This window comes from Diplotaxodon limnothrissa, linkage group LG16 (genome assembly GCF_057381915.1).
Source record: "Diplotaxodon limnothrissa isolate DT_005_m linkage group LG16, D_limnothrissa_male_GT1.1, whole genome shotgun sequence".
Taxonomy (NCBI): domain Eukaryota; kingdom Metazoa; phylum Chordata; class Actinopteri; order Cichliformes; family Cichlidae; genus Diplotaxodon; species Diplotaxodon limnothrissa.
In genome coordinates this window covers 21,005,440-21,076,623 of record NC_140611.1, presented here as the reverse complement: position 1 = coordinate 21,076,623, position 71,184 = coordinate 21,005,440, and the positions used below count along the sequence as shown (strand labels likewise).

Below are 71,184 nucleotides of genomic sequence, written 5' to 3'. Positions count from 1 at the left end.
CAAGGAAGGCAGGGATGGAGAGAGGGAGGGAGGGAGACTGGGAGAGGAGGGAGGGATAGAGGGAGGGAGCGAAGGGAAAGGGAGGAGGGTTGATCTCTGGGGTTTGAAGCACATTAGTATTCATGGGGAAGAGGAGGCCACAGACAGCAGAGAAACAGAGGGACCAGACTGAGAGCAGCATACCACACACATATACACACACTCAACATAAACACACTCACACCACATTTAAGCAAGCACCCACACTTCTCTCTGTATACGTGCCTACACACAAACACCGTTTTATGTATTGCGTGTTCTTCATTGGTACAGAGGTCCTAGCCACTCCTTGTGCTGATATGCAAACAGTATGCTAAAAGGCAGCAGAGACAACTGCGCTCCATCTACCCTAATATCTGCAGGTTGCGCACATTAACGTGGATATGGGCCCCCGGAAATCCTCCCAGGAGAAGCTTTAGCGGTCGAGGCCTGTGAAACCGCATTCACCCCCGCTGGCCTCGGATCGAATCCCGCCTCAGAAGCATCTCTCCTGTGTTTTCACCACTTTCCCCCTCCCTCCTTCTCGGTCTATGAAAGCAGAAGATACTAGTGGGCCGTGCATGACGTCTGTCTGCCTGTTTTTTCTTATTCTATTAATTTTTTTAAAAAGGAGATCTTAACGGCTACCGTGTACCTACAGACAACGAGAGGAAGTGAAAGCAGTGGAAGTGATTCGTTTCACCGTGGGAGAGAAGGGCCGGTCTGAGCTCTGGGGAGAAGGTGTAAGACAGAAAAGATTCCTATCGTGTTGGAGGCCACTTGCAAAACACCTCTGATGGTGGCAGGAGGAGAGCAGAGAGAGAGAGGAGGGGAGGAAAAAGTGGCAACACTCTCTGGGTGTTCTATTCTTAGTCTCCTCAGACTTTGGATGTATATGTGTGTGTGTGCATGCGCGCATGTGTGGGTGGGCAGGTGGTGTACAGCTGACAGTTGATTTGCTGTGACACCAGACACACTGGCTGCCTTGGACTCCCATGGCCTAGATATCAGAGTCTCCTGGAAGCCCCCTCACACTCTGTTTCACACACACACACACACACACACACACACACACTTAATCACATCCACACACTCATCTATGTCACTCTCTTTTCTTTCTTTTTCTCTTTTCCCCCCTACTCTCACTCTCTCATAGACCCACATATCACTTTCTGATTGGCAAGCAGGTGGTCTCTACTGAATGTCCTTAAGTGTTTGGGGAGAGGAGTGGGTGGCGGGTGTATGTGTGTGTTGGGGGGGGGAGCAGAAACTGGTAAAGAGAACGGCAAGGCAGCAGGCAAGACAAGTGAGAGAAGAAGAGGGGAGCTGGAGATGCGAGGAAGGAGAAATGGTGAGGGGAGGCAAAACAAGAGAGAAACAAATAGAGTGGGAAGCAGGGGGGGAGAAAGAGAGGGAAAGGAGTGAAAAAGTGCAGGAGGCTGACAGATAGATAGAAAAGAAATAGAGAGATGGAGTGAGAGGAAAGAAAAGAGCGAGATCCCATCATGTAAACAGACCGAAGCACCGCATAGAGATGGAGGAGGCTGTTGCCATGGCGGCAGAGGCTGCATCCTTTTGTTAAAGATGTCACTCAGGGGGAATCAGGGCTAATGAGGAAGGACTTTGCGCCTGCGCGTGCACGTGTGCGCGCCCGAGTGTTTAGTCAATGTGTATCTGAGCAACATGGTCTGCTGGTATTCTCGGAGCTATAATGGTTTCACTTCAGGAAATAGAAAAAAATAGATAGTGGAAAATGCAGTTGAGAGCAGAGGGATGAGTGGAAAATTAAAAATAGAGGAGAAACGGAGTCAAGCAGGGGTTACACGGTCTGTGCAGAGAAATGTCAATGTCGTTGGTTAGAATGGCGCGAGGCGGTGAATTACAGATGAATGTAACTGTGCGCGTTTGTGTGTCAGACTGAACTCCATTGAGAATTAGGCGAGGGATGTGCGTTTGCGTGTGTGCGTGTCTGTGTGTGAGTTTTGGTGTGGCACTGTGCTGCGTAGGTGGTTTGTTCTCCGTGCTCTTCATCTCGCCGCAAATTAGTGAAGAATCAAAAGGAAACAGGTTTCATTTAATCCTACCCTCTCTGTCTCTCTCCATCTTCCTTTCTTTTTTCCTCTCTTTCACTCTCTTGTCTCTCTGTCCTCGGCAAACAGCCTTGAGCCTCCCACAGAGTGAATGCAGACATCTGCCTGCACTTTCTCTCTCTTTCTCTCTTTCTGTCTCTCCCTCTTTTCTTTTCTGTCTTAGAACCAATACACAAACACACACATACACAGAGCATTTGTTTCCCTGTCAGCTCCATCATCAAAGAGGGTGAGAGAGGTCTTTGCGCCATTCTTCCATTCTACTCCACTTCCCTCTCCTCACTTCTTTTTTCCCTTCTGTTCCTCTCTACCAGTTCCCCTCCTTTTTTTTTTACCCCCCCGATCTTTCTCCCCCCATTTCTTCCTCTGCCTTTATAGACAGGGATAAATAATTTGATCTGGAGGGTTTTGAAATTCCACCACTCTGAGAGGCGTGACGTTAATCTTTTATTATCTGCTCTCTCATTCTTCCTCTCCCTTTCTTTTCCATTCCCTTTTCTCCTTATCTCTCCACCAGACCCTCCCACCCTCCCCTTTTCCCTTACGGTATCCCCCCCCCGCCACCAAGCCTGTCCTTGCAGTATTCTAATGATTCATATTTCACATCCACTGCCTTTTCATTTAGCCTGTCTACACCGCTTCAGGGACAGCTACTCACGATCTTAATTGACTGAGGAGATAGAGAGGCTGGGTAGGTGGCAGAGGTAGACCTGCCATCCAACCCCCCACCGTATACAAACAAACACACACACACACACACACACACACACACACACACACACACACACACACACACACACACACACACACACATATGTATATATATATAAATGTGTGCATGTGTGAAAGTGAATCCAGAGAAAGATTTGTACACATACGCTCCCCAGCATCCTCGCATCAGAACAAAAACACATCAGTGCATGGGCACGCACGCAGATTTGCACACTGTGGTAATTAAGCTGTCGATTTTTCTTAGGGTCAGGGGAGTGACGCAGGAGAGCAGAGCAGAAATGATGATGTGAAGGAAAGGATGCTAAGATGAGGAGAAATGAGAGGACTCACTCCCTCCCTTTCTCACCTCTCTCTCGCTCTCTCTCTCTCTCTGCCCCTCTCCTCCTCTCTCTGAATCCCCCACCACCCACCTACCCCCAACCCATCTCTCTGTCTGTCTGTGCCTCTCTTTGATCTCAGCCTCTGTCCCACACTGCATATTAAGATGCCCGGGCCCCTGTTTGGTATTCTGAGGCGGGCACCAAGATGCCAGTCTCCATATCCTCTCCTCGCTTCTCTCTGAAAGAGAGCAAAAACCCCTCTGTCTGTCTCAAGATGCTTATCCCGCTAAATGGGTCTGAAATAGCTGGAGAACAGGGCGGGGGAGCGGTGGTGGTGGCAGGGTAGAGAGAGATGCACAGAAGGGGTGGGGGGTGGTAGTAGGGGGGGGGCGAGTATTAGACACACCACAGACGGGTGGTTGTGGTGAAGAAAGGGGGTGGAGGGGTGGGAAGGAAAGCGGGGGTAAGGAAAGAGAAGCAGAGTGATGGGGCTGATTTTAGCTGAGAGGATAATTAAACGCTATTATCACAATGGGCCAGTAATACAGGCAGCCTGTACATAGAGAAGCCAGCCCTCCCATGTTTGATTCGCTAAAGGGAGGGAGGAAGGAATGAGGGAGGGAGAGGAGAAGAGAGGAGAGGAGAGGGAAGCACAGATTAATAGGCAGAGGAAGAGCAAGAGAAACAGAGAGAGGAAGACAGAGAGGCACTGAGGGAGAGAGAGGGAGACAGACGGCAAAATAGGCAAACAGAATTAGAATGAGAGAATGAGTGGGAGAGTGTAGTGGTGGGGTGATTGCTCAGTGTTTGGGATTAGCATGACTCTCTCTGTCTCTCTCTCCCCCTCTCACCCCCTTGCTCTCTTTATATATATGTATCTCCCTCTTTCTTTCTCTCCCTCTCCTTTATAAGCCCTGGGGATGGCACAGCTTTAGTTAAACTGCTCTATTAAACGACGCCTGCTGAGAAAATCAAATTATAACTTCCTTTAATCAGCGAGTATCAGTGGCCCACACAGGAGCAGCCGGCTCTGACAGCACATGGAGAGAGAAAGAGAGAGAGAGAGAGAGAGAGAGAGAGAGAGAGAAGGAGACTGTGACTGGAGACCTGAGGGAGGCCGATATGAACCTGTCTCCCGTCTGCTTCGGTTCCCATGGCAACAAGATAGAGTGAGGGGGAATATGGGTTGTGGAATGTCTGCATCTATCGTTTCCTCTCGGTAAGCATTCATACACAAAGATAGGAGGGAGAAAGAGAATATGCTCAGTGAGTCAGGGCGTTTGTCTGTTTGGGTGGCGTTTGGAAGCTGGTGCACGCATTCACAACTAATGCCATCCATATCTGCCACCCCTCCATCCCCCCTTGTGACCTGAGCCGTGCTATTAAATAACTAAGTACATTTACGTAGCCAATTAAGAAAAAAAAAAAAACGGTGTTCATAATTGATTTGATTTTATGTCCCCTCTTTTTTTAAGATACAAAATAGATACAAACATATCAAAGTACATGCTTACATATAACATATGTAAAACCCAGAACTAAGTTTTATTCACAATAGGACTAAGAAAACGTATCAAATGTTTAGACTTAGAAACCATTTACCTTTTGAAGTAAGAAAAAAAGAAGAAGGCAAGTTTAATATTTGAACTTTGATGGCAGCATCATGTCACAGAGAAGTTGGGACACGGCCATGTTTACCAACGTGCAGCATCCAAAGTCTGTAAAACTGTGAGCACTGAGCTGAAATATGCAAGGCCTTCCTCCCATGTCACATGGATGGGAGCATGTGTTACTCTAAAACCTGTATGTATCTTTCAGGACTAATGGTGCCTTTCCAAATGTGCATAGGTACACATTGGATAGGTACCAATACCCCACCATACCATCAGGATATGCAGGCTTTTGAACTGAGCACTAAAAACAAGCTCAATTGTCCCTCTTCTGTTTAGTCTAGAGAATTCTGTGCCCATGTTTTCCAAAAGAGACTTTCAACTTTCACTTTGAAAATTAGATTTTGCCGAAAGAAGAACGTGGCGTTTCTGAATCTGAATTTATATACAGCTTCTTCTTTGTATGATGTTCACAGACAGGGGATTCCAGACATGATAATGAGCCTAAGCAGTGATTTCTATCACAGAATCATTACTGTTTTGAATGCAGTGCCACTCAAGGGCCTGAAAATCACCAGCACACAGTATAGATTATGCACCCTGGCGCTTGTGCACAGGGATTCCTCCAAATTCTTGTAATCTTGTGATGTATCGCATACCGTAGATGATGAAATATTCAAAGTCTTCACAGTTTTACTTACAGTAACAACATTCAGATATTGTTCCACAATATGCCTCTTTGTAGAGGCAGTACTTAACTGGTGTACCCCTGCCAGTCTTTACTTCTGAGAAACTGTCCTTTTTATACCTAAAAGGGTGTTACTGTTTAGTTTTCCGTTTGTCTTCCCCATCCCAACTTTTGTGAGATGCGTTGCTGTCATCAAATTCAAAATGAGCTAATATTTTTCATAAAAAAATAAACTGTCTTAGTTTTAACATCTGATATGTTGTGAGATTTTCAAATGACCCAATTCTGTTTTTTATTTACATTTTACCTACACTTGTGGTGTTCCAACCTTTTGAGGGTGTGGTATTTATCTAAGACTATTTATGAATTCAACCTGTAAGAGAGAATCTCAAGTTCAGATTAACACATGATTTGATTATGCAACGCACTGTTACGCAGTATTTGCGAACTTCTTGGCTTGTAACCTCTTTTCTTGTTGTCCCATGTCACAAAAACAAATTACTTTTCCAATTACACAATTACTTTGTCCTGACAAAGACAGTTCCTGCCTGGATTGTGTTCACAGGCGGCATTCCCTGAGTCAATGAAGCACTAAATTTTTTTTAATGTCACACCTGTGGTTAGCTTCAAGCATCAAAGGCACTCCCAGTTTCTTTTATATGTTAACAACAGTGTTTGTCTCAGGGTTCCAGTCACTTTGCTCTTTTGTGCTAAACCAAACCTGCCCTGCCTTCCTACACTTAATAATGCTTTAGTTACTACAAACAAGTGCAAGGAAAACAGATGAAATATGTTTCCACTGAACTTCTTACAAAATCAACATGGTTATAACGTTGGAACTTGATCAGCATCTTTAGTAACTTTTGGTACATTTAAGTCGTCATCTGAAATCTTTTACGTCTTGTTTGTGTATATTTGAGTGGAATTGCCTAGCATGTCTTAATCTTGCTTTCTTGATTAACTATACTGGGTTTAACCTTAGCTTAACTTTAACTGGTTTCCTTTGGATCACTACTTGTTTCTACCCTTTAGGACATTTTAAACTTCTAACCAACATCACTGTAAATGAGCTCCAGCCCTCAGTGATATTTTGAATTCCACCCAGCAGTGATTTATCCAGCCACCATTTGGATCCAGCCCCCAGCTTCTGAACCTAACTGTCAGCAAAGTATTTACAACAAGCACCTGAAAGATTTGAAATGTGGGATTTGAAATCGGCACTTTACATAAGTATAAGATCTGATCTTGCAGCACAGTCTGAGTTTGTTTCCTTGTCGTCACAGTAAAGGCCTCCGCCATGTAAGCATAATAGACTCGCGCAATCATAAATCTTTCTCGTTAGGAGGCGATGTAATCGCTCTCGCCTCTGATTAGTCATTAACAGTCCAGTTAGTGAAATGGTGAGACGCAGGTGGGTGGGCAACTGCTTACATCTCCGGGGTCTGCCTCGACTCGTTAATGATCAGTTAATTAACATTGTTTTGGTCCTCCAGCTTGTTTACACTAACCTGCCATGGGGAAGAGTTGGAAAACACTGCTGCAGGGGACAGTAAACACAGGGAGGAGGGGGACAGACAGCAGGGCAGAAGGGAGAAAACGAGCTGAAATATGGAAAGTTCGACTCGAAAAAAAAATTCTGTCCTCAAGTTCAAGCGGGAAAAGAGCAGAGAGAAATGCAAGAGTGTGTGGAGAGGAGATGGACAGGTGGCAGAAGTGAGGAAAAGAGAACAGACCAAGTGGTAGCATCTCAGCACATCAGCCATCATTAGGGATCCCTAAGGCAGTGCTTGTCTCTGTTACTCATAGCAACACTGCATACCACGATAATAGGCTGACTGATGATTGGTCAGGCTGCCACACTCTGGTAAGTGACCTCACTGCTGTGTGAGTGAGCTCACTGTCTCAGTATTTTGATAAGCCATCCAGTCCTTAGTTTCCTTGGCCTCACAGCCAAACCTGTTAATGAACCAACCCAAATGCAACCAGTTTCTCCTGCTGTCAGCCAACACAGGAGCCCCGCGGATAGGCAAAGCCATTCCCCAACCTCCCGTTCTTCCCACAACCACTGCTCTCTGTCGATCCATTTTACAGATTTGTTAATGTTCTTTGTGTTAATTTGTCACAGTTACTGTCTTCATCCATTAAGTGTAATGCACCTCTGACCGACTACTTCATCCTTTCTGTCTGTGTGTCTCCCCAGCATAAGAGCGTTTATCGAAGCTTTAAATAATGCAGATGGTAATATGATAAGTGAACAGTCAATGTTGGTGTCCTGCTTAAACACACACAGATGATGCATGCACGCCTGTGCATGCAGGCAGATAGCCGTGCACACACAGTGGAATAAATGCGATTCAGTTTTTCCCCTCTTCTATTAAGGTAGCACAGGACGAGATCTGGATTTTCTTCTCCCGCTTCCAAAGCAGTCTGGGTTAGTCATGCCAGAGAGTTGCAGTGTTGGAGGGCCAGAACATCGACCTGAAGAGCTTTGCTAGTGTGCATGTCTAATGCAACCCATTCTGGGAATACTGCCAGTCTACTGTTACTCCACCAGTGGGGTTTATCATACACACTTGCACACCCACATGCTTACACAGTCACACACAGAACCACAGAGAGAGGCAGTGTAGGTGTGTGTTTATGTGTGTGTGTGTGTGTGTGTGTGTCTGTGTGTGAGAGAGAGAGACAGAGAGACAGGAAGAGACACAGCTTTGTGGTGTGTCACTGATCTGTGCTAGCATGCATGAACATGTCCGACGTAGCCATGGCTTGCTTGTCAAAAGTCACAAATATGCAGCTCTCATCCCGTGATTTTTGTGTCCCTCTTACAGAATGTTTCTGCACAGTATTCAGAGCCGTAAAAGGCTTCCATCTAGCTGGCACTCCACATCCATGTTTGCTTAATGTGGAGAGGCATATGGTACCTACAGGGAAAGAAGTAAAGAAAGAGCCAACGTAGAAACCAAACAACTACTTCTTATACACACAAAGATATAGTCCATATGAACTGTTTTCAAAAATGGAAGGATTTGATGTTCTCTCCTCTTGTCTGCGATTGATTTTTGTTGGGTTTTGAGGCTTCAGCTTGAGCTTTCGGAAATTCTGATTTTCTACATTTTTAAAATGTAAACAACAGAAAAAATGGTTAGTTATGGTGCACAAAACATCTTTTTGAGCACTGTAAGTTCAGTGTTGGGAAGGTTACTTTTAAAAAGAATACATGCCCCAAAATGTAGTTTGTAACATATTCCGTTAAGTTACTCAATGTGAGCAACATATTCTGAATACTTTGGATTACTTAATGCATTGTCAAGCTTTTTACAACTGCATGAAGGTAGCAATCACATCCTGCAACTTCTTGTTTCTTTTTCTCTACCAATTGGCTGTTAAGCCCAAATCTCCCTGAATAGACAATATATTTACTGTACACCAACATTAACAGGATGCTTACATTTACAGCCTCTTATTGCATGTTTTGTTTGGGTTTCCGGCAATGCGTTTAATTATCAAAATTAGTACGGGGGATAGCCTAACATATGAAACAGGAAATGACTGCTGTGTAATCCATTTATTTCAACTAAGTAACTTTATTTAATTATGACCTATTTAAACAGTTGCTCTAATGAAATACAGTTACTCATATTTTGTATTTTAAATATGTAAGGCCAGTACATGTATTCCGTTACTCCCCAACACTGACAGCAAGTCTGCTGTTACAGTGAGCTGCTATCCCGGTATTTTGATATTTTGAGGCTTTTGAGCAAAGGAGTCCCTGGTGTCAACTCAAATTTAGTGACACGCCACTTATTTTTAAAAGCAGAGTACACGCCCACTTCTAACATGTACACGATACGCTTATACCGTCATGCACAAGAAACTGAGCCCTCACCCATAAAACATCTTTTGAAGAGGAAAGCTTCCACTTTGCAAGAACATCTTCACTTTGAGAATCTAAATCAGTTTGAGCAAAGAGAGAAAACCAAATGCACACGCATGTGGCTGCGCACACAACCACACACACCATAAGGCTAGCTAATAATGTGTGCACTTAAACACCAATTCATTCAATCCCCAGTTGTCTTGATTATACATCTGGGTTAGATTTGAAATGTATCTTGATTAAATATTGAGAAGGACCACTCTCACATCGCTTGTCCTTAATGTTTCACTCTTCCTCTGAGGCTTGTGATAGTCACTCTATGATGAATGTGTATGTGTGTGTGTGAGAGCTTTTATGTGTGTGTGTGTGTGTGTGTGTGTGTGTGTACGCTTTAGCTCAACATAATTTTATCTATCAAGTAGCATCTCTCTATTTTTAATGCCATTAGCTTATCATGAGAACTAGTGAACAACCCCAGGTTAAGAGATAAACGTAGTAATATGTTTGAGAAAAGAACAGTGATTAGATTAGTCTTTTTTTTAGTAAATACTAAATTTGCAGAAGTGCACCATCAGTGGTAAAAATCTTCAAATAATTTTAATGTAATGGGCAAAATATGACAAATATCTCTACATACAGCATTGCGCAAAAGTCTCGAGGTAGAAAAGCTTGTGGTACAGCAAATTACACGAGAATTGGAGTAAAACACTGTAGCAACAGGTCTTATAGAGTGATGAATCCAAATTTTTAACTTTTGGCTCAAGTCATCGTCATCATGTACAGAGGAGATAAGGAGAAAGTGTCTACAGTCATCTGTAAAACAAGGATCCCCAACACCACTGATATTTCAGCCAGTGGTGTTGGGGATTTGTCAGCATTAATGGAATTACCATCAAAAAGCACCATCAAATTTTGATCCACCGCCCAATATCATCTGGACAGACTAATTGGCCGGGGCTTCATTTTTCAGCATGACAATGATCCCAAGCATACTGTCAATGCAGTAAAATCATACCGGGAGAGAAAAACACTGACAATGATTATGTGTTGAAGATTAAATGCTGTCAAACTAAATAGTGACTTTAAATATTGACTACAAAGAAATTAAAGGTGTTTTAAGACTTACAAATCAACACCCCCACAAAGCCTTTTGGTAAATAGATATATGCACTATACACATATACAGTAACCAACTTCTTGTATCTCTTCTGGCCTCTTCTGTAAGGAAACCCAATTAGAAACACATTTTTCAGATTTGGAGTCATCACTCCATAGGACCTGATGCTACTGGTTTTCAGTCCAGTTCTTGTGTAATTTGGCATACTTGATCCTTTTCCTTAAGAATGGCTTCTCAACAGCCACCCTTCGGCTGGGACTGCATCTTTCAGGTCCTGAGACAGTACTGGATTTTTCCTGTTTCCTAAGGACATGACTTTCAGATACTGTTCATCTGCTGTAATTTTTCTTGGATATTATTTTCTATGTCTGCTGCTTCTTCTGTCGTCTTCCATTTTTCCAGTTTACTCAGATTTTTTAAGGACACACTGAATGCCATGCTGATATATGCCAAGTTTTCAACTAATAACTCTCTGGGAATCACCTTCTTGATGCCAAAAATAATATGCCTATTTTGTGCTAAAGAAATGGGAACAAATTATGTACAAATGTATGTACTTGTTTTATGCAACAGGCTTCTAGTAACAAAGTGCCTAAAGATACAATTTGGGTTCTAAAAATGGGTGCGGAAGGAAAGCCAATGTCCCAAAAAAAAAAAAAGACCTCTAGAAAGCCTGGAGAACTATTGCTCAAGACCACATTTGAAAATTACAAGAAAATCTGGCTCCTTGGTGGGTAAAAGCTCTATAAATGAGGGGCAATACAAAACTTTTGCACAGCGCTGTAAACCTGAAACTAATACTGCACAATTATACAGGTATATGTGTATGTATATGTGTATATCCACACATGAACCAGGATGTTCATGTGCGTGTGTTAATAGGGCAGGATGGGTGTATCTTTACATGAAACTGAAACCCTGCTAACTTTCACATTTTAGGAAACTTACAAAAATGATCAGACACTGCCCCCACCAAATGTTTCAGCGCTGGAAAGGTATAGATGGGGAAGGTCTGTGAAACTATCCAACCATGTGACAAGTGCCTCTAATGGAGTGCTGGACCATTAGTTTTCTAAAACCACCGAGTTTAACACTGTGGTATTAAAAGATATTATATGTCCTCTTCTATATGATGACATAAACCTAGATGTTTATCAACTTTAGCTTGGGTTTAGGGATTAAATGTTATGAAAGAAAGCTTCTGCTGCAAATTGTATGGATGTTCAAATACATTTCCCCAACAGGATGCAGTCAAAGAAAAGATGCATGCATAATTGGAAGTTTAAGATCCATGTTGTTGGTATTTGTGAACTAAAAGGCTTCACTATGTTGATTTTAAAAAAAAACCCTGAGTTTCTCCTTTTAATATAAATACAGCTGTTTAATATAAATGCACCCATTCATAAAACAAGATTTTTTATTTTTATTTTTTAACAAATGTAATACTAAACTTCATCAAGGTAAATAGATGATCTAGACTAGTGATGTCTGGGGAAATTGGCTCCACTTACAGTCCACTTTGATCTCTCAGATATTGTAATATAATTAGAAAAATGGTGAAATTTTAACAGTATGTCTCAGTTTTTCTTATATGATAAAGAAGTGCTGCTGTGGTAAACAAAAAGATCTGTTAGCACAACTCTTTGGGCTTAAATGATAAGAAATAAATATGTAAAATTGTAGAAATAGTCCTGGCAGCTCATTGCCCAGACGGTTCTGTAATTATAAAGTGAAAAGGTTTTGTTAATCATCAGACTTTCTCTCTCCCCCTTCTCTCTCGCTCTCTTTTTAACTATGGGCCCACTGTAAAAACCTCAAATTTACTTAGTAGCTAGTGAAAAAGCAAAACTGTTTCGGTCATTTATTTGCATAATAATTACTTTATTACTTTGGTGTAATATGAATGGTGATGGGGAAAGTCTTTATCATTACCAAAAGCTGTAAAACCTATTAAAATACAGTTAAGAGTCTAAAACGCATGCCCTCCCCCACAATTTCCAAAATCATCCACTGGACTAAATTGCAGTCTTTCCCGGCCGATTCTGGCCCCCGGGCCTTATGTTTGACAATCCTCCTCAAGCATATCAGAGACAGAAACACAAAGCTACGAAATTCCTAAAGCCTTAAGTTTTTCTGTTCACATAGGACAGAAGCAACAAGCTCTTGTTAACTTGCACTCCCCCCCCCAAAAGATGTCTAGACAAAATAGCTGCTGATTGATTTTATATAGATTCGATTAACCGTTTCAGCTGCTGACACCATGTGTCTTTTGTAGGAGGGGTGTATCAACTTTGAATAAAACGAAAACAGAAAGAATGTGCTGTGAAAAAGTTTCAAAAGTTTGATGCTTATCTACCGCGCATGGAAGAGAATTAGGGCCACTGGGGAAAAAGCGGGCACGTCTTTTTTTGTGTTTTCCAGAACTCCGACTTTTTTCCCCTCCGAATTCTGATTTTAATCTCAGAATCAGAATTCAGACTTTTTTTTTTCTCAGATTTGCGGGATTAAAGTCAGAATTCTGACTTTTTTCTCAGGATTGTGGAAAAGAAAAAAAAAGACGTGCCCGTTTATTTTTTTCCAGTGGCCCTAATCCTCTTCCGTAACTACGCCTACGCTCTTTCATATAGGGAAGTTCGAGGTAACTACTTTTATAGTTTACTCGGCAAAACAATCCCACGTAAACAGTTTAGTGTGTTTTTCCTTCTTCTCTATTTTCAGATGTCTTCTATAGTGTTTGCCATATCACATGGAGATGGACAGTGGTCTCTCTCGGCTGTCCGACAGTAACATTCTCACTGGCACACAGACCTGACCTAGAATTGCTACTTAGAATTCGACTAAACCATCTCGCAGTAACAGGGGGGTGGTGGGAAGCGACGACAGGAAATCTTGACTGGGATGTAATGGAGTAGGACCACTGGAAAGCTCCGGCGAATGGGGGGGAGACATATTCCTATTTTGTAATGTTACCGTGAAAATGTTGTGATTTGATAATTGTGCGGTGTAAATTCGTCGCTCAGGAAAAAGGGGAAATTAAGCTAGCATTCCAGGTGAGTGTTCCCCTTTTCACATCTAGCTGGAAAGTATCGCTACCACGGCTCGCCTCCTGGCAACGGGCACACGCGGGTCCTCCTCCCGGGGACATCTCACTTGGTATCCGTTCTTCTCTGCCTCTGTCCCCGAAGGCTGGCTAGCAAAACCCACGTAGCGTCTGGCCTGGCAGACAGTGAGCACCCTTTGAACCGTAAATGCCGATTTTTCCAGCGCAACAAAAGCGGATTATTCACGATGTTTTCGGCATGGTGTAAAACCCGCGGAGAAATATTGGTTTTTACCCCATTATACTGGAGGACCGCCCGTGCTTCGTGAAAATGAAAAAAGGATACAATGCAGCATGCATGTTTTGTATTCTTCGGGAGCTCCACACCGTTGGTATTGTATTTTCTTCATTTTAAACGTGTTTGGTATGATTTATAAATCCGAAACGAGATTATAGGCCTCGTCTGCTGATTGTGTCGGCCAGCCCTATCATCTGCCGAGCGATTTAATTGTTACATTGTTAACGGAGCGGGCAGAACTTGAAAATGAACGTTTGTCCAAGGCGGGCCTGAGTACTTTCATTAACAAACGAAGCCGTGGGATGAATATATGCGTGGGTTTTTGTGTGCTTGTGGGCGACGTCGTTGTTCTCGCTCTCAGCCGCCGTCCACTGCCTCCCTCTTCGGGGAAGACTTTGTTTGCGCTGGCCGAGGCTCCATGAATGCGAGTGCTGAAGTCCTCCCTTCCCCCCCAGTTCTCTGGCGAAACAGGAACAACTTCTTTTAGGAAAAAGAAAAAAAAGTTCCTGGAGTTTCAAGCGCCATGGAATTACTTTGTCCGCCAAGAGTTGTCCAGTGAGGCGCTGAGATTTCAGGGGGGAGTCTAATCCCTGTAGTTGCTGCGTGCTTTTACGTTTATTTAGCAGTTTTAGGTTTGTGTAGCTTTGTGTATATTTTAAGGACGACTTCCTCGAGTAGGCCTGTTCGTGGGTAACTTGTGGCATTGTGCTGTGCTACCTTTGGAAAAAGAAAACAAAGAGTTAGACATGGTAACGAATGTGATCACTCTTTTACATTTTACTAATCTTGTTTAACTTCAGGGAGGATAAAAAAAATCCACAGGTCCGACAGTGTGGAAATAAAAGCAGAGTAAAAACACAGTCACCACCTGGGAATTTACTGCTGATGAATAAAGTCTTATATTGTTCTCCCTTACCAAGTGATTTCTTTTGCCTCACTGAACATTTTGAAAGCATTCGTCAGGTTGCTAAATGCAATGTTTTTCCCTTGTTTTTTCTTTGTTTTGTTTTGTTTTTTTCCCTTTTTCCTCAAGAGAAGTCTGCAGCTTTTTCACTTTGTAGCAGTCCTTTCTCAGATCAGATGCTGTTAGTTCCTCTGAGTTAGCAGTGAGGAGGGGGAGGTTCAGAGTCTGAGGACAGTTTTGGAGCATACATACCAGTTGCTGAAACTGAACTGCAGACCTTGCTGGGTCTCTTCAATTGCTAGGCAACACTGCTGTCTGCCATTAATGTGCATCATTGCATAGTCTTGAAGCTGTTTCACATGCATCTTTTTGTTTTTTGTAGAATCACTGCTTCTTTTCATTGGGACTTTGTGTAGTTAAGGATTTACAAAAAAAAAATGCATTTTTGTCTTTCCACTGTGCATTTTTGGTGCACAGAAGTGAGGAAGCTCTTAAAAGAGTATCACAGACGCTCTCCTAATCCCTTATGTGCACACAGGTCGATAACTGAAGAATAAATACGTGTCTGGGTTAAAAAACGCGAGCCTACACTGTCACTGTAGCCCCTAATGACCTCAGCTTTGCACTGTTTATGTGTTTGCTACATGTTGGACTTGTGAACACCGGCTACTGAGTGCTTTTTCTTGCCGTTTGCTTGTTTGTGTTTTGCCCGTTGAGCAAAGTCCCTTCCCTCTGTTCCAGGTGTGAATGACTTGTGGCTGTAGGTTGTCGTGAGGTGGCCAGGTTCCTGCACAGCCTCTGTGGCTGACTGGGAGAAGTCGAGTGGAGAGCAGACATCAGTGCCCAGGGGACCTGAACGCCTGGTTCTCCATATGAGGCCCTGCTGAAAGGGCAGGGGGGCTTCTGAGGTAACCCAACTCAACTCTGGCTCTCTCTTCTTTTATTACACACTTTATCACACAGTTTCTTATACACACACACTCCCCTTGTCCTCTCTAGGGTGACAGAATGCTTGTAAATGGGCTTCCTCGTTGTTTTCATTGCTTAGGAGTAAGTAAAACAAGTAATGGCAGGATTATAAAGCCAGTGTCTGAAGTCACTCCCTGTTTACGATATGGCTAACTGTATTTACAGTGAACAGTTTGTTTTAAGTTTCTGAATTGTCCTTAAAAAAAAATCCTCATTGTGTTAAAATGTAGATAGTGGCCCGATGCTTGTCAGAAATAATGGAAAATCACACATGCTTGAAAGTGTCTGAAATCTACATTTTTCTGCTTACTGTCTGGTAGATGACATGGACTCTGTTATACAGGAGTTGCTGAAAAAGCTAAAACAAAGGGGTGATTTTGGACAATCTGTAGCCGTAAGGCCTTTGTGTTCATTATATGTTGGAATAAGAAGAGCTAGAAGCACGAGGCGCATGTTTTTCAGCTCTGCTTTTTCCACGCTATAATTGCTGTCAAAAACTCACTGGTGCCATAAACTGATAGCTTAACGCTGCTGTGATGTAACCATAACAAGTCAGGCGCGGGCACTTTGCAACGCCGGTCACTATCTCTTGACATTTATCTTTGGAGGTGCCTGCTTTCTGATGATGGAGCCTTGAATTGCGGAGCAGGCAGCCTGTTTGACTGCTGTTGACGCTCAGGGGGTAGCGGCTTGAGGAAAAGGACCTCACCGCCGCAGTGCATTGGACTATCAGCGCAGTGTTTGGTCTCGCTCTCTGATCTGCACATGTTGAGGACACAACACGGTCAGGGCGCTCTTCCTGAGAACGCTGTGCGCACTGTTTATTTATCTGCTATCTAATCTGAAGTGTGTTAACCAAAAACCACAGCGAGGTGAAGGACGCGGGGAAATGGATATTGATGTAAAGCGGCAAAGGATTTATTTTTGCCTCTGAGTATTGGACTCTCATGTTTCTGTGCATTTGTTTGCTTCGTGGGTTTTCTAATTAAAACTCGCAAGCCTTGTGTTGTGTATGACGTGGAGGGATGTGTTGGAGAGGCAGTTTGTCTCTGTGACTGTGTGGCGGGTAAAGGGGGAGGGGGGGGTCCCCTCCCTTGTCGTATAGTGGATTAGACTACCCGACTCAGTGTGTTTTTCTACTGCTTTAAAGGTTTATTTCATCTCTGTAGGACCTTTTTTTTATTTGCACTAATGAAAGATCAGTTCATTAAAGACATTCATTCACAGTTCATTAAGAAATTCAGTTAATTTCATGAATGGCTCTCATGGTTGTAGGATGTCCACAAGGAGAAGGGAAAATAAAGTTTGACGTTTAACTTGTATTACTAACATTATTCTGCCCTTAACTTAGCATTGTAAGATTTTGTGTATCTTTTTTTTTTTTTTTTTAAGTCTAGCAGTGTTAAATTATTACTACAATGCAAGAGACCTGTAATCTAAGTACTTGATATACTGCAGTGTGGCCCTTAAAGGGAATTGAAACACTTCAAAATCACCAAACTCCTATAAAACAGGATTGTCAAGTACTGTGGTGCGTAGTTATATTCATCGTTCCCACCAGAACTGTAGAAATATGATGGTATAATAGGCTAAAATTATGAACTCATAGAATATATTTTTATTTAGTTCAATGGATGTAGAAAGCAATTTTTAACTCCTCAGATTGTAGAGGATTGCTCAAAACCACTAAAATAAGCTTGCCGCTGCAGGATGTTTCTGAGAGTAGGTGTAAGCGGATGAAGGTTAAAAGAAACTTTTGACTTCTTTGGCTATTGATTTGTATTTTGCTGCTGATATTGCCCGTTCACTCCTCTGGCAATTATAATGGACAGTTGATATATTTTCTCTCTCTCTCTTTCAGTAGATATAAATATGGACTTAATGCATTTGATAGGTATCTATGCCTACAGCAACTTTTTTTTAATCTCTAGCAACAATGTTTCTCATCCTCGGCATGAAATTGTGAACACAGTTCTTCTACGAGAGTCAGTGTAATTAAAATCAACAATTAGTCGCAATCAGTGGGTTCAGAAGGTGCTATTTGGGGGGGAAAAAACGTTCGCTTGTATCGGATTGAGCCAGTTGATGAAATCGGTGATGAAGTTTAGGCAGCGAAATTGGCATTTAGAGAGAGAAAGTGGAAAATGATGATCTTCCTGCTGCAAATTGGGTTACACGGCAGAAGCTAGAACCAGTAACAATAGGAGGTGAAATGGGATAAAATGGAAGACAATAACAGAGTGAAGATACACAGATTGATGGATGGATAATAACGTGATGGTATTAAAACAATACAAAACTTTTATCCTGTTGTAGAAACATGGACATCAGTGCTTTCAGTGGATAAAATTACACACTTCAAATTTGCAAAATCTCTGAATTCTCAATCTGCTACAAACTGTTGTACAAAAGCGAGCGCATCGGTTGTGTGCGTCCTGTTGATCACAGTTGGTCCATCATAAGAAATATTAAGATTAATTACTATAATAATAAAATATAAGGGGTACGGTTAAGGCCTAAATATGTAAATTCACAACATGGAGCCCGTAGTAATAAGTCTTTTCCGCTTTCCTACCAGCTGCAGCTGAATGTATAAATGTGTTTCTCTAATAGCTGCAGTTTCACATCGTTTTAGTGTAGGAGGTCACGGACTCGTGTGGATGTGTGGTGGGATTGTTGCCCATACAAGATCCTCGGGGATGTGTCTGGCTGAGTCAGAACGTACCAATCAATCTGCTTTCATGTTTTTTTCGCTGTGATTGACAGTTATGGCACAGACAGGCTGCTTCTTCTACAACGAGGGAAAGGGCGCTCGCAAACAGAGCTGCTTTCAGGTGGAACCTGGGTGGTGGTGGTTGTGGGAGGGGGGTGGGGGGGAGCTCTGTGAACTGCATTTACCTCAACTGTGAGCCACCAAGCAGAGGGCCTTTCCTGCTACAAGGCTGACACTTTTTTTTGGGTTAGCCTAGCTTACCATATGACCAGGACTGATTTCACACACTTACTCACAGTGGGGCCGACATTACTTAGTCTGTAATCTGCCAGCTGGCCCAGTACAAAGTCAGAGTGATGTCTTGATTGTGAGATAACGGTGTGGTAAATTCACAGCTAGCAGGTGGTCATCCTGTATCCTGCTTTCTGCATGTTTCATTCAGGCAGCGTTCTCATCAAAAACACTTAAAGTATTTCAAGAAGTGAGAGACGTTTGACTCTGACTACAACCTGTTGTGTGCCACATCTGTGAAAGTGCAACTTTGGACAACATCCCCACTGTAAAAACGCTGGATAACGTCCAGCGTTTTCATGAGTGAAAAATGGCTTTAACGAATAACAAGGTGGCCACAAGAAGAAAGCATTGTATCGTGATGAAGTTGACTAACTGGGAGTTTTTTATTGTTTCATTTCTTTATCTTTGGTGATCCGATAAGATGCCCAACAGTGTTTGTTTAAACTTTAACACAATTCAGGGAGCTCAGTTTTAATTTGAAATCTCAATTTATTCATCTGCTGTGGTAACTCTTCATCGGTAAGTATTCTTTGACTAAGCGATCACTGTAAATATGAGGAAGATTCTGGTGCTCCAGCCCTTTATTCTCTTTAGTTGAGCTTCTGATAAGTGATAGTTTCAGCGCTTTGTAAAAAAAAATGCACTGTTTTAAATTAGTTTGTGAGAAATAAACAGAGCTTCATAGAGTTAAATGTTGTTTATATGGCTGAAGTGATTAATCTACATAATGCTTGCCAGGAAATTGTTTTGCAACTAAGTTGATATATTGATGTAAAGCAAACATTAATTTAAGTCCATTTTTAAGCAAAAATACCAACTCTACCAAAGTGTAAGCTTCTCAGTTGAAGAATGATGCTTTTTCATTAATGCTTAGTTTTGACTGTTTTCTAACAGTAACGTCAATAGATAATTTATAGTGAAAAATCACAGAGTTGTGCAGGGGTTAGAATAGAATAGAATAGAATAGCCTTTATTGTCATTGTACAGAGTACAACGAAATTGGAGTGCCACTCCCTTGGTGCAAGTTTCAATAATAAATATAAATGTAAAATATAAAAAGTACAAAAAAAACAATCGTAAGTACTCAAACAATAGTATGTACAATATATACAGGATAGCAGCATTAATATAATGACAGTAGCTGTGCTGCTTCATACCAGGAAGGTCCTGGGTTCAAACCCATCGGGCATCTGGGCGGTTTGGAGTTCGCATGTTCTCCCTGTGCTTGTGTAGGCTTTTCCTGGGCTCTCCAACTTCCTTCCAAAGTCCAAACACGCACATGTAAGGTTAACTGGTGACTCTAAATTGGCTGTTTGAGTGAAGATTAGTGAAAATGTTTGTCTGTTTCTCTCTCTTTGTTAGCCTTGTGATTAACTGGCGATTTGTCCAGGGTGTAACCTGCTTCTCGCCATATGACAGCTGGGAGAGGCTCCAGCCCCCCTACCAGCCTCATTTGGTTAAGAAGATGGAAAAATTGTAGTTTATACTGGACTTGAGTCTTATGGTCACTGCATTTGAAAAGCTTGCTCAGAATAAAGCCCCCTGCATTAGCGCAGGTATAAGAGGAGAAGAATCCAGAAGAATCAAGCAAATAAATCACAGTTTTCCCCTCCAGGAAGTCTTATCTTTTCAAGCTACTCGAGAATCTTCCTCTGTATAATCTGGGAATCTCTGAGCTCCTTTATTTATATAATTGAAATGTCAGTAAGGGCTGTCACGGCTGTACACTTGTGTATAACCTGGCTGTGTGTATATTAGGTTACAGAAATTAAGAGGTGCAAGAAATAGCCCTCTTCTGCTAGTACTTACACGGCTGCATTTGAATCGAATTGACTCGTTTTTTCGGGTTTTCTGTTAGTGATAGCACCTGGTACCATGTACTCTTTTAGTACTTGCTTGGCTGGGGTTCCAAGTGAGCTGAGTTGATCGGAAAATGTAATGTCAGCAGACTGTGTGCCACCGATTGGTCAGTCAGTGGTGTCATGAGAGTGACTCCTTCCCAAAAATTAAAACTGTCATTTTTGAAATCCAGCATCGAGGAAAGTAGCGGCACAAAAATCACGGCCCGAGTAAAAGCCCTAGACTGAGCGGGTATGCTATCGGCTCGACGTCGTTCATTGTTGTATTGTTTGTGCCACATACAAAGGACATCACAGGACATTTGGATGTGTTGCTAAAACAACCCCACGCACATTTAGGTGATACACAGTTGTAGTAGAAAATGAGTCGAGCTGAGTAGGTACCGCGTCCCACCACTTGGGGTGAGGGTAACAGTGATGCATATAAACAAGGGTTCAGACTAGGGCTGGGCCATATTATACCGTTCACGGTAATACCGGTATAATGTTAGGCAACGATAGGAAAATGAAATATCGCGATAGAATGGGAGTAAAACGCGCATGCGCAGTGCCTTTGTTTTCATACGCACATGGCCGATTGTTGAGTGAAACAGATGATCCAGAATTGGTTTGTAAAAATGGTGCAACTTCCGTGATGTGGAACTGGTTTGGTGTTTGTCCGTCAGATACACAACAAAACACATTTTTTTGCAGAACATGCAAGCGGCCGTTGTTATTGTCGTATTTGTCGGACTAAGATGCTCTTAAATCTGGGAGTAATCTGGGTCCTAAACTCCGTATGCTTCAGGTCAAACAACACTGCAGCATCACTTAGAGTTAAAAACTGTCTAAATTCTTTCATCTTTAATAAAACGATCAGCATTGCTGCTTTACGAGGTGTAACTATAAAGTTTAACTTCCAGGCATCCATGAAAACAAAAGTTATTACATTTAACGGAGTTAGAAGTTAGCAGGAAGCTAGCGGAAGTTAGCTCGCTAGTTTCGCTAGTTACCTAAGCATGATAATGCATGTTCTGACTGAGAGATTTCTGAAAAAAATCAAACGTACACCTCTGCTATCACTTGCAACATAAATGAAGACAGGAAACTAAACAGCAGTGACGTTTGTAGGGTTACTGAAGTTGGGCTAGCTGGTATATAATGATGTGCTACGTGATCGCTAGCGACACAGCTATGTTAGCATAACATAAACAGTGAAGCTGGAGGACGAACACTAACACTTTTCCACTTATAAAAGTTAACGTGAAGGTTCTTCATGGTTAGAGACAAATGCAATCGCATGGCAGGATGCTGTAAACGGACCAAACTTCAGTCAGGAGAACAACTGAGATAATCCATCCACAATACGAGGTTAGTCATTAATATACTGCAACAACATGGGAATAGAGCAGCTGCCAGAGAATTCAACATTAAGGAATCAATGGTACAGAAGTGGAGGAAGCAAGAAGAATGAGTTTAATAAAGTTTGATTTATCTGACTGCTTTGTTTCGCTTAATGTGCCTTATAATCCCGTGCACCTTATGGTCCGAAAAATACGTACTGCACACTGCAGTTTAATGTTGCAAAGCACCTCTTTTTAACTTCAGTGGATATTATACATGGTTATGCTCAGGACATGTCAGCCCATTTCTAGTGGAAATGCCTTTTGGTTAAACTTTCAGCAAGCAATTTGCATTTGTACTGTTACATTTTTATAAAGCTTTAACGTACATAAAAACCAGCTTCTTGTTTAAGTGAATATAAATGGAAGGTTGTCTTTTTGCGCTAGTAATGTTGTGGAGTTGTATTTTGTCTCGCATCAATTATATCGTCGGTTATATCGTTATCGCAAATTTTCAAATATATATCGTGATAAATATTTTTGGCCATATCGCCCTGCTCTAGTTCAGACCACACAATGGTCACTGTGTCAGTTTAGATGAATATAGAGTTATGATATCCTGCCTTTTCGTGACTGAGGAACATGGCAGACTACATGGTGCTACCCAGTCAATCATGCTTGCAGTCTTTCCTGATACTTTATGCTTTCTGTGAAAAGAATCCAAACACACTGTGGCAGTTGAAGCAGTATGATACTGGTTGACTAGTGGTCATTTCACAGTTCCACCTAAACTAAAGTGGTAAAATCATTCTTCATCTTCTTTGCCATGCCTGCAGTTGTTCACAGCTGAACTTTTGAGAAAACTCAACAGCTGGCACAGCGCTCTGTACTGATATTGATGAACCACACAGGAAAGACAGAAGTGCCACGAATCACCCAGAAAAATGTCAACATGCTAGTTTTTTTTTTTTTTTTTTTTTTTTTTTTTTTTAAATGTATGTATTATGTGAGAAAAATCAACTGCCTATTTTCATCCTGTGTCACCTAGATTGGGCCGTAATTGGGCACAAGAAGATGCATATCGTACCATCTTAACCCACTAAGAGTCAGACTTTGATTTTAACTAGAATGGACCAAGATCTTTAGATAGATGATTCATGGACTATTCACAATGGAGTAATTTCAATTTGGAGTCACCACTGTTTATATTGTAATCAGATCATTTATAACCAGTAGCAAAAATTAGCTTTTGTTTTGTTGCATATAAACAGTAGTTTCCAAGCAGACAAAATCAGATGTTAGCGCCTTAATTATCTAAATCAGCTAACTTAAAGGTAATCTTTTATTTTTATATTTAGACCGCAACTGTAAGCGCTTTGTTATAGGAGGCAGACAAAGGGGATTTTTCACACGTTGCTGCCTATAATTACAAATGTCATGTGTCTTGGATGTGGCACAAATTACACACACTGGTTTTATTGTATTATAAGCTCATCGCTTCAGATGGGAATCTCAAGAGACCTTCCAATACAGATGCTGATTTGACATGTATTAGGGCCCTTTACTGAAGATGCACTTCTTTTAGTGCATCTGTATTTTGATTTTTTTTTTTTTTAACCCGCTGTCGAGTAATTCGAGCCACCTGCTTGTGGTTGTGAGCAAAGGACTTGAATGTGTTGTTTCTTAATCAGTTTTAGATCATGAATGTGAGGAACAAAACAACTCTAAGCTTCATTCTGAAAATGTATTTTCTTGAGTTATGTTGGCAGTTAAAAAACATCGCCTTAAATGGTTATTGGTGAATAAATCGCATAAAAAGAAACCAGGCAGGATGCTCAGCATGCATCTGATATCAGGATTAAGAAGCATCACCATTAATGTGAAGATTTAATTTTAAGTTAGTTCACCAGGGGCGTGGCTTTTGCATGGCTTTACATATCACTTATTGCTGCGATTCCATGGTTATATGCAGGGACCTAAAGGAAGCTCAGACAGAAATGCACACGAGCATGCTCTGACTCATGGGAACAGCACATGCCATAAACTTGAAGCAGAGTTCTCAGTGGATCTCCGACATTATTAGGACAGCTAAGTACTGCCTCATGTTGGTATTTGTCTGTGCACCAGTATAGTTATGTGCGTGTATATTGCTCTGTGACTGTATATTTAATTAGGCAGGTCTTAGCCAGTGTGTTTAAAATTCCATGGGTATGACACACCAGTGTAAACTGGGGTAATTCAGGGACACAATCTGTCTCATATTCTCTCCAGAGTGCTAATTTTGTTGTACGATAAAAGAACGAAGATAGAACATCTATTATATACTCTTTGTGTGTGTGCGCGTGTGCTTGTGTGTAGTTTCTCTCTTTAGGAAATACCAGGTCAGTAAAGATGCCTGAGCTTTGTTACGTGGTTTGAAAGGTTGCAAAGCCTGTTTCTTGTGGGCGCTGTGGTTTGTAAAATACAGAAAAGAATGTATGGAAAATATTTTGCGTAAGCACGTCTTGAAGTTTTGCATAGTGTGTTGTCATCTTTCCTGCTTAATATTCTTTTAAAAATTTTGATGCAGTTTGATTAATGAAACGTTTTAACTAATAACAAGTTGCTTGCAAGAAAAGCTTGTTGACCGGTGAGGAACGCAAATTTCTTTTCCTCTTTACCTCAGTGGTCTACATGGCTGCTGAAAGGCCTGGCCGTTGGGATTTCCCACAATACTTGTAGTCACAGGGAGACGTCCTCCCAGCATGAGCAAGGTTGGAATGTGGCCCGAGTGTGGGAGCGACTGTGCGGATGAAGGAAGGGGAGTCACAGACCAGAGAGCAGGGGAAGGGAGGAAAGAAGGGGTCTGCACAGAGGGCAGCAGAGTTTGTCCTAACTGAGTGCTGTTCCTGTGTTAATTCATATCTGAGATAGAAATGAGAGAAATCATTATTTAGAGAGGAAAAATGCGTATGTGTCTTACTGTTTACTGCTCATATTTGCTGCAGTGACTGCTGATTCCAGGAGTGCTCTTGCATTAATTAGCAGTTCTACTGGAGGTCTTCATGGGTTTAAAATTTTGATCCTAAAGGGATCCAGAGGGGATCTGAAAAAATTCATACGCAGTCTTAAATGGACCTTAAGATAATTGGACTAGATCTGAAATGCAGTTGACCTGAACAGACCCAAAGAGAGACCACCAGCAGTTAATTGGCAGGATGATGCACCATCAGCTAACAAGCAGACTTAAAGAGAGGCAGTTAAATTTTTTTTCTTCCCTCTTTTCTTTGCTGGAGTTTTCTTTTGCCTCAATCACTTTGTACTCTGCAGTGTAACACAATGTATTTTGATGTCACAGCTGAAAGCAAATCTACTGGGATACATGTACATTTTAATTGTGGAGTTTGCATGTCGTCCTTGTGACTGCATGGGTTGACTGCAAGGCTACGACCTTCTTAAAAAATGGACAGATTGGTGAACGTAATCATTCAGACAGCCAACCCAGAATTAAACTCCTTAGGTCCAGAATAAGGTCTCTCATATTATGGTATGTCATGAGTTAGTATGGCTTACTATGCTAAGATGTGCTAGTCATGAAGTAGAATTAATAGAAGGGTGACCAGCTTCTAGGTATAATGGTTAAGAACTGGACCCACAGGCATCGATGTTCACAAGCTCACTTCCAGCTCTGGTCGTCTTTCTGCTTTCTCCTGCTAACAGAGTATACTTCAGTAGAAATCTCAGCTACAGTTTGACCTGATTGGTTTGATCCAAATGGACATCGAAGGGTTTTACAACCAGTTTTATTCTTGTATAAATGTTTTCAGTGTGATTTATTGTTCCAAGTCTTATCTGGGATCCAAAAGTTGTGCAGTCTTTGATGTTTCATCTATAAAGTCCAAGATGTGCTGTATTTTATAAGTGAGAAATATTGTCGGATTCTTTTTACCTTGATACCTTTTAAAAATCTTACTGTCAGGTTTTGATACTAGCAACCCCCTTAATTTGCACTTCTTGTCATAGAAGTACAGGCACGTTCTTGCCAGTTATCCCGTTGTCTTTGTCTCGTATTGAGCACAAAGGTGTGTGTGTGTTTGTTTTGTGTGAGCAAGGCACAGTCACTTAGCCAGGGATGCAGAGACAGAGGGCAGATGGAAAGAGATGGAAGTGCGGGGTGAAGTGTGTGAGACGGAGATCAGAGCAGGCCAGAGTGCTGAGTGCCAGTCCTGCTGCCGGAGCTGGCCACTACACATGGCACCATTCCCAGGCTACGCCAGCAGATGTGCCACTAGTGAGTCAGCGTGTGTGTGTGTTTGCCTACTTGCACTCGACTGGGAGACAGACACCCACCCGCACTCTCTGTGAAGACAATGGCTTGTGTAATGACTACCGTATCACACCCCTTTCCCATCCTCCTGTTTTCGTTGCCACTTCCATCACTGTGATGGATACGGTGAGGCTTCTGTCACCACGATATGATATGACACAGTGTGACATTACACACATGTCGCCTCCCAGGGGATGGTGGGCCTGGTCTGCAGACCAGAGGAGAATGTGTTGTGGATGGTTTGAATTGGGAAAGCTGTTATGCAGGACCAGTAGGAAAGCTAATATTGGAAGTAATGGAGGGAGCTGAGGAAAAAAGGAGAAAGATGGAGGTGTGTAAATATTGGACTCTGGGAGCAGTCAACAATTTGGAAAATACAGAAGACTTTAAGTTTCTTGTAACAACTTGATTTCAGTTGAAAGGAAGCCTGGTCATACTTGTGCGTGCGTCCTTGAGCCTCTCACAGTGCATGCATAATGTCAAATGTTAGTCTAGTGGCGTCACAGCTCTATCTTTAGTGACATTCAGGATTCTTTGCATTCTGTGTTCGCTAAGTGTAAATAATGAGCACAACGCAGGGTGTGGCATGCTGGCAGAGTCCTTTCAGGAAGTCACCTGAACAGGTGAGCATGCAGGTGTTTCCTACACTGTGGTATTGTTAATGTCCAACAGATATCTTTATCTTACTTTCATTTTTTTTCTTACTGTTTTTTTTTTTGTCTCACTTCTTCAAGACAGAAAGTAGCTGTAATGTTTGTGCAGGTTGTGCTGTTTATTACCTGAGCTAAAGCTGCATATCAACATCATCGTCATCATTTTAGATTTGCATTAAACTTTACATAAACTAAAATGCTAGTATTTTAGCGGTGGCAGCTTCATAATGAAGTAGAATTGCAAATGACAAGTTTAATGTATAAATAATAAAACTCATTGTCCTTGAGTTCAACAGATTGGCAAGTTTTGCTTGCTGTAACTCAGTATTTCTGTTTAAGTGACATTACAGCCACTATTCTTACTTTGTGGCCCTGCTGTCTTACTACTCACTACATACTCATGCTTAGAGTATGTAGTGGCAGTATGTAGGGGCAGGAATAGCTCAGTAGGTAGAGTGGTGACCCCATGATCGGAAGGTCGGGGGTTCAACTCCACTGAACGGCTACCCTGAGGTACCCCTGAGCAAGGTACCGTCCCTACACACTGCTCCCTGGGCGCTGCATTGGTGGCTGCCCACTGCTTCACTGGGTGAATGGGTTAAATGCAGAGGAACTATTTCCCTATGGGGACTAACACTTACACATTATTATTATTATTAAACTCAATTCATATCACAAATAGAGCAAACAGATATAGAAGATTTACCTGTCCTTCAAGAAGCTAAGATGCAATTTAAGGTATAGTACAGCGCATGTAGATTGGAAAACCATAAAAAAAATAACTAAAGCAAAAAGTAATATAGTCAGTGAGAGCAGCCATCATAAATTTTATAGTCCAGTCTAACATTTCAAGCCCATGTTGATAAACATACAGTAGCAGTATCTGACACAGACACCACTGTGTTATGCTTTGTTCCCATTATACACACACAGTACACTGACAAAGTTAAAGGACTGACTCAGAGAGATTTTGTAAAAGTACAGAAATTCAGTGCTGCTATCCTGTAATCACCACCTGTGGCTTACTTTGACAAAGGGGCGATCGTGGCTCAAGAGTTGCCAGCTCGTCTTGTAATCGGAAGGTTGTCGGTTCGAGCCCCAGCTCTGACAGTCTTGGTCGTTGTGTCCTTGGGCAAGACACTTCACCCGTTGCCTACTGGTGGTGGTCAGATGGCCCGGTGGTGCCAGTGTCCGGCAGCCTCGCTTCTGTCAGTGCGCCCCAGGGCAGCTGTGGCTATAATGTAGCTTGCCATCACCAGTGTGTGAATGGGTGAATGACTGAATGTAGTGTAAAACGCTTTGGGGTCCATAGGGACTAAGTAAAGCGCTATACAAATACAAGCCATTTACCATTTACCAAAGTTATCCAGATTTTCACTACATATTTAACTCCAAAGGGAAGAAATCAAACATCGTTTGAACATTTGGAAGGTTTAAAATGTGTTTTCATTAGAAAAGGGCATATTTTGGCATAAGGCACATCCTTATTTCACCACTCTGTCAGATTAAAAAAAAAATCATTTTGTTGCATATAAGCTTTTATTCATGTGACCATTTCACTAAATTGAAGTGTGTGTGTATAAGCTGTTGTGATGAGATGTAGAGCGTTGTTTTTTTAAATTTTGTTTTATTTTTCCTGCTCTGAGTTGGCTGCTGCTTTTTCAGATTGTACAGTTGGTTGCTGATGGCCATGTGTTTTGTATATTCTTACAGAAAACTGTGAGAAGAGGTGGAAATAATGCTTTTTGATATTTCCCCTAAACAAATAATGGGCAAAAGCAATTCTTGAGATGGAGGGTGAACAGACGGAGAGTGGGTAGGGAAGCTAGAGTGAGAAAGAGGGAGCAATACTCCATTGTGACTGAACTGCAAAATGGGATTTGCATAAATAAGGCTGAAACATCAGCAGGCCCTTTTACAGCCACCAGCAGGGCTGAGATGAGGGAAGAGGGATGGCGTGTGTGTGTGTTGTTTTTTTTCTTTTTTTTAAATAAATCTTTGTTGTGTTTAAAATTTTCAGCCAGTGGACTATGTTGACAGCAACATAGTTCTTTTCTTCTCGCTGATCCCACACCTTACCAGCGGAGTATACCAGTAGATACTGCATTGCTATAAAGCCTCCCACTCCCCTTCAGAGGAATTTGGGTGACGTAGATTGGAAGGGTCTACTCTCTAAGCAGGCAGCATACAATGACTGTTACATAAGCATGAAAATAAAATAGTCCTCCAGTGCCACCCGCATCGGAAAGCCCAAATCTAATTGAATTGAACTATTTTCTGCCCCCTTCATATTTATATCACAGGCAAAAAGCTCATTTTTGGAGTGTCATTATGCTGTTTTCCCATTAACTTGCATGAACTGCATCTCCTCGTGTTTGCCGTGATAGACAGTTCAGCATCTTTACTGGAGGTGGAGGAAGTGAATTCTCTGTGATTACCTCTATGATGCTTTCTTGTTTAAATGTGTGTGTGTGAGACATGCTGGAACGTACACACCTGATGTGTGTGTGTGTGTCCGTGTATTCCTTATGACAATCATGTCAGCAAGCTTTCCAATTAGTGTCTTGTTAGCGTGCGATTGGAAAGAACAGATGATTGACAGTTCCTGCTGTTTGCTTCCATGTACGCGCACAGACTTGCATCACACGCATATGCTTGTTATTGGGGTCTAGATTTAGATGAAGCCCCTCCAGGCTTTACATGCAAGTTGGAGTTGAATGAAGTAGAAGACTGGTTCTTTGATATATTATAAACTATATCTACTAATGCAAACGAAATATATATATTTTAAGTGATTTTATTTTATTTTATTTTTTTCTTGCTCTTCTCTCAAGGCTCTCCTCCTTTTGTATTGCTCCATAGTGAAGGAGTCAGTCAAGGCCAACTACTGCCTGATCCCACCAGGTCCGAACATTTTTAACTTGCGCTGGACACCTTCTCCTAAAGGGTTCACTGAGCTTTAAGCAAAGTGCTTGTGATGGTTGAAAAGAGTTTAGTATACATCCCTCAGCACCTTGTGAAGAGGGAATAGAGGAGCCTAAATTTCCCTAGCTGGCAATCATGCCCAGTTTGTGCAAAGTAAATGGTGTTTTTAAATGTCAGTCAGCTTTTTTTTTTTTTCTGACGTTCATTGCTCTTTTTAATGTACAAATGAAATGGTACACCCTCTAAAAGTCCTAGTTGTTACTGGTGTCCTAAACATTTTACCTGTTTAAAAACACCAACAATCACAATCAGATGCCACTTTAGGAGTAGCCTTTATTAATATCTCATTAGGTTTTGTAGTGTACATTTAAATTTTTTAGGAGCAGGAAGGTTCATCCAATTAGATTTCTCTTGGAGACAGACGTTAAATTCAGTTTACATTGTTAAAGTGAAGGGGAACCCTGAGCATGTTTTTGTGGCCGGTACACAGTAGCCGATAGCATCTGATATAGTGTCATCGTTAGACTCCGCTCTAGCACAAGCTCCAATTATAGAAACAAGACGTTAACAGCAGAACCTGTTTTCTGCGTGCCTGTTCAGCTGGTAGTGTGTAATTATTCAGACACAAAGTTTAACTGAACTTTTATATGGGGACTGTCGCGTTAACAGAAGCTCTTGTTTCTGATTTATGCTGTATATCACAGCTGCAGAATTACACGTGCTTCAATATAACATGCGTAAAAGAAGTTGCCTTTCGTTACATTTTTAATAATGAGCCTAGCATTTCTCTGAAGTGTCTCCACTACAGTATTTTTTTTACATTTAAAGGTTAATCTAGTCAGTTTAATTTGGTTCTACAAGCCGCCTCTGTTTCTGTTGAGAAGCCAGCGTCTGCCTGTGTGCAGTAATCTGTGCTCCTGACTGCTGTAAATCACTTCTTCTTCTGTGACCAGTGAGAGATGAGTGTTGCTGCTGTAGCAGGAGTCGGTGTATTTGTCTGCTTCCCAGTGCTGCCACCATCCCCCCATACAAGTAGAAAAGGGGGCGACACAACCCCCAAACACCATTCCACCTCCCTCTCCCCAGGGGGACTCTGGAGCCAGTTACAATGCTGAGTGTTTTGGAAGAGCTCCTAAATATTTTCAGGATGACAATGTAATCTCACTGACTGGGCTGCTCTCTTGAACAGGATTCTCGTGCAGTTCTCGCTCTCACTCACCAACACACACAAAAGACAGTGATTGGTGTGAGTCACAGTACCAGCTCGACAGCTCTACCACATGTGCCAAAGATAAAGAAAGTATCAATGACTAACCTAACTGGTGTTTTTTTTTTTTTTTTTTAATTGTAAAATCATTATATGTAAATCAACAGATTTCTTTTTTCCAGATAAATATTGGTGCTCTCTGGTGGACAAACTAAGCAGTGGTGGCAGCGTTTGGGCTGTGACTTAGTTTTTATCAGTTACTATTGAACCAGACTCCATATCAGCTTATAGTGGAGCATTTATATTATCAAGCACCTTGAGATGATTGATCTTGCATATTGATGATGTATAAATTGAATCAAACTATAGAGTTAGTGGAGGGGAAGACTGATGTTTTGTGTCTGCTGTTTTTTTACAGTCTTTGTTCTGTCAGCTGTTTAAATTGGTCAGTTGTTTTAACTAACACATGTTGAACAATGAGGATTGAAATTATGTACGTACTTCCAGAGTTCACTACAGATTTAGACTGTATTTGTGAGGGGTGTTTGTAGGAACACCCATGAGCTTCCAAAGACAGTGTATGCACAATTTCTTAAACAAATTATTAGATTATTTATTTTGTAACTTTTTCCTGCAAATACAATTGTGAAGTACTTGGTGATTATTACCGGAGCATTATAATCCGCCGTCTCTGTAATGAGTCTCTTATCCTTCACCGTTTTGGACTGCAGCTGGATGTGGTAGACTTTGTCTGCTCTGAAGCACTCGATACAGACGCATGAACCGGTTCTCCCCCAGTCGGTAGACCTTGAGGACACAGCAGATCTGTAGAGTTGAAGAAGATTATCATTACCAGCTGCAGTCTAAGGGCTCCAAGGCGCTTCTGCGGTGGTATTGCAGACAGACAGCTTTGTGGATGGCTGTATACATGTTGTAGCTGTTTACTGTCACTAGGGGGCGACGCCACAAACAACTGATCTGTAGGCTACTTTTACTTGCTTGTGCTATTGTTGGTCCATCACTTGTGGACAAAAGCAGGTTTATAACTTGCAAATTGCTTAAGTGAAACCAAGTGTTCAAAATAAAGAAAAGCGTCCACTGCAGCTTCTCATGCTGCTCCTGTTTGTGGCCCACTCTTCAAGCCGTCAGGGTTCAGGTTATGCATACACTCATCCACGTCGAGCTATGTGCTTTTGTTGTTGTTGTTTTTTTTTTTGAGGACTTTTGACGTTGGAGTTGGTTGCCTACGGAGAGCCTCTCTGCAGACAAATACCTATGCAAACAGACACAACGTCTCTACCATAAATTAAGTATAAGACGGCGCATGTAATGTGTCCATTTGCAGGATGCGATAATCTTGGAAAGCAGCTGAATGATGTTGAAAGCTGTCATAGTAGAGACCAGGCTGTTGATCTGCTGGCAAGCGGGTTAGCAGTGTCTGAATTTTAAAAATGAAAGCAAAGGGTATTGTCCATTCGTTGCGGATGGCATCATTCTCTCAGATGGATATGGAATAAAGCTAAAGCCAGTCTCTAAATGTATTTGGGCGGGTCTTAACATACCTGGGCGGCCTGCCCATATAAAGTCTGTGTGTGAAGCACTGAGTGTGTTGAGGGCGAAAAAAAAAATGCACTATAAGCAGACATTTCAGACACTGGGGGAAAAACAAACATGCTGAGGTTACAATTAACAATGACTGAAGTCTGTGTAAGTCGTCAGGTAATGAATTTGACCTACGATTTTCTTACTGAATAATGTCAGAATTACTTTATTAAGCCCTGTTTTGCCCAAAGCAACTTTAAAAGAGGGGGGGAAATAACAAAGATTGATAATAAGAAGACTTTGGGTAGAGTGTCACTTTGAACTCTCTTGAGACGGCGTCTACCTTTTCCAGTTTTGTTAACAGTCCTTTTTCTCCTTCTTTTCTCTCAACAGTGTGCCCAAGGGCCGTTGAAAGCCCCCTTGGGGGAATTTCATAAATACACACTGAACAAGAACAAGAGAAGCCTTCTGGACTATTGTTATTTTTTTCCACACTTTTCCCACACACACACATACACTTACACACATACACGCACACCCACACAGACAAGGACGTAGAGAGAATGTTGGAGGTCCAAGAGGAGAGGCCAGCGGCGGCAGGTACAGCAGCGACACATTTCAGCAAGAGGGAACGAGGAAAGAAAGAGAGAGAAGAGGCCAAGGACGGTCGGGGAAACCTGTCGAACATTGGGAATCCTGTTCCTGGCTCCAGGAACGTGCGTGCAAAAGCGCCGCTCACACACACAGGCAGTCCTCACCAGCTCATCACTCCACCCTGTTCTGTAGTCTTGGGAGCTCCATCAATGAACTCCAATAGGCTAAAGAACTCCCCGTCCACCAACACACAAAGGTGAGTGGATTCATACAATGTGACAACCTGTGGATATTGCCCTGCGATACTTCCTTTCTAATAATGATCAGCTATTTTGTGGGTGTAACTGAAATCTAGGTTATACTGGCTATATATTAAAGCTATGGATTAAAATAATGTTTAATCCAGACTGTTTATGATGGACAGCAAAGCATTTTTAACTGCATGAAAATCTTTGGAAGTACATGGAAATAAAACTTTTTAAAGGGTTGTTTGAAAAACTACTACCCTTTTTTTTTCTCCTTTTTTTTTGTTAAGACAACCTTCCTAGACAGTTTGGTGGACTATTAATGATGACTAAACCACTTAAGCTTGTTATTTAGCTTCAATAACATGTAATCAAACTTTACTGAGGAAACATCTGTCCACGGCAATTCTTTTTTTTTTTTTTTTACGTAATTGGAAAAAAAGAAGAAGAAAAAAAGCCAAGGTCATTAACAACAGTTAAGAACAAGGGGCAAATTGAAAAGCTCTGCCTGTTTTTCCAGCTTAGATTTAGTTGAAATAAGAAATATTAACTTTAAAAATCAGCAAGACCGAGGCCACATTAAGGCGGCCTTTTTGCTCATATGTACTGTACTTTCTAGAGAGCTGTTGTTCTAGTATTTGAATGTAAGAAATAAACATATTCCTGCTGTCAGATCTGTTTACGCTGCTTACAATCAGCATGTCGTTTAAACCCTTATAGCCATCAAGAATGGGGCAGCTCTTTTCCTAATTGATGCATGTGGGCACAGAGTTCAGTTCAATTTCAGTTCACTTCTGGTTTATTTAAAGACCCTACAGTACTCAGAAAACTCCAACGATTAGATGATCCGGTATGAGCAAGCATGTTGTGACAGTGGGAAAGAAAAACTCCTTTTGAACAGGAAGAAACCTTTGGTAGAACCAGGCTACACGAGGCACAACTGTCTGCCACGACTATTTGAGGGAATGAAGGCAAAGTGAAGAGAAAAACGGGAGCACAGGGAGACAGGACAGTTATTTCTTTTTCTATTCCAGCTCCTAAACCTGGTAGGAAGACCTAGTTTAAAATGGTGTCTCTTCTCTAGTTTGGCTAGAAAAGCTAGCCATAGTTAGAAATTACTCTTAAGTAATCTTTTTGCATGGACATCATTTACTTTTCTGTAGCAGCAGGCAGAAAATGCGTTTGGATAGCTGTTAACACAGAAACTAGGCCCTATCTAGACTCTTTTGGCTGATTACTTTAACTTAATTACCTCTGTCTGCTTGCGCTTCACCAGTGGCTGTGGCTTAATGATTGTAATGTTACTTTTTCCTACACACTCGACAGACGGAGTCACTCAGTCCCTGCAAGGACCCTGAGGCACACACGTTACCTACAGGGCTTTCTTCTTAAAGAGGAAGGCTCGGCCGTTTATAAAGTCATCTCACTTGCACATCTAAAATTAAAAAACAAAAAAGTAAAATAAAATAAAAACAATAAATAAAATAAAGCTAACATGTTATCCTTATGCTTTTTAAGGTTATTACTACTCTGGTATTTTCATTTCTCTTTACTGAATTGAACTTACTCTCTTGATGTCTTTAATTGTAGCGGTATTTTGAAGTGAGGCTTGTAAGCAAGTATGTCTACACGATACCTGATAAATCTATAAGAGTTGCATGTTGGCAAGGTCAAGAAGGTGGTACAAACCTGAACAATTTGCTTTACCTGTATGGTGTGGAAATTAGGTGTTGGTCAGGTGTAATGCTAATGTAAAATCATTTTTTGTGAATTATTAGTTTAAGGTTTTGATGCGTGATCCAGAGCTCTTCCAGGGTCAGGGAGTACACTGGGCTTGGAAGTTTTCCCTGCTGACTCATGGTTCTGGAGCCTCTGGAAATGACTGCACGGACTGCCAAACTTATGGCTTTGCCTTCTTGTTCTGCTGGCTGTGTGTCTCTCTACATACGTACAGTGTGCAGAGCTGTGGCTGAACCTTTTGGACATGTTGGCATGTGTGTGTGTGTGTGTGTGTGTGTGTGTGTGTGTGTGTGTGTGTGTGTGTGTGTATATGAGGAAGAAAGAAAGATATTAGGGTGTGGTATGGAAGTTCTCTGCCAGTTGGATGTTTCCTGCTTGCCTGAACTGAACTGCTCTCAGAGCCGGTTAGCAGCAGTCATTTGTAGGTGCCCTGTCTCTTTGCAGATGAGATCTGTGTGCACTGAATTCCCCATACCGGTAACTTAATCTTGCGTTCACAGGCATCTATGCCAACTGTTGGTTGTCAAACTGATGCTGTGTTTAGCAGTTGCAAGTTGTTTTTTTTTTTTTTTTTTTTGGGGGGGGGGGAGGACTAAAAGAACACAAAGTTCACATTTTCCTTTGGTTTTCTCTCTGCCACCCCTCTTGGGTACCATATCGGAGGGGAAAAAGGCACATGTTATGACTAGGTGTCGTGGGATTAAAGACCCTATGGATGGCAAGGTGCCTCCGCATTTATCTGTGATTTACCTGGTTCATTCTTGATTCCAGAAAATGATTATTAGATAAGCCTGCTAAAATGCCCCTGGCCTTTTGTTGTATCCAAAATATCTGATGTTTTTCACAGATTTCAAGGCAAAGTAGCTGTTTTAGTTCATGGCGTAAATGTATCCTTATCTATTCATTGTTTTTCAGCCCTAAACCTAAGACGGAGGCCATGGTACGATCACCTCCTGTCGTGTCTCCCTCCACTGCCGCCCAGAGTGACTCTAAAATGCCCAATCAGGGCAAACCAGGGAGTACGGGCAGCCAATCACAGCCCTCACCCTGTGACCCCAAGACCAAAGGGGCTCAAAATGTTGCAGGTGGAGTGGGGCTTAAAAACGGCCAGAGCCTAAGCTCCGGCCCAAGCTCCAAGGTGAAATCCAAAAGGAGCATGAACAACTCTGCAGAGTCATCCGAACAACCAGAGAGTGGTACGCCTACCAGTGAGGAAACGGGTAAGAATCACCATAGCCAGTACAGTATTATCAAATCATCTGCTGTGTTGTTTGCTAATACTACACACTCTGCCAAGAGAATACAAATTGGACATCTTGAAAGATGTACTTTGCAGTCCCTCATTGCCAGTCACACTGATAAACCTAAGGCCACTGATGGCTTTGTGTGTGCGTGTGTGTGTACAGATAGTAGCAGGGCGAAGAGGATATGTGTTACGGAGAGGAGGGCGCCGTACAGTGGAGCTGACTGGTACTCTGGGGGAGAAAGTGACGAAGATAACAGAGGATTCTTCAGTAAGTGTGTTAACATGTGCATTCAAGCATATATAATATTCCCTCCATTAATCAACTTGACTTGACAGCGGTTTTCAGTAGAACTACATTTCCCATAAATCTGTGCTTAAAGTCGTGGGTGATACCCTGTTCTCTCCCTGCAGACTCAAACTCCAGCGATGTGAATCCCCAGGACACTGTCACACATTCTACCTCCAATGCCGGACTCAGTCGCTCCTCAACGCCCTCCCACAATACACTGGGAGGCCAAGTCTCCACAACAGAGCCTGCTAGTGGCCAGAAACAAGGCTCAAAATTTGTTTATGTCTTCAGCACAGGGATAGCTAACAAGTAAGGAAGCCAGAAGTTACCTTTTCTATTACTTCGTATTTGTCATATATTTTTTGGCTTAGAAATAGAATATTCCTGTTGAATTGTTGGTGTTCACAGTTGGTTTATCTAGCCAAGTTTTAAATATTAATGAGTTTATAGAAAGTAAAACATTTTTTCTTTTACATAATAAAAACCTACATCTGCAGCAACACGATTAAAATAGAATTGCTAACAGTGATATTTTCATTGAGTGTATCTTTGTGCTTCTGTCATCAGTGACTGTTAAAGCTGTTTGTATATGTGGGACTAAGGTACTTGGCTTCCTCGCCTGTCCTTCACCCAGCTTTTTCAATTATAGCCTAAATATTTTGTGTGTATCTGCACAAGCACGTGTGTTTTTCAGTGGGAGTACATGCTTTGCTTAGATTACCACTCTCTTTTGGGAGTTGGAGATCAAATATGTGGATGCCCAATAGAAGGTGTGCACGTGTAATACTTTTCTTAGTCTGCTGACCTTGGCATTACCTTCATGGTCGCATCTAAGACTCATTCATGTGGCTCACTGTCTCACACACTCACACTCACTATTGTGTCTGATGACTGATATCTAACCGTCTGCCTCCTTGTCCTCAGGGCAGCTGAAGAGGTTATTAGTGGCCGTATAGAAAACATCATTGTCTTCCACATTACAAACATCTCCAACAACAGGGACATAGCTCACCTCCTCTTGGTAAATACTCATTTCATAGTAAATAAATACTAACATATATACATGGCATATGAAATTTTATATATATATGAACATGATTATGTTGACACTGCTACATCTCAATCCCGTTTCTCTTTCTCTGTGTTAAAGAACAATGCAGCAAACGACTCCAATCCTCCCCAGCAGCCTCCGTCCCACACCCAAGATCAGAGCCACCAGCCTGGATCCAACCCGTCCTTACCTGGCACGTCAGAGCCAGCCCCACCACAGCCTTCAAATCAAGGGAGCCAATCTGGTGTTCTTCCGCAGGAAGGCTCATCCTCTACAGGCATGGAATCCAAAAATATTCCCAGCAGCAGCCCCAGTAACACTACAGCCCCAGTTGACCAGGTCCCTGCAACCCAACCAGAGGCTGGCCTCAATCCCCCAACATCAGGTGAAAGTGGACAGGGTGGAGGAACTGGTGGAACAGGTCTGACACCCCAACAGCAGCAGCAACACCAGCAGCTAACCCAGGAGCTGTTGAACATGGAGGTGAACACAGAGGGTCTGTCACAAGAACAGATAGAACATCGGCAGCGCTCTCTGCAGACCTTGCGAGATATTCAGCGCATGCTTTTCCCTGATGACCGTGATGCCCCGCCAGCTGGAGCTCAACAATCTCATGGTGGACCCCATGATGGGGGTCCTGATGCGCCACCCCGGAGGTCTGAGCAGGGCCCCTTACAGGCTATGATAGCGCAGTCTCAGAGTTTAGGCCCACCAGGTGGACCAGTAGGACCTCGTCCACAAGGTCCACCTTTTGGCCCACCCCATGGTCCCAGGGACATGCCCCCATTTCCACAGGATGAAATGGGTCCACACATGGGAGGCCCAGGTGGATGTGGAGATGGAGAGCAGATGACCCCAGAACAGGTGGCGTGGCTGAAGCTACAGCAGGAATTTTACGAAGAGAAGAGGAAGAAACAAGAAATGCAACACCGGCCAATTGGTCCTGATATGATGATGCACCCCCATGGTCCACGTGGCATGATGCGAGGGCCCCCCCCTCCTTATCAGATGGGCCCAGGAGAAATGTGGGGAGGACCCGGTGGGCCACCGGATCACTATCCAGAGCGCATGAGCATGGGTCCTGGCCCCAGGGGTATGCCCCCACATATGCAGAGGATGCCTGGCTTCTCTGGTATGATGAATCCCGAGATGGAGGGCCCCCCGAGGCCTGGAATGGGATGGCCTGATGAGTTGCCTCCCCGTATAGGAGAAGCGCGTTTCCCTGGAGGACCTGGGCCAATGTTTGCTGGTCCAGGAGCTCGTGGTGAGCGTTTCCCAAACCCTCAGTCAGTCCAAGAGGCAATGTTTCACCAAGGAATGGGTGGAGAGAAGGGTCTTCCTCCTGGGATGATGATGGACATGCAGAGGATGATGGGACACCAAAGAAGTGGAATGGAACCAGGTAATGGCATGGGTATGTTTCCCAGAATGCCCAGTGATGGTCCCATGAGTCCTTCCTCTAGACTGCCAGGAATAGGGGGCCGAGAAATGGGACCTGAGTTCGGCATGGGGCCTGGCCCGGGGCCAGGACCTCATATGCATCCTTCAAAACTACGAGATCCCCCCATGAATATGAGCCCTGATGAGATGATGAGAATGAGAGGGGGTGGAGGGCCAATGGAAAATATGGGTCCACAAGGCAGGCCCATGCAGGGTCGGTCATTCCCTGAGCAGACGCAGCCAGGAGACTTTCCTATGGGGCCTGGGAGATCCTTCCCTGGGGGTGCTGGAGGAATGAGGGGTCCACATGCAGACCAAGCATTTGGTCCAGAGCACAGATCTACACCAACTGGAGGCAATGGCCGTATTAATCATATTCCCTCTGCTGGGGGTCCTGCACAAGGCCAGAGGGGCCGCAAGCCAGCAGATCTGAATGTCCAAGCAGGAGGTGGGAACTCTCCCAGTGTTAATCCACTTAAGTCTCCTCCTCTGAGGCAAGTGCAGTCCCCCATGATGGGCTCTCCCTCGGCTAATCTTAAGTCCCCTCAAACACCGTCCCAACTGGCTGGCATGCTCACCGGTTCCACAGGCCCTGCTGCCCCCCCAGCACCTCCAACTTCAGCACCAATGAAGTCTCCTCACTCCATGATGGGATCAGCAGGTGCTTCTCCTGTTCATATGAGATCTCCTTCTCTCCCTAACCCATCTCCAGGATGGGCTTCCTCACCAAAACCACCCATGCAGAGTCCTGGAGTGCCCCCTCAGGGTGGCAAGCCTCCGCTCAGTATCACCTCACCAAATATGATGCCAAGTATGGAGCAAGGTATGCATTGTTTTTCCTTTTCTGTTGTTATCTGTACCCTTTTCTTGTAAAAAGAAAATTCCTAAATAAAAACAATGAAAAAAGAGAAGTTGTATTCAGTTAATATTGGGATTTTATTTTTTAAATGATTATTGGGTTGAATTTTAGTTACAGTTATTGTCTCAGTGATCACATTTCAGATATTTGACTCAACTTGTTGAAACAGAATCAACCTAAAAACTGAAAATGATATGGATCTGATGTGTCTATCTTCCATGTTCATCAGATCTTTCAGATTAACACATCTGTGGGGTGGGGTTGGGTGGGTTATGGTCCAGTGGCTCCCTCTTCTGGCCACATAATATAGTAGCCACATTATCTTACTAAGTCTTAATTTGCACACAAATTGCAAGGAATGTCACTTGTGGTAGTTTAATGTGAAACAATCCACAAGAAGCAAAAAAAATCGACTGTTGTATTTTATTATTTCTTTGTCATGTCCTCTGTTTCTTCATATGTTGTCGTCTAGGTGGTAACGGCCCTCCCTCAGCCCCTCCTTCATCAGGGGCTCCATCTGGCTCCATGTCTCTCCCAGGCAATGTCCCGTCTGGTAGCCCTTACACCATACCTCCTGAACCAACACTATCCCAGAACCCGCTCTCCATCATGATGTCACGCATGTCCAAGTTTGCAATGCCCAGCTCCACCCCACTTTACCACGATGCCATAAAGACTGTTGCCAGCTCTGATGATGACTCACCGCCAGCTCGCTCCCCTAACCTGCCGTCAGGGAACAATAATGGTAAGACGTGAAATATCTTCTGTATAATATTTAATTTCAGTTCTCTGAACTTGAGCTACTTTACCAGTCGCTATACTCTGTATATAATAATTTCTTTTTGACTTATAGGTATGGCAATGAATCACCAAGGCAATCCACGTATGATGGGACCTGGAAATGCTGGACCTATGCCTGCCCTCAGCCCTCTAGGTATGAATCCAATGGGATCCCAGCCTCTCTCACATGGCATGCCCCCACAGATGCCCTCTCCCAATGCCCCAAATATGGGCCCAGGCATGATGCCTCATGGTATGATGATACCACCAAATCCTCAAGACCCTGGAATGGCCAACCCTCAAATGATGCCACAGGGACGCATGGGTTACCCTCACCGGGGCCAGGGATACCCCCTAACCCAGTCACCTTCCCAGCAAGGCCCTTTCTCTCCGCACAATGGTCCCGGTCCCCAAGGCTTCCCTGGCCATCCTATGGGTTTCCAGGGAGAGGGAGGACCTATGGGAGGACGGATGGGGAATATGTCTCATGGGGGAGGGGCTGATGGGGTTATGTGCAAACCCAATACCCCTGGTGGGCCAGAGTTCAATAACATGCAAGGTGGATTCAGTGACGCAGACCTTCATGAGGTAATGCGGCCGGGAGCTTCTGGTATTCCCGAGTTTGACCTGTCCAGGATAATCCCTTCAGAGAAGCCCAGTCAGACTCTGTCTTACTACCCTCGAGGTGGAGGAGACAACCCCGGGGGGAAACCGCCACACCCTTCTGGCTTTCCCATGCAGAGCATGATGGGCGACGGCCCACCAAGGATGGGGATGCCAATGCAGGGGATGGGGGGAATGTCAGGGGGACCTGGTCCTGGGGGAATGGGCCCTCAAGACATGCCAATGGGCAACCCTGGCCACAATTCAATGCGGCCACCGGGATTCATGAGCCAAGGCATGATGGGCCCTCAGCACCGGATGATGTCCCCTGGGGGCCCAGGAGGGATGATCCAGGGGAGACAAATGGCCCACCCAGGTCCTGGAGGCTCACCTAACATGATGATGTCACTGCAGGGCATGGGCGGCCCCCCGCAGCAGACAATGATGATGGGGGCTCAGATGAGGCCTCGTGACATGGACATGGGCTTCAGTCCGGGCCCTGGAATGTTCTAATCCAACAGAAACATTGTATCTAGAATGTTCTTGGACAATACACAAGGAAGGAGTAATGATATCGGACTCTGGAGAGTATTCATTAAACTGATGGACTCGAGTAAAGGAGGTAAAATATGAACGAGATGGCGTACCCAGAAAATGAGCAGAGTGGAGATAACCAGTCACCTGGTAATGTCCTGTGTGAACTATTCCGGCGGAGACTGTGATAGGGCCGCATTGGAGTACTTTTTGCCACAAGAACATTTAATTTTGACTCATGAACTTCAGAATGTATGGGATTGTTGTGGTCACACAGTTTTGCAAAACTGTTCATGTGGGGGGGTTTTTGGGTTGTTTTTTTTTTGTTTGTTTGTTTTTGGGTTTTTTTGATTATCTGACTGTAAAGATGACTTCGACATCAAAGAGGAATCAAACCTAACTAAAAGTCAGCGTGGAGATGCTACAGTATATGTCTACTTTTTTGAAATTAAAAAAACAAAACAAAAAAACAAATTTGTCGCGAAAGTGGTATGGAACAAGAGAAAGGAAAGAAGAATTTGTGCTTTGTGAAGACTTTAGTGGAAATCCATCTTGTCTCTCGCTCCATTGTTTTGACTGTATCTGTACAGTATATACGTGAGAGTGCGTTGGCGTGCTTGACCGAATGTGCGTTTGTGTGGTATGTATGTATGTGTCTGTATGTATAGGCATTCTATCAGTGACCTCTCAACTCCTCTTACCAAGCTTTCATTGGGGGAGGAACGTCCCCCTAAAAATACTGTACTGTTTACCATTGGTGGGCTATTCAAATTTTAGTCTATTTTAATTTTCTTTGTAACTCCAGTGTATAACAAACCAAACTATGACCTCATTAAGATAATAGTATTATTAAAAAAGCACAAACATGGACCATCTGCAGAAAGCGTCTTCTTTCTCTATTTTTACCATTGAGAGCAAACACATTTTAAGTGTGATGATCCTGGCAGCTTTGCAGCACCATGATAATCTCCAGTCCATTTCAAGTTGTAGATGACATTTGACTCTGTGCTCCAAAACTTTCAGGACTTCCTACGCTCGCCAGCGTGAATACTATTGCTAATACCCAGATGTGCTGTGTTCTTCTTGTTCCTGTTGTGTTCCTGTTTTGTTTTGACTCTCTTGTTGACTCTGGGTAATGATCATTCCCACAGCAATAATCTCCCGATGGTCAGCAGAATAGGACAGGAGTGGCTGTACGCCGCAGCAGGTATGCCAGGTATTATAGAACTAGAGCTAGGTAGATCTGGTATAAAAAAATTTAAACAGATAAAATAAATTTTTTTTTTTTTTTAGTAAGGCAGGTGTGGTGTCCGGAGTGAGACACAGAAATGTAAACACGTACTGCTTACCATCCAGTTGACTTCTTCTCTTTTCTCTATTGTATAAGCTTGTCATGTGTTTCTCCATTGGCTTTGGTGCAGAATAGCCTACCAGGGCTGTGGTGATGGACTACAAATAAAAGATATTCTTTTGTTATATACATGTCTATGGAGTGTGTGTGTGTGCACACGTGTGTATGTTTCCACAGAGGAGTCTTTACTATTTCACTTACAAGGACTAGTTACGCGTCTTTGTCTTGTACATACTCATACCAGCTTACCAACATTCTGCTACAAGAAGTGCAAGTCATATTAAGGAGCAGCGTTGATATGCTGACATTTTATCAGGAGGTACTAAGTGAGACTATTTTCAGAGGACACCACACTTCTAAAATAGATTCAAGCTTGTTGATGCGTTCAAATGCTTCTCCATTAGCTTCAGAAGAGGCCTTGAGGTTTTTCTAACCTGTATTTTAAAAGTTTCATTTGGCCTGTGGGAATAGTTCAGAGCCTCTCGCAAGATGTGAGCTTACAGGGGGGAGAAGAAAAAAAAAAGACTCCATATTGATTAAAATCTGTATTCATGTCACACCAAACCAAAATAAATCTTTACATTTTGAGTGGCAGGTCATGGGAACCTCCCACAGATGAGGTACAACGTGTGTTTCTGGAACAGCGCAACGCTTGGGTCCGTGTGATTCAAGCATGCATTGCACTGTGGTCTCACAAGGAGGCAAAATGTTGCATTCAAAACATGTAGCAGAATAAGTGTTCTAACACAGTCTCTACTCCACACCTTTCTAAACACTTGATCCAGTACATTAAACTATACTTCCCTGAAGAATGATCGAACCGTATATGATGAATACAGTTGGGAGCGCAACTGATTTGATGGAATAATTTAATCAGCAATCAGACACAGGCCACATAATACAAACCTGTCCATATATCAGTGTGATGCATAACTGCAGTAGTTGTTTAAAAGTGTAAAGGAAAGGTTGAGAATGCTGTTGGAGATGTTAACAAACACCACCCCAAAAAGAGGAAAAACAACAAATTTATCCTATGAATAAATATCAATGCTAGACTAAAGCCTGATGTAATACATTCCAATGTGCCATAAAGGCCTCATTTCTAAGTTAATTAAAAACACAAACCACATTTTACTGACTGAGATGTCCCCTAGTTGCAAAAAACATGATTTTCTTTGCAGCATTCACATATGCTTTATATTTTCCCAGTGCAGCAAATGCTTGCAACCATAAAGAATCCCAAACAAATGTAAACCTTACTCCTGTTCAGGTGAGTTACCAGTTTATTCTTAAAAACGAAGCTAATTGTGGGGTTAACAATTAGAAAGTATAAAATAACTTCAGCCTTAATCAGTAAGCTTAACTTGCATTCAAATATAAAGCATCTATCACACTCTTCCACTTTGCACTCAGCTGTTATTGAACTAATCGTTTAACTTAATTTTAAAGGTTCTATATATCGGGTTTTTCATATAGCAGCAAAAAGCTATTCATACAGATGTAGTGGAGTGATGATGATCTTAGCAGAGGACGAAGCTGCAAGCCTCCTGCGTGTTGTAAAATGAGTGTCTTTGTTCTTTGTTTTTGTAGCCACTGTGCGTTAGTGTATGAGTCCCTCCCTTTGAAAATGTTTGTCCTCCCTGCATTTATAAAGAGACAGAATGCAGTTCAGAGTATTCACATGGTGCCCCACCCCCACAAAGAGCACAAACAGAAGAGGCAGGGGAAGTCAAGGTAATGTTACTACAGTTTATGACATTACCAAGCGCAATAAAAGCACCCCATCAATTGTTAGTCCATCTAAGATGTCAAACAAAATCTGTGTTTTTTTTTTTATTTTTAAAAACACACATCCAATCTGAATGCAGGACAAAAAATATGGGAAAAGTGCCGCTGATGGTGGGTGGGCATGCAGCATATCACAGCCATTTAATGGCTTTTACTGTGTTTGCATAGAGTGATGGTCGGGGCTGGATGCTTTTTGTTGGCTCATGTGTGCACAACCTTTCTGTTTGTAAATGAATTGCAGAGAGAAAGGGGGTGGGGGGGTGATTGCTTTGGTCTTAAGATGCCAGTGCTCTAGTGCACCATTCAGTGCTTCAAAATGTCATTTATAGCACCTTTAATGCGATTGCCATGGTAACAAGATGATGTTGACTCCTGAAAGCAAGCGGTGTAACCCGAAAGCTCTACAAAAGTGGCTGTACTCCAGCGTGCTCTGACAGTGAGATGATAATGACTGATGCCGGCTGGATGGAGAGAGGACTGAGGATGTTAAAAAGGCATGATGCGTGCTGGCTGTCAGCGGTGTGCCGATGCGAAGGCTTGCTCAAGGTTCAGGGTTCGGTCGGGCCTACGGTTCTGTTGCAGTGCGAGTGGTAGTCTTCAGGGCTCAGCGAGTACGTGGAGAGGACCCGTTTGAACTCCTCCAAGGGGCAGTAGACTGCACTACAACCCCCAATGAGTTGATCCTGCAGAAAGAAAAAGTAACTTGAGGTTATAGAAAGAAAAAAAAAAAATGCAATTTTTTTTTTGTTTTTGCTCATCCTGCGACACATTCTCAGCTCCTACCTCGCCTACATATGACACTTTAACAAAGGCCTCATTAGTTTTCCGGTTCTGGTGCAGCTCCACAGTGAGATCAGCGGCATACGGTGGCCATCTCATGTCAAAAATCCCCAAAGCCAAGAGACAAGGAATCAGAGTGGTGTCATGTGCGGAGTACAAAAACACCTTCCTGTTCGAGAGAGCATTTCAAGAGTGAAGCATTTGAAGACCAACCACAGTTATGTGTGAAATAATGCGCATCCAACCTGCTTGGCTCTGATGAGGTGCCCTGTAGTTTCTCCTCGATGTTGTCCACCAACATGTGCAAGAGAGGTCCCACAGACAGCTGCAAGCTCTCTCTGCCACAGACAGCAAGAGAAAGGCAGCCTGTGAAGCTGAATGCACAAGTGGTAAATCTCAATCTGGCCTTTTAGATAAGCCCCTGGGACTGGTGACTTTGGTTAATCTGACCTCTTGCTGGGCTCGAAGATATGGCACATCATATCCACGGCTCTTTGCTCCACTTTATCCCTCCAGGTGTCGAGCACTTGAGGGCAGGGCAGGCCGTGTGTCTGTTAATGCAAAGGAACAAGTCGCAAGTCTTCAAATAACTCCGTATAATTTCTGTTTAAATAGCATGAAGCTAAATGCATTGATTTCATTTGTCTGTGAGAATTAAATGACAACAGATAGACATCGACACCACCGCTGACTTTGACTAGTGAGAACCCTCCAGAAAAACTGCGGCTTCCTACTCATTAAATGTGATTTCACCCTCTATTGTGACACATGGACACATGCTGTCAATCTTAATATCTGGGTTAATATCAGGCTGGATCTCAAGAAGATTAATGAACTCTGATGCTGAGTTTCATCTTACATAAGGAGCAGCTTGCGAGGTTGCGGCTTCCTGGCCACGTCTTTACAGTAAATCCTATGTAATTCTGATAGCTTGTGGCAAGAGCTGGCAAAAAGTCACATAAATCACAATGTGGCAGTGTCACCTCTCTGGCAACCATGTCATCCCTAATGAGGAAGAAGTCAACTTTCTGGTGAGCAGCAATCCCCAGCTCGCTCTGGATGCTCTGCAGGTCTGCCGCGATGTCTGGCAGAGTGGTCGACTCTGCCCAGCGGTGGCTGCAAAGAACACACGCGGTGTCAGCCACAAAACACAGATACACCGTGACAACCTGTCACAGGCGCCTCAACTCTGCTCATAATGTTTCCACAGCACATTATTTCAAGGCTCCAGTAGGATGGTTTAGGCTTGATGGGACTCTATTGCTAGGAAAACACACTCTCTTCATACCCGCAAAGGATTTTAAGCATCTTGCATCCGTGATAGTTAGGATACAGGATTTCAGATTCGGCCTCCGATGTTAAAATAGGCACAATTGCTGCAAGTAGAACAGGAAATTGCAAAATAAATGAAAAATTAAATAAACAGATGAGATGAGACAGAAAAATGGGATAAGTAACATACTGCACATCTCCGCTCTACCTTTTTGTTTTTGCTGGAAGAGCCCTGCAACCAGGCACTTGGCAGACTCAATGGTCCTCACAATATTAGTGGAGCGCACGCTAGAAATAAGGAGGAAAAAAATAGGTCATGGAAGGCACCCAGTTCTAAAATAGTAAAAGCATTTAAACTCATATCCTTTGTACTTGCACTCATAAACCCAATCTATCAAAATGTCAGAGCACAGATATGAGGGTTTTTTTTCTCCTTGCTCCTCATTATGATTTGGACCACTTACTAGACCTCAGCTGGGTTAAATGTGGAGGTAAGGAAATCGCTTTCTTCAATGTATCTCCCCCTTAGTCTTTTGCCCAACTCATACAGCTGCTGCATGCCCAGTGTGGTCAGCTGACCAGGGAATGTGCCACCCTGCCAAACACAACAAACAGGATCAGGTTATATACCCACAGATGTGGCCGGGCAGACACACACCTGTGATCACATGCAGGAATCCGGGCTGGATGTGGTACAAGAATGGCCGGAGTCCATATTGGGGGATTTAGTTTTCTAAGCTAAATCCAGTGAAGTTAAACCTCTTTAGCAAAGCAGCTCTCAGCACAGGAAAGTAACAGCTCCACGGACACTGTGACCGGACACGATATGTCAATAGGAAGCTCTACGTACAGTTCAGCGGCGAGTGAGTGAGCTCAGGCCAGTGATGTCTGTAGTGGCACCTTTAAGCCACTAGATGGAGAAAAACTACATGAATTGAGGAGAGTAACAAGTGTGCTACACACATAAGGTCTATGGAAAGCCCAGAAGAAATGTGTTCAGACATTAACTTTGTCATACCACTAAAAGCAAAGCAGCATTATTAGATTTATTCCATCATTTTCATAGTGAGAGTCAAAGTCAACTAAGCCAGATGACAGCCAGCAGCCACATCACACCTATTTAAAAAAACAAAAAAGACAATGACTCACACTAAGTATGTTTTTCCGATAGCTGTCTTCTATAGGAGCCGGGGGCCTGGGGCCACCCTGAAGATCTGTCACTACATAGTCGATGCTGGTGTGCGGCGGTGGCTCCAAAAGCGTTGGCACCCACTGGGCCTTTGTTGAAAAAAAGAATTTGCAGTTTTTTTTCCATGTGTGAAACATCATTTTCTACAAAACATGCTCTTAACGGAAGACAGTTTTACCTCCATAATATCAGGTATTGACTTTAGGGGCGTTCGGGCGCCGTGCCGGAACAAGATCTGGACCAGCTTTAGCTCGTAAGGGGAATCAGCGTTCGTGTCAGCAAGGTTGGAACCCGTAGCAGCCTTTTCCGGTTTAGTCTTCTGCTGTGACCACAGCATCGAGCCAAACGCCACGGACACCGACCCTAACGCAGCCGCTCCGCCCCAAAGTCCCTTCATGGCTGTGCTGTGAACAAAAGACACCAGCTGTCACCACAGAGCCACTGAGAGTGAGATAAAGCATATGCACAGGATCGAAACAGTCTGTGTCCCTTACATAAGAGATCGATTAGAAAGTTGGAATTTGATCTAAAAACTATTAAAGCTTCCAAGTGCATGGTTTTAAGAGACTATGAAAACATACAAACATCCATTTAAAACTCTTTTAAACTAAATTATTTGGACATTCTGTTTGAACAACATCAGTTAATCAGCAGTCACAAATCCTCATCAGTCTTTCAATACAAAACTGTGAAAACTCAAAGGATTTCAAATAAACAAGACAAGAAAAGCAGCAAAAGCCTCACATTTAAAAAGCCTTTGTTAGGCCATTAAAATCAGTCTAACAGCTGCTTCTGCTCTTTTCACTAACCTGTGTTACCTGGCACAGTTAGACCTCCTGTCACGGTCAGGGATGTCAGAGATGATGATGGTGTGGCCAACTGTAACACACTGAGTAAAGCGGAAGTTGTTACTACAGACAGAAGCGTGAGTGTAGAGAATCAACGTTAAAAAAAAAGATGACGGTTTCTGATGGTGCAACACTGGTGCAATGAGCTCCCCAGGATGTGACGTTTTCCTCATTAAATATTTATTTTTTTGTAACACTATCTACTTCTGCTATAAAACTCAGATTATTAGCATTTCAACAGCACAGGGCACAGGTTAGGCAACAGGAACTCAGTGAAACACGTTACGAAAACAGAGCTAACCGAGGTGAACTCTAAACTAGCGAGGTGCAGCAGAGGGTAAAGTCCCTGCTGTCAGCCTCGATGCCAGTATCACCAAGGAAGATCACTGCTACCACACAGCCACGGCATTACCTACAGATACAGAATAAAGTGTTACCCTCGATTAAAACATACACGGCGTCCGGGAGATGACAAAATTCACTTCAGTCATTCAGCAACTAAGTTTCCACCAGTACAGAGGCGCAAGTCATGTCGGTAACTGTAGGCCGGCAAATAATGCTTCAGAATAGAAGAAAATGAGAGAGAGGTGAAGATTAAACTACATTTCCCGACATCCCCTCGGAGTACTGCCGCTCTTCTGTTTTTGTTTGGAGACTTGAAGGGGAGAACACCACCAAAGTACGCTACTCCCCTCTACAGGAAGAAACTGTATCTGCATTTCGAACTAAGAGGATTTGTTACTTTAATCTATTTTATAAAGTTATAGATCAAATATATTCGAATTTGGACAATTTGTTTATCCAAAAGCGAGGATTTTCTGGGCTTTTTTTGTTGTTGTAATCTTTAATTGCAAATGTACACTACTGTGCAAAAGTCTTGAGCAACCCAAGACAATTCTTTTTAAAAATTATAACTTGAGATAAAAATGGATATGCAGTACAGTTTGTGGAGTTCAGACAAGCTTGAAAGTCAATATTTGCTATGACCACCTTTGTTCTAAAGCACAGCCTGAACTTCCCGAGACAAGGTTTTCAGTCTACTTCTTGCGTAATTTGGCGTACCTCAGCACCTTCTCTCTGTTTCCCTTCCTTAAAAGCAGCTTCTTGACAGTCACCCTTTCACTGAGAGCATTTTTGATGAAGCTACAGTGAACAGTAGATGAATAAAAAAGGGCCAGATGCATACTTCAGGTCCTGCGGCAGGGCTTTGCTGGAGTTTTTTCTTGGTCAGTTGCAGGAAAATTAATGAAAAAAGCCTGGAGTTTTGTTGCTTAAGACTATTTAGAAAAAATTATAAGAATGTTCAGGTCCTTAAGGAAAATGTAAAGAAGAGGGCTGACCCTGATCTGGATCTCAGCCGTCTTATGGCACAAACGTACTTATTCTATGTGTGTTATATCAACAAGTTTAGCTGTTTTTATTTTAGTAAAAGATATTAATACTTGTCTGAATTTCCCCCCAGTTTTTCCTTCTAACTACAGCATGTAAATCTATTAAATTAAATTTCCAAAAGTCTTAAGCAGAGCTGCAGAAAAAAAACAAGAAACATGCCCCATTTATATTTATATAAGATCTTTAAAAAGAAGACTTTTTTTCAGGAATTAACTTTTTAAAAAAAAAGACGTGAGTCACGCATTCACGTAGAGATACCTAACGCATGACTTGCTCACGAATTCCAGTCACACTGAAGGGACCTTCATCTTCCATGTTGCCAGAGTCCTCTTAATCATTACTGAATCATAACTCAAGTAAAGCAAAATCTCCTTGAGCTTACTCTTGTTTGGAAAGAGGTCTTAAAAGGACACCAATTGGAAAAGATATATAACACTTAATAGTTTTCACTGTAGAGTAACTTATAAACTTCCTTGTAGGTTTTACATTTGTATTAATTTTAGTTTGATGCTTAGTCTCGTGTTTGTCTTTCTTTAATGTATGACCATTTATATCCTTTTAAGCTGATTCTGGTTCTTGCACAATTTTCAAACTATTTTTTAAAAATGAATCCTTTAGAAAAGAAGACAGGAAAACATTTTATTAAGCAGCAAATGTGCTATCACCATCCTGGTCTAACTCAGAATACACAAATATCTCTGTGAAGCTCAATCTCAGAAAGCTCTGAGGTTCCACAGAAATAAAAATAATACAAAAGCAACAAGGATTTTCCAATTCAGCTTCAGCATGTGGCAGATTAAGCTGGATACCAGACCTCAGCATCCTGGCAGAAATGGCGAGACAGTCTCTGTTTGTGTAAACATTGCTTATCTTCCACAATCTGTCTCCTGCAGGTCCTTTGTGAGGACGGCAAACAGAAAGTCGCTGCAGCAATGGTACAGTGATTCAGAAATGCTGGAGACTCTTCATCTTTGTTCGGATCTGGAAATTGCATCACTTTGTCTTGATTTCAGCATTTCTGCATTGAGCACGTTATTTAAATGGTAGTTGTTCTAAATGTTCATCTTGTGCAATTCTAACAGTTTAGTGTGTGCATATTTACATATACTAAAGTCTTTCTATGTTCATACGACAGACAAATCAAAGGCAAGTGTTGTACGGCACTGAATAAATCACACGCTGAGAACAACAGAGCAGATTGTACAGCTGATGATTTATTTATTTGTTGTGGGTTTGCGATGACAGTTATTGCATAAATGTGTGTGTGAAATAACCAAAGACTGCAGTGGATGTACAGCAGGATGGACAGTTCTTCAAATATTATGCTATGTTTATGTACATATACATGTATATATTTTTAAAAAATCATCTTCCACTTGTAAAGACGTATATTCACAACATGGTTATGAACTACCCGCACAGTTACTGTGCTACAAGAACAATACATTCAAAGACACCAACCGACTCACACACTTCTTAGGAACACACTTTTAACACAATGGCTCCGGGAGAGAAAGGGGGAAACGCTAGTGCATTGTTGCCACCTAGTGGCTGAATCCATTCATAACAACATCCAAGCAGGACCGCTTGCTTTTTCTTTGAGGGACCTTCAAAAAGAAAATCCTGTAAAAGGCTACATTCTCTCATTTCTGTGCACAGAAGACTTCTGACTAGTATAGGACTGACTTCACTGACAGGCTTTGAGATTGCAGTTAGGTTTTTATGTTTGCCTGCAGGTATAGTGCAATCAGGTCAACAAGTGGTTCAAATGACAGTCTCTACCACGGCTTTTAAATAATTACAAAAACAATGTCATAAGGAAATAGATATTTCTGACGCTTGATAAGGCACTTTATCGAAGAGCTTCACAGTTTCTACCATACTGCGATCTTGTCTATTTATTGCAAATCTTTTTTTCTTTTTTTTTTGCATTTGTGTGTGACAAAAATCAGCTAATCTGTAGTTAACTGGTTTAAAATGAAAGGACTCTCTACTCCTAATGTGCAATAGTCAGGTGTCAAACCTGTTACTCTGTTCTCATTATTCTCCTTTACAGCTTGTTTTGCAGTTTTTCTTTAGAGCTCTAGGACACAAAGCTCACACAAGTCAAGTTCACATTATCCACTCATCACATGTGCTCAAGTGTCAGGCCTTGGTGCTACAGTTCATAGTTAGCCTCAGCTCATGCCTCCATCACAGAGATCTATCTCCCAGACACACATTTCTTCCGAAGGTCCAGCCCTTCTTCCTCTCTTCCTCATCCACCACACTTTGTGAATTTATACTGCCAGGTCATCTTGGCGAGCCCTGCTGCTGGTCCCGCTGGTCTTGCTCAGGCGCCGTTTGTCCTTCAAGTACACTGAGTGTAGCAGAGGCAATGGCGAGCAGTTATTGGGCAGGCCTGTTGGTACCTGGTTGTATCTCATCCTGAGGAAGTCTTCATCATCCTCCAGGTTGTCGCAGCTACGATGTCGCTCAGTTGCCAGATTGGCTGAGTTCTGCTGCAGCGCCATTCTGGTGTTGAAGGGATGAGAGGCCATGGAGGTCATGCGGTTTATGGAGGCGGGGGCTGTCAGGCACTGGTTGAAGTCAGGAGGTGGGGTGCAGGAGACTGAGGGTTGTGGTGAGGTGTTGGACTCCAAGGCTGCAGACACCGCTACCGTCACAGCTCTCTGCTTGCTCTTTTGCATCATCTTTTTGTGTATGCACCTCTTGATGCTCTTCCAGCCGAGATGGTAGAGCTCCAACACAGAGAGCAGCAGAGAAACGCCGGCCACCACCAGCATGAAGACGATGAAGACATTCTTCTCCGTGGGCCGTGACATGTAGCAGTTAACCGGATTGGGACAGGGCAATTCCTTGCATAGGTACAACGCATCGAGGAACACCCCATAGATAAGATACTGCACCACAATGAAAGTCACCTCCATCATTGTACGGATTAAAATGCTCAGGACGTAGGTCCGCAGCAGCGCCCCTTTTAGGCGAACTCTGCCACTCCCGTCAGCAACCACCTCCTTTCCGCTCTCCTTCTGCTGGAGGTACTCCTTCTCCCCCTCCAGGTCTCCTCCCTCTTCACCTCTCGCCTCTCTCTCCTCCTGCTCCCTCTTTCGCCGCTTCTCCTCCCTGCGCACTGTGTGCATGGCGTGGCCCATATAGATGAGGGAGGGCGTAGAGACAAAGACAATCTGCAGCACCCAGTAGCGGATGTGTGCAATGGGGAAGGCCCTGTCGTAGCACACATTGGTGCAACCTGGTTGCTGGGTGTCACAGAGGAAATCGCTCTGCTCGTCCCCCCACGAGGACTCTGCCGCCGTGCCCAGCACCAGGATACGAAAGATGAAGAGGATGGTGAGCCAAATCTTTCCGACCGAAGTGGAGTGTTCCTGGACTTCCTCTAGGAAATTCCCCAGGAGGGTCCAGTCCCCCATCACTACTCACGGTCTGGGCGCACACCTGAAGCACAAAGAGCTGGTAGGAACAACGGGGAAGGTGAAAAGAGGGTGCACCGGAGGGGGAAAGGGGGAGTTTCTGAGGTGGAGGATGAATAGAGTGGAAGAGGAGGGGGAAAAGGGGAAAAGAGAAATACAAGCAGACAATCAGTGACAGCTGTAGGTCATCTGCATTCCCGCTGATGGGAATGACCTGGTGTATGAGTGGCATTGTGTGGCACAAAAATAGCCTCTCTGCCTGTGAATCGCTTTAGGGCTGGATACTGTCACATGAGAACAGCCATTTTTTCCCCTGAGAGACAGACGGAGGAGAAGAAATTTGGTAGCCATGTAAAAGAAAATAATAATATTATTATTAAACATTAGATTATGTGTGTTTACATTCCCTCTTGTCCTGTTCCAAATTATTAAAACAGATTAAATTACAGAAAGCGAAACACACCTCCATCAAAGGGGCGAGTCAGCACAGAAAGACTTTGCCCTTTTTCAGTGCTGTGACCTGGCCTGAACTGGACATTTCCCATTTCCCCCCGCGGCACACCACTCACAATTTCAGTGCAATGGCTTAGATGGCCACTGTTCTCCTTTGCTGTGATGAAACCCTCCTTCAGATTCCAGTCTCCATCTATCTGGAGGTGTCAGTCAGACTGCTTCTTCTCTCTCTTTTTTTTTTTTTCAAACTAATCTCTTGACTTAAGCATTATTGAGAGTCTGGGTAAGATCCAAACATGGCAGTGACAGGCTGGGAAGTCTCAGCTGAGAATGACCCTATAAGGCGGTTTACTAGACAGCTTTATGGGTGACACAGATGACCGCCATCATGGAGGGGTTAAGAAAACCTGTCAAACTGGATCAAGTGGTGACTTCTAACATTTATGGGCTGAATATGCATGTAGCTACTTTTAGCTTTTACTACGCAATTAAGAAATAAAAGCCGGTTAAAACACCTCAGAAAGAAAAAAGGGTTGAAGGTCACAGGTCAACAGGTTTTTCCAACGCGTCACGCATTTGAAGTTAATGCTCTGTTTGGTGGTGTAGCAGAACATGTAGACATTACTCTAAAGGAGCCAAAAGCCAAATATACTTTCATGGAAGGAAATTATATACAGTATAATCCCTACAAGCAAAGTAAGTAAGCAAGATTTTATTTATACAGCACCTTTCAAGATAAAGTGCTTCACAATAAAACGCCAGAACATAAAACTAAAAGTTAACCAAGCACAAGTCTAAAGAGAGAGAGAGAGAAAGAGAGCTACAAAAGCCACAGGGGATGTTAATATGATTTCTTACCACCTCTCATCTCTTCCTGAAGGAAATCCTCGAGCAGCTGTTTCCATAGCAAATAGCTGTTTGGTCCACAGTGCAAGGTTTTGAATCGACTGGCTAACACTGACTCTGGTTATGTGTGACAGCGAGATATGGTCTAAATGACCATGACCATCTGTCTCGCCCCCTCCCTCTGTGTCTCTATGAAGTATATATATGGCAATAAGATGGAAAATCAGGGCATTGTGCTCCGTATCTCTACAGCACAGAGTGGTAGAAAACAAAACACCAGTATGACAACATTTTGGAAAAGAAACTTTTAACCTCCATCCACAGCCCAAGGCTGACAAGCCAATGCGCAGCACAGGAAAACTGCGCTGTGCTATTTTTCCAGCATACATCTGACACCTTGGATAACTGGACAGCAGCTGGCCCAGAGCCTTAAACGGATAAAAAGCTCACGATCTTTACTGGAAGTAAATCGCAAACAGCCGCAGAGTTGAGGAAGTGACTGAGAATCCAGCCAGCACAATGCCAGGAGACCGCACATTAAAACAGCCACGCTCTTATCAGCTGATACTGACAACAAACCTGTGCAAACCTGGGTAACAATGCATTTCCCCCTGGGCTATGACAAACTATGTGACAATCTCTTGCTGGTTTGCATGTGTCATTTTCTAAATGAATCCCAGATTCGAGCCGTGAGCATAGAAGAGATCCAGAACAAGTCATTTTGTAAAATGATGTTCTTTAAGAGGATACATGTTTTTAATGAGTTTTGCTTTTTAAAGGGAGATTAGGTGAAGACTGATTGTTCCCTAATCTATTTGTACAATGGTACAGTGGTATTCAGACTCTCACACAGTTTCTTAATTTAATGCAATATTAGTTTCAAGGCTGCCAAAGTTCCCCCCGTGGTTCTAAAGCTGTGCACCATTTAGATGCTGATATCTTGTAAGCAGGATTTGATTGCGTAAACTGCCTCTTTTAGAAAGGACTTATAGTCCGTCAGTCTGGGCACATGGTGTACATACACAGCGATGAGAAAGGAAGGCAAAGCAGAATTCAGAACAAGTGGTGTGAGGCTGTTTTCTTGGCTACGGTCTCCTTCCCTCGAATACCTCTTCCTGCTCTCAGAGGAAGCAATCTCAAACAATATGATTTCCTGTGGACAGCAGGAGCAAGACATTGAAATGAGCAGAAGGTGAAAGGGGTGGAGGTCAGAGACGAGCTGCTCCTATGAACCGTTTCTGTCAAAGTGCCTTTTACTGCTACTGGTTGTCGATCACACCTGTGCTGCAGGGATTTACTGTGATCCACTGTGCCCTTTTCTGAACAGTGCGCTTTGCCTGTGCACCATCACAGCTGTTAGGTCTGTTTATAATCTCAGTGGTATTGTAATGGAGGAGTAATGGAGAATCTAGTTAGGTTGTATTCAAAATAGCAAAGTGCGTAAATGCAACATTACGTATCCCTGACTTATTTCCTTTGACGCTGATCGAAGTGCCTGTGTTTGCACTGAGAGAGCTTCACAGAAGGAATGTTTATGTGGTGGAGGGATCCTGTGATGAACCAAACAATAAGCTTAGCTTTCTACGAACTGAAGGAAAAACGATGATGTTTCAGCACTGCAAGGTCAACTCAAACCGGGCTCACAGTGTGCAGCCTTATTGTAATTTCCAGTCAGAACATCAGTCAGGCAGCTGAGACAAGTTAAGAGAAAAGCAGCAGCTACTTCACTGAGAGGTGATGGCTGCTGCTGTGACTCACTGTAGACCAACAGGAAAATTGTTGTGTGTTTTCTCTCCCTCTTGCGGTGCCAGAGGGCGGTGGAGCTTGTTTAAGAACCAGTGAGGCTGGTGGCAAGGCCCGAGGCTAGGGAAATCTTACAGGAACACGAAGCTATGTTTGTATTGCTATAAATTTATGCCCACCAGAGTCACCTTGTGTCATAACACAAAAGAGACATAGGCACATTCCCTCAGTTGTGGTTTCTAAATCTTAGACAATAAAATCCTTTTGATGATATTTTACTGATGAGCTTTATAAACTACACACTCTTTTTCCAACTCCCCCTCAGCCTGCAGTGTATCCACAGCCCGGTAACAACAGGGGGCAGGGTTGATTTAAACTTTCCTTCAGTGATGTGCACCTTTCAGCACTAAGCCGTGTTTGACAGACTCCGGATGCTCTCAGGGGATCAGGATACACTGGTTGATCTGCGCTGTCATCACAAGCACACAGACAGTAAGGTGGTGAGTTATACACTTTCCTGGCTCGCTTCCCTCTGATGGGGCATTGTTTAGACTACCATCAGTGGAGGAAAACGTATGTTGTGCATTAAGAACAATCGTGTTATTCGTGTCTGAAAGGATTTGCTGAAGAGATCAGGAAAAGTCATTTCTTTCCTACGGAAGGACAAATTTGGCCTAATTGTATTTTGGAGTTACCAGCATACAAAACCCTGTTAACTGAATAGCCAAACTAGGGAAGAAAATGGTCATGTGCGTTATTTGAAGATATTTAATCGGCAGCTATAAGGCCTGATGCATTTATAAAGCCTCTGTAATGAGCTGCATGCGCTAAGATGGTTTTTTAGTGTCAGAAATGTGATCAGTGCTGGGAAAAAACAAAACAATCCATAACGCTGCATAGATTTCTGCAGGAAAAAGTTAAATAAACAGCAAGACACTAATGGTGCACATTGTGTTTTAAGCACCTAATTGTTTTTACATGAACCAGAGTTGGGTTGTTATGCTTTTAATTCAATTTTAAATCTAAAAATTATGATATATTGTAGTGATATTCATCTCTATCACATCCTCTAACCAGGTATAGCATACAATAAAACTTTATTATCTGAAGTTTTTTTTTACTCTTGTCACTATTTTACTCTATGACCTTGGTTGTGTTGTGTTGTGTTCCTCTCAATGAAACAGCCTCAGTATAGCTTTACTACAGAACCGCCATGTGTTAAAAACAGTACATACAAGTTTTCTGAGCTTATTTCAGTTAGATATCAATAGCATAGTGGATAAGGATATACAAGTTGAAGTCACTCACACTTGGTTATTTTTACTCTCTCGTACTATTTTTCCCAGTTACAATGCACACACGTATTTATTTTTCTAATGCTTGAACTTTAGCACGTCTCCAGAGTCAGTCCCAGTCCTGCAGCAGCTGTTTGGGTTAGGGACTTGTTCCTGAAATGCCAGGATTACAATCGAGGATGAGCGTGTTTAAGTTTAGCTATAGTGGCACGCTGGCTGGTGTTAGATTGGTGTAGGGTGACCTACAAAGTGGATCTGATTTGGCACGAGAGCGAGAATTCTTCGCTCTCATGTGAGTCACCTGTTGCCACTTCTTACAGACCCGCACGGGTCTGGGCTCCCATATATCAGTCACACCAGCAGAAGCCAGCAGGCCGATGTGCTGTCTGCTACCTTACATGGCTGTCTGGCTCTTCATCTACCCACTACTGTACACAGACCCACAGCCCTGTTATGATCTATTGTTGTGCTGCATATGGCATTACGCTGGAACCTTCAGGCCAGAAAGCTGCAAGGTGTTTCAGGGAGCAAAACAACCTCCTAACAACCTCCTGATCATGAAAAGCAGTTTTATATATTTTTATTTCGGTGTTTACTTATTTGAAGACAGTCTATATACTCAGTAATATACATACCATTCAGCCGTGGCATAGGGCACTGCTTTCAGATTAGCGAGCTGGTAATCTTTTATCTTTTACTGGCAGGTATTTAAACAAATCTCTTTTTTTATGATGGCAGAGGGAGTCTCGATTCACACTAAGACATGCTAATGGCTACTTTTAAGTGTGAATGTATCAGCTGTTGGTGCTTGAATGTCAAACAGAGGAACACTGATACAGATTTAGGCTGAATATCCTGCTGAAATCACAGAGTAAGATTTTTTTTTTTTTTTTTTACTGAGCATCACATGAAGTTATAAATCTGTTATTTTGAAATATGAAGTCCTAAAAGTTCTTATTTCCTACATAAAAACGGCACTTTTTGGGGAGTAAGTTAAAAAGAAATGTACAGTTCATCTTTGAAACAAATCCCTAAATAGTAAGTAAAGGAGAAAAAAACGCCCCAAACTGTATCATTACGACATTAAATACCGCCCGTGTATTTAAGAGGCCTCTTTGATTATGAAAGACTTGCTTATAATAGAGCAGTTGTGCTCCGTAGCACTGTTACTAAAGAATTTAAATGTCTTCCACCGTTGTTCAAGCCTGCTTGAACAAAAGAGTCCTTTAGTTTTTTGTTTTTTTTCGCCTGTATTTCTCTATGAACACTCAGAAGAGTAACTGGTATCTACAGGCAACTCATTAATTTGATTTTTATCACTTCTCTGTAGAAGAACAGAAACTGTAAGGGTAAATTGTGCTAGCATTAAAGTAGAATTATCACGGCACAGGGATGACGATTTCTTAAAGTCTTCATTGAGTAGGTATGCATTGCTGGTGGCTCTGTGCTTTAGGTTACCTCCAGTACTGTGCTTTGTTTGAGTATATTTGTCTTATATGAAAGCCACGAGGGAAGAAGAGCGAGACGAAAAGAGTTAACGTAAGTGGGTTGACAGCTGTACCTGCCGGGGAGGACAGGGGGTTTAACACAGACCAGGCCTCTCACTCCATCGTACCTCTCTTCAAGATATCATCACTCCCTTAAAGACTGCTTTAGTAAGATGCTCGCAGCTTTTTACCAGACGGTCTGCATCATTTCACTGAAATGTCATTGAGTATTATTAGAGGCTTCTATGCTTACCCACCGTTCTGCTTTAGTGCCGATATTCGAGAAGCTGCTTTCAATCAAGCAGAGATGGTCCCTCAGAGGAACTAAGTCTTCCTTAAGTTAGCGGACAGATGGCAGGTGTAGATGTAGATGACCACAGCGCGATTGTAGGACCACCTTCTTGTGGACATCAGCAGAAGATGACTCTTGACGCCGGCATCTGAGCGTCGTGTCTTCCCACCACGAGCTGTTTGTCCACACAGGGGGCACGAGAAGAAAAAACAGGGCATCACGAGAGAGTGTTTCCCCCATGGACCTCCCTTCTCTTTCCCTCTCTCTCTCTCGCTTCCTCCTCCTCCATCTCCTCCTCTTCCTCTCCACACTCCCCCTTAATTCTTACATCCCTGGTGCTCTATTTTTTGCTGGGAAGCGTTCTCTGGAAGGGGAAGTTGAATTGTTTGTCTGGGATCAATGGCAATTCCTGTCAGAGTAAACTTCAAGACAGTTATTTACCATGCGACTCTTGGGTTTACTGCTGAGTTTTCTGTGTTCAGGGTGAAATTCCCACAGTGTGAGATGTAAACTGTAACGAGGTGAGGTAAATCCAAATTATCTAGTGAAAATGGGATTAGCTTTAATTCAACGACCAACAACTTTACTCTTAGTTGTGTTTTCAGGAAACCAGTAAACACAGGAGAATCAAGATTTTGGTCAAAACACCGTACCTGCTTTGTTCACTTGTTCGTCTCAAGGTTTCCCTTCATCCCTCCTCAAAAGTCATGCAGACCTGCAACCAGTTGGTGAAGTTTGGGATTGCAACAAAGAGTCACAAACAAAACCAAAATAGCTCATCCTCCTCTTCCCTTGTTTCCCTGTTTGCTGAATGTAATGTGAGTGTCAGCCGAGGACCCCCTGTACTGGCCTCTGCCTGCAGACACATGTTCTATTATATAACAGGAATCTTTCAGGTTTAATTCCTCCTTGCTGGAGGCCATTCCAACGGTTATAATGAAGCATTGAGAGCAAAAACACACAGGCAGATAACTTCCCTTCTCGCATGTCCTTAACGTCTTTCAGAAACATTCAGGTTTCCCACCACTTCACATTTCATTTTAAAAATAATACTAGGTCATTTAGGAAAATACATGTACTTTATGTGGAACTATACCCATTATGCAGTGTTAGCGTCATAGAAAATGTAACAGCAACACCAGACTGGTTAGCTTGGCTTCCAGGAAGTTACTGCACCTGGCCAGGAAATAACCTGCCTCGTACCCACGCCTATAACCACAACAGGGAGGAATGAAGATTAAACAGGTCCTGTAATCAGACGAGAGGTTATTTGCTGGGAACAGAGAGGAGCTGCTGGGGACAATTTACAAGGTTTACCTGAACTTGGTTATTGATGAGAAGATTTTAATGTTAAATTTACAATAGGTCTACATACAGAGTTTTAAAGGTAATTTTTTGTGGGGTTTGTTATGTTGAATCAAGTTGTCGTCGTTTACTTGATAATAGTCTCTCACAAAGATTATGCAGCATATTGAAGAGCGGAGCTTTAACTCAAGCTATAAGAGGTACAACTACTGTACCAAAAATGTTGTGACTTTTAGTTTCTACTGGTAATTTAATTAAGAGGATACTTCAAAGCCTACAAATGAAATTATTCTAAGTCAGATATCAACAATGAAGATTTGGCTTGCACCAGATTACACTGCCTAACTGTCTTTTTTAGCGATACTGAGGCCTCGAGGTCTTCAGCGCTGATGAGTGTCCAATAAAACTCTAAAAATGCTGGGAGCTAAAATTTTGTTTACTATTATGTACAAATTGTTTTTTTTTCCTAAACAACACCAGGTTCTGGAAAGAAAAGCAGATTTAACTTACAGACTTACAGACCTTTTTTTTTTAAGCATTGTAGTCCAGTCTTCCTTTTTTGAAATGGTTTTAATGCTCTGTCTAATTGTCTCAAGATTCTGGGACAAAGAAAAACCCTTAATAAAAATGTCTATTCACAGACCACAGTAAAGTATTCCCATCAAATGTCTGCAACTGTATCTACTTTTTACACATTCAGAATAAACATGGGTATTTATCCATTTGATTATGTGGCACAAAAGACCCTTTTCAGGGTCTCAGGAGCCTATCCCAGCTCTCTTAGGGTACACCCTGGACAGGTTGCCAGTCTGTTGCAGGGCTAACACATAGACACAGACAACCATTTGCACCTATGGGCAATTTAGAGTTACCAATTAACCTATCCCTACTAAATGCATGCGATTGAACTGTGGGAGGGAGCAGGAGTACCTGGAAGGAGCCCACACAAACACAAGGAGAACAAGCAAACTCCACATCAAAAGGCCCCGGGCTGATGAACCGAACTCAGGACCTTCTTGCTGTAAGGCAACAGTGCTAACCACTGTGCCACCATGTGCCATGTTGTTTAAGAGAAGTAGGACCTCTAAGTGCTCAGATAATTTGTATATAATTCTGATCTGATGTGATTTGATTGTTGATTTTATCTCTGAAATTGTATATGTCACCTTTTGTGTTATCTTTTCTTTAACTTGTCGGCCCATGTGACCTGACTTTCCTTCTTAACTCTTCAGGATTTGTCAAAAGGTTGTCAACTGCACCTTCACATTTAATACTTAGGCTCTTGACAAGAAAGCAAATAGGATTATTTACCATAAAGTCAAACTTTTCTTTTACAGAAGAGTTTCCATCGACCTTGTTATTCTATTCAAAGACTCCCATAACTTCTTAATTACTGATTTGGGCCTCTTATCCTTGCCAATTTCATGGCCTAAATTGTCATATGAATGGTTAAATTCTCCTCTTTAACAACTGTGCCTTTGACTGTGGAACTGGAAAAATTTTTAAGTATAAATAGCAGGAGCACCAAGTAAGAAGGATCTTGTGACAAACTCATTAACTTCTGGCCCGAGGAGGTATGACCTCTGCTGTACCCCCACCCATATACATACAGTATGGCCATATATATGTTTTACATTAGTTTTATATAAGTCTGTTCTTTCCCACTCTTTGCATGCAAGCTTAATTTAAAGAAATGTGTCTGGGTGTAATGTTTCTGAATATTTCTTCTTTCCTTCTTCATTTTTCAAAGGTTGCTGGTCATTAATTAAATAATTTACTCTTTTTTCCCTTCATTTCCTTCGTCAAAAGCCCATGGAGTATCTAACACCCCTTAAAGGCTTCAGTCAGCTTCACTCCATTTTTTGAAGGGATGGAAAAGTTGTTGCTAATTCCTAATTACGAAGCTTTCCACAGTTTAAAGGATGTGCTCTGATGGTCCCATTGTGTTGAACATCAGGATGGATTTAGAGGCGGAACAGCATTCACATCCAATAACAGCACGAAGAGATTTGTAACAAAGAAGTGCTGTCCATGACTTCAAGTAATCTTGTCGCTTAGAGCTTCTCAGTAGTGCCAGGATGAGGTCTGAACATGTGTGTATGTGTGACAGTGAGCTCAAGAGTGGGAGAGGATTGCATTATATGAATTTCTATGAGTGAGCGTAGTATGCAGAATTTGTACTTGAGTGTTTGATGGAAAAATCCCACACTGCCAGGATGCATTAACATAACCCTCCCCAATAGCCTGAGAGTCTGACCCCTGCACATTTCAGCCCTGCCTCACCCAAGTCCAAGGGAAGCCATGCTTGATGGACATGTACTTCTGAATGGTCATCACAGCCTTATGTGCACCCACTAACGGGAATTTGTAATCCACAGTAGGAAATTCTCAACACGGAAAGTCAAGGTTGTTTAATGTAATTAAAATAATTATATGCGCTTGTATGTACGCCTATATCACCACAGACTCTAGCTGTGAGTTCATAACCAACGGATGGGTCCCTCTTTTCTTAAGCCCAGACAAGTGTTGGCCCAGAATGTCACTTCCAGAAACAATTCAAAATTTCAGATGATCAACCCACAGGGCAGTTTACAACTTTGCCTCAGTCCATCCAGCGAAAGTGGCGGTTTTTAGTAATGTTGTTAATTCATTTATGTATTTATTTATTTATGAGTATAATAGTGAAACATGTTCCTAAGGTTATGTCAGGATTTCCAGCACAGAAGTGTGTCTGGTTTTACAGCCGACGGGGCCAGAAGATCACAGAGGCTCAATGATAATTTTTTTGAAATACACAGTCATGCCACTGACTACCAATAAGCATATTTAGCTATGATATTTCCAGATGTTTTTTCTTAACCACTACACATATTTTGGGTCTTAAATTAAAAAAAACAAACAAAACAAAAACATAAAATACGCTCAAAGTGAATTTTTTGGCAGGTTTTAACTAAGATCATGCTTTAGAGATAACCCCATGAGCTAATGATAATCTTTCTTGAGTTACAAAGAGACATATATACGGTGGCCAATTTCCCAAGGTCTAGCTCGCGTAGTCCCATGTGCTCCAGAATCAGTGTCCTCCTCAATCCTGGTGATTGGTGCAGATCCTGCCACTATAAACCAAGTAATTAACACGGGTTTAGTTGTTACTAGAATAACTTATTTGCAATATGCGTATTTAACATTTTCATTACAAAAACACAATACTTCATTTTAGTTGTAGTTGAGGGAGCACAGTGATCTACAGTGAATAGTGGGGTTATCCAGCTAAGTTCAGGCTTAAGGAAATGGTGGGTTTTCAGAATAACAAATCTTATCAGGGTTTATCACCATGGTAACCTGTTGCTACAGACACCTTAAGTCTGCAGAAGATTTCCCAGAATACATATTAACATTGGTACCAAACGGAGAGATCATATATCTCCAGCTTTAGCCTCCCTACACTGGCTGCCTGTCTACTACAGGATCCAATTTAAACTTTTACTTTTTGTTTTTAAGTCACTTCACGCCCGAGCCTCTTCTTACCTGTCTGAGCTCCTTTCTGTTTATGCTCTAGGAAAAGTCATGAGGTGTAGCTCAAAATTAATGCTATCCATCCCACGGACTAATCTCACATCTCGTGGTGATAGAGCCTTCTCTGTGGCAGGTCTCAGACCTGACCAAGTGCACAAACACTTGATCAATTTAAATCACTTCTGAAGACATATTTTTATGTCCTGGCTTTTAACACACTATGACCCAAGCATTTTGGTCTTATTTAATAGTCTTAGTTATTTTTTAAATTCTTTTATTATCCTATCATTGTTTTATATTGTTATTATTGTTTATATATTGTTTCTTTTTAATGTCATTTTTATATTGTTAAGCACTTTGTGAAGCATCATCTTTCTGGAAGTGTGCTTTATAAATAAATTTGACCTCTGACCTTAACAGGTACGAAGTCACCGCCTACTTACCAATCAGCTGAGTCACCATTCCTGATCCTTTGGATGTCTGCACATGTCTATGTTTTTCCCTGATGAGCATCAATATAGATACTTGACTTTATTTCTCGATTTATTTCTTTTTTCTTTTTTCTTTGTTAACAGCAAAAATGCCATAATGAATGATCCTAAAATGCTACACCTCTAGTAGACCTTACATCAAATCTGCACAAAATCTAAGTATGTGGTTGAATTTTGCTTTTACATTTAATCTTTAGTATATTCTTAGATGGTTTAAACTCACTGGGCCTGCAGGTGAAATAAACTATGACTGTCTTACACCCCTCTAAACATTAATTTAATGGATTAACAATATTAATTGTTAATCCATCTGATTGTTCTGTGTCTAAATGTCAGGGCATTGAAACCCTGTTAACTGATATAGTCAGGACACTTTCAACCTTCAAATAGGCTAAACTTTGTTAATACAGTGTGCCCTTTCCAGTCTTCAAATATTCATAAAGTGTTTCAAATACTGCACCAATATTATACAAGACACATCTCCTGGATGCACTGGTACGCATCTTCAGTGATGTATCCTGGGGTCATCAGGTGTTTCGGGTCTCACAACATCATACACCCTCACCCAGGTGACCCAGCCGGGGTGATCAGGCCCCGACTTGCGTACCAGTAGCTACCCACGGATCAGCCCTCTTAATCCACAACCACCAAGTGGCTTTCTCTGCCGCTTTGCTCACAGCCTGGATGACCCTCTGTTTGGCTGCCCCAGCCACACCCAGTCGGCCTAGGACTTTGCAGAGTGATCGTCCCGCAAAGCCCCTACAACCCACTTCTATGGGCTCATAGAAAGTCTTCCAGCGCCTTCCCCTGCACTCCTGCACTAGTTCCTGGTACTTTCCACGTTTCCTTTCATTAGCCTCCTCAATCCGCTCTTCCCAGGGCACTGTGAGTTCCAGCATGATCAGCTCTTTTGAGGCCTCAGAAATAATGATCATATCTGGCCGGAGGGATGTTTTTGCAATGTGCTGTGGGAACTTAAGTTGTTTACCCAGGTCAGCCTGTAGCTGCCAATCAGAGGCTGTGTTGAGGAGGCCGGTTGTTTAAATGTGGGTGCACCTGGGGTTTCTCTCCAGCCTTTATGAAAGAGACTGCCTTCCTTGGAGCATGATGGTATATATAATGGTAATATAGACTACATTGCTATAGTACCCGGCTGGTATCTTCATATCAGCTATGCATTAGGCTATATGTTTAACCTCTTCATATTTTCCTGATGTTATGGCTTTATCTTCCTTGCAAAATGAGACCAGACGCTGCTAGCGCCACCCCTTTCATGTGACTGTACCTACAATGATAATTTCCAGTTTAGCTTGTCAAGATAACAAGTATTGTACGATCGCTCAGCCTCATGTTAGCATAAGTGACGGCAAAAAGCAGAAAGATATCCTGTGTATGTTAAACTTGCTTCATATTATTACAGGGAATAAAAAGGGGCAAAATCTTGACTGAAGTCAAGCATTGATGCGAATGGCATGAAGTAGTGGTAGCTAGATATACATCAGGAGCCTGATAGTAGATGAAACTCAGGTTCCCAGGTGATGTGAAGATAGCAGTGGAATGTCACATCAGATAAAAAACACACAAATCCAGCGAGAATGATCACTATCTTAAAAACACTACTCAAGGAGAGATAAAAAAACAGAGAAAACACTACGAATGACAATGATACTGTATTGATATTTCATTTATAAGTGACTTAACAGTTACTCAAGCCATGAGTTTCCAATCGTAAGCTGTTGTAAAGTAAAAAGAAGACCTTATTAGTGTGATAGTGACACAGTTTTTCAAGGCAGTATGTTTCAAGACCAATGGAAACACAGACCACACCCTTTTCTCATTGGCGTTTTTACTGAGAACTATTGGTTATTATTAAAATACTGTCGCTCCGTTGACAAGCCGTGCAGAGCATGTGGTTGAGGCACTAAGTGATTAGCCGTGCTGTCTGCACATTATAGGCCGACAAAGCTTTGAACCAACAAGGTCGAAATTGCAAGAGGCCCACAGTCGTTGTATTTTAGACGTCACATAAGTCTCCACAAAGTGAGATCAGCTCTATTCTTACCAACAACACTTTGATCCTTATTGTGGCACAGATGGCAAAAAGGCTGGATATTCATATTCACAGCCTCATCATGTGTACCACAGTGAGGACTTCTCTTTAACATGGTTTTATTACATTTACAATGATTGCCTAACGGTGGAAAAGGGACCAGGACCCCCTCGTTCCACTGTTATTTCTGTTCACAGTTGCACTGATCACAGTCTGTGTTTTTATGGCAACACTGAATGTGTGCATCTGAGGCAGCATCACATAATTAATACGACAAAGCCGTCATTGTTGATACAAGAAGTAAATGAACAACGCTGGGAAATTAGAATTTTCTCCTGATTTTGTGACATTCTCATATGGGGCGCAACAAACTTACAAACATAAACACACTTCTGAAGACTCGCTCTGTCTTTATTTCTTGTTTTGCTTTTGCTACAAATTGTTTTAAATTTTTACCTGTGTTACTGTCAAGCCACATAATAACAGTAGCACAGGTAGAGGAGTCATAAAGGAAGTGAACTATCTGAGTATGTTGAGTAATACCAATGGCTTTGGCACGGACTACTATGTACAGTTCAGTTGCGATCCTTTCAATGGTGTAATGAGAGAATGTGGGATGTGGGCTGTAAACCTTTTTTGGCTCATGATCTGTGACATGCCACAGAGAAACAACACTACATGATAACGGTTGTTTTCAAAGGCCTCACTTTACATTTGAAATTTGGAGGATTAAATAAATCACATAAATTAAATAACAAATAGTTTGAATTTAAACTTCACACTGTAATATTATTAGCTGACTCTAAATTATTTAGATGCATACAGCTGTTTGACTTCAGCTGGAGACACAAGCTCCATTTTAGGTTGTGCCAGCAAGGTCCTCTGGTGTAAAACCGCTAAATCAAACATGCAAAGCAACCTGCTGTGGTAACACCCTTTAGCAAGAGATGAGCTGAAATTAGATTAGTCTTTCGATTCTACATTTTCCAGTCTTTTGTTGTTCCGTTTTGGTGAGTCTGTGTCATGAATTAAGCATTTTTACCCAGAGAACTACTGCTCACTGGATATTTTCTCTTTTTTGGGCTATTTTCTGTAAACCTTAGAGATGGCTGTGTAGGAAATTCTCATTAGCTCAGCAGTTTTTGAAATACTCAGAGCAACAACCGTGAAATGTTGTTGGTACCAATGACTTAAATCACTTTTCTTCCCTATTCTGATGCTCAATTTGAACTTCAGGGCATGTTGACCATGCCTACACACCTAAATACACTCATTAACTGATTAGATATTTGTGTTCCTGAGCGGTTAAAGAGATGTAAGTAGCCATGTGGTCAGTGACTGTGTTATACCCTTTCAAGTTAATACGGTGAACAGGTTAGCAAACAAGAGTGTGATTTATATTATATTTAGTTATTAAGTTAAAATACTTATTTGATTAACTTCTATTAACATTAAAGAACACTAAAGATTGTTAAAATGTAGGTCTGACATTTTGTTTCAATCTCTACTGTCTCCTGAGAGCTCAGGGTTTAGCTGCTAAATCTTTCCATATGTTCTCTAGCAGCTGTACATTCTGCTGCTGATGCTGGGGGGTAAATTACTGGTTTGTACAGCCACATATGGCAAAATAAGCACAGTTTGAATACACGCTGTCAAAACAAGCGGCACACTTTCTTTTTAAAACAAGGCTGGAGAGTAAATGGACCTGTAGCCCACTGTATTTTAAAGAAAAGCCATTATTTTCTGCATCTGTATCAAATATTAACATATTTACATGGAGTGAAAAATACCCAGGGGCCTCAAATAAACGTCAGTGAGGCATACTGTAAAGTCAGCTATCAGTGTTTCTATTCCAAAAGCTTTTATAAGATTATTGAATGTTTGAATGTCGAAATGAAAGCAAACAAAATCCATGCAGAGGGCCTTGTCAGTTCCTTCTCCACCCTCCTAAGAACAAGGTTATCAAGATATGGAAAGAGCCGAAGGAAACATGGACTTAATGCCATATTTTCGCCACCAAGGTAGAATTACAGCATCCCAGTGTGCAGCCGTGGAGAAGGAGCCTAACAAATGCAGGAAGAGGGATATCTGTGTGACCCCTCACCCAAGACGACTAACTAACTGAGACATGAGGACAGATGGATACTGTGTGTATGCATGTGTGTGTGTGTGTGTGTGTGTGAACAAATTTAGCCCATATGTTTTCAGTTTGTATGATGGCTGAAGACAGACACGGGGTGTGTTTAAGTATGCCTCCTATATAACCCTAAAAACAAACAGTGAATGAAAGAACAGCTTTGTTGGTCAGATCCAGCAGAAGTGCAACATGCAGCCACCAGGCAAGGGCAACAAAAAAGCAGTTTAGGACTGCTTCTTTCTGCCTGATGGACCCCTGAGTGGAACTATTTTAAATCAAATAAATAACAAGCAAGAGGCACTTTTACAGCTGATTTAACAATTTAAGTATGTTCATGAATTGTTGTTGTGTATTTTCTGTCTTAGACACTTTATCGTGGCTATGTTTTATGGCTTCCTGCTCATTCTTAAAGTGTCCCAGATGCATTCGAAGAAACACGATCAAGTTATAAATCATTGCCAGTGTAGCATATGTGAGAACACCTCGGTGGTGGCTGCCAGTAGTTGGCTGACCGCGTGTCCAGTTCTATCTGCAGATAACATTGTGTTGGGTGGTTGGCTCACTGAGAGGATCTGAGCATGAAGTCATCCTGGGTCTGGCCTGGATTTCCCTGATAGAGAGACAGAGGGTGTTACTCTCTTATAAAGTCACATCCAGTCCTTGAGACTGCTCTTCCTGCCCTGAGTGATATGCATGCCCACAGGTTCATTCTTACTCTGCATTTCTCAGAACCTTAGTCACCCTTTCGGCACTTTCTCAAAAAATCATAGCTTTCATCCTCCTTTTGTTTTGTTTCCTTGCAGGTTTCAAAACACCTTGTTGATTCCCAGGCAGAGGCAAGTGTGCTTAGCTGCACAGGGTGATATTTTTTTTTTTATATCAAACGCTAAAAATGGCTTTTAAATCTTAAACATGTTGTAATCAATATAAGTATAAATGATCTCTCAATGAAAGGCGTTGCTCATATTAACACTCTGAATCGGAATTCTCCCAAGTATTATATCATCTTTTAACACCTTTCATGGTATTGTTTTGGTTTCACAGATGACAGCATTTTTTTCCTTTTCGTTCTGCTGACTCTCAGCACATGTGGCTGTTGAAACCAATAACCCTCAGCAGTCAGGCAAAGTTACCAGAAAACATATGGAAACATTTAAAACGTATGAACATGGAAGAAAGGTGAGTTAGGTGACCTTGAACGTTGCATGGTTTTTTGGTGCCAGACAGCCAGGTCTGAGTATTTCAGAAACTGCTGATTTGCTGCTGATTTTGCTGCACAGACATCTCTAGGGTTTACAGAGACTGGTTTGAAAAAAGAGAAAATATTCACTGAGCAGCAGTTCTTTGGGAAAAATTGCCTTGTTGATTCCAGAGTTCAGAGAAGAACAGTCAGGCTGCTTTGAGCTGTTAGGAAGACAACGGTATACCTGAAATATAAACACTCATTGCAACTAAGGTATGAAGAAGTGAACCTTGGATCCACAGCAGAAGACCACGGATGTCAATCCGGTCAGCTAAGACCAGGAAACTGAAGCTATAGTTTCCATGGAGTCATCACAATTTATCTTAGATATTGGAAATGGATTGCCTGGTCTGATGAGTGTCAATTTCTCCTGCAATGTTTCAATGGTTGGGTCAGAATAAAAAAAA

At 42.3% G+C, this 71,184-nt stretch overlaps 3 protein-coding genes across 7 annotated transcripts; 1 reads left to right on the top strand and 2 right to left on the bottom strand.

Moving 5' to 3' along the window:
• Positions 1 to 13,367: 13,367 nt before the first annotated feature.
• bcl9 (BCL9 transcription coactivator) lies at positions 13,368 to 43,260 on the top strand. Of its 2 annotated transcripts, none has more exons than XM_085374540.1 (10): positions 13,368 to 13,505; positions 15,439 to 15,605; positions 32,881 to 33,337; positions 35,982 to 36,286; positions 36,473 to 36,580; positions 36,724 to 36,910; positions 37,526 to 37,622; positions 37,752 to 39,915; positions 40,424 to 40,696; positions 40,805 to 43,260. In XM_085374540.1, exons 3-10 carry the CDS (start codon positions 33,051 to 33,053, stop codon positions 41,845 to 41,847), a joined length of 4,464 nt encoding a protein of 1,487 aa, XP_085230666.1. In that variant the 5' UTR covers positions 13,368 to 13,505; positions 15,439 to 15,605; positions 32,881 to 33,050; the 3' UTR covers positions 41,848 to 43,260. The 2 variants fall into 2 exon arrangements, with proteins under 2 accessions (XP_085230666.1, XP_085230665.1); XM_085374539.1 differs by having other exon boundaries at positions 13,368 to 13,887.
• Positions 43,261 to 43,780: 520 nt separating this feature from the next.
• acp6 (acid phosphatase 6, lysophosphatidic) lies at positions 43,781 to 49,587 on the bottom strand. 3 transcript variants are annotated; one of them, XM_085375306.1, is made up of 12 exons: positions 49,551 to 49,587; positions 49,067 to 49,127; positions 48,427 to 48,652; positions 48,209 to 48,337; positions 47,524 to 47,654; positions 47,268 to 47,347; positions 47,076 to 47,163; positions 46,771 to 46,903; positions 46,238 to 46,338; positions 46,033 to 46,161; positions 45,791 to 45,956; positions 43,781 to 45,690 (listed from the first exon to the last, which is right to left on the bottom strand). In XM_085375306.1, the coding sequence occupies exons 1-12, from the start codon at positions 49,585 to 49,587 to the stop codon at positions 45,556 to 45,558; spliced, it is 1,416 nt and encodes a 471-aa protein (XP_085231432.1). In that variant the 3' UTR covers positions 43,781 to 45,555. The 3 variants fall into 3 exon arrangements, with proteins under 3 accessions (XP_085231432.1, XP_085231430.1, XP_085231431.1); XM_085375304.1 differs by having other exon boundaries at positions 46,033 to 46,125; positions 49,058 to 49,127; positions 49,534 to 49,585; XM_085375305.1 differs by lacking the exon at positions 49,551 to 49,587 and having other exon boundaries at positions 46,033 to 46,125; positions 49,058 to 49,363.
• A 3,180-nt stretch (positions 49,588 to 52,767) lies between these two features.
• On the bottom strand, positions 52,768 to 53,919 carry LOC146616112 (gap junction alpha-5 protein-like). Of its 2 annotated transcripts, XM_085375309.1 has the most exons (2): positions 53,155 to 53,919; positions 52,768 to 53,124 (listed from the first exon to the last, which is right to left on the bottom strand). In XM_085375309.1, the coding sequence occupies exons 1-2, from the start codon at positions 53,917 to 53,919 to the stop codon at positions 52,768 to 52,770; spliced, it is 1,122 nt and encodes a 373-aa protein (XP_085231435.1). The 2 variants fall into 2 exon arrangements, with proteins under 2 accessions (XP_085231435.1, XP_085231433.1); XM_085375307.1 differs by having other exon boundaries at positions 52,768 to 53,919.
• Positions 53,920 to 71,184: the final 17,265 nt, after the last annotated feature.

Coding starts and splice junctions, on each gene's coding strand:
- bcl9 (XM_085374540.1), top strand. CDS start 33,051: ATGTTGGAGGTCCAAGAGGAGAGGCCAGCGGCGGCAGGTACAGCAGCG. Junction 33,338..35,981: donor CCGTCCACCAACACACAAAG/GTGAGTGGATTC, acceptor ATTGTTTTTCAG/CCCTAAACCTAAGACGGAGG. Junction 37,623..37,751: donor ACATAGCTCACCTCCTCTTG/GTAAATACTCAT, acceptor TCTGTGTTAAAG/AACAATGCAGCAAACGACTC.
- acp6 (XM_085375306.1), bottom strand. CDS start 49,587: ATGACTGAAGTGAATTTTGTCATCTCCCGGACGCCGT. Junction 48,338..48,426: donor CAATACCTGATATTATGGAG/GTAAAACTGTCT, acceptor TTTTCAACAAAG/GCCCAGTGGGTGCCAACGCT. Junction 45,957..46,032: donor ACCTCATCAGAGCCAAGCAG/GTTGGATGCGCA, acceptor TCTCTCGAACAG/GAAGGTGTTTTTGTACTCCG.
- LOC146616112 (XM_085375307.1), bottom strand. CDS start 53,919: ATGGGGGACTGGACCCTCCTGGGGAATTTCCTAGAGGAAGTCCAGGAA.